General features: G+C 45.6%; 1 protein-coding gene across 6 annotated transcripts; it reads left to right on the top strand.

The window, feature by feature from the left end:
* The first annotated feature begins 29491 nt into the window (after positions 1-29491).
* On the top strand, positions 29492-54555 carry PNKP (polynucleotide kinase 3'-phosphatase). Of its 6 annotated transcripts, none has more exons than XM_072110238.1 (17): positions 29492-29602; positions 32500-32638; positions 32978-33024; positions 33828-34364; positions 36701-36780; positions 38275-38332; positions 38836-38943; positions 39426-39497; positions 40760-40808; positions 42665-42735; positions 44904-44996; positions 48847-48943; positions 50436-50497; positions 50583-50692; positions 51180-51267; positions 51345-51406; positions 53111-54554. In XM_072110238.1, exons 2-17 carry the CDS (start codon positions 32512-32514, stop codon positions 53229-53231), a joined length of 1782 nt encoding a protein of 593 aa, XP_071966339.1. In that variant the 5' UTR covers positions 29492-29602; positions 32500-32511; the 3' UTR covers positions 53232-54554. The 6 variants fall into 6 exon arrangements, with proteins under 6 accessions (XP_071966339.1, XP_071966341.1, XP_071966340.1 ...); XM_072110240.1 differs by having other exon boundaries at positions 29595-29616; XM_072110239.1 differs by lacking the exon at positions 29492-29602 and adding an exon at positions 29633-29931.
* Positions 54556-72089: the final 17534 nt, after the last annotated feature.

The following is a 72089-nucleotide window of genomic DNA, read 5'->3' as shown; positions in this document are numbered from 1 at the left end:
GGGCATACATCCACATGTGCGGCGCCATACCACTCCCTTTGGGCGCCGTGCACCAATTGCCGTCTATGGGGGACGTATATCGGCCGTATATACGTCCCCAATACGGCAGTGTGCAGAGGTCGCACTAAGATTTTTACAGAAGGGTAATAATACTCCTCCTCCTATTTTTGGGGAGTATTTTTAGCCGAGGAGGAGTATTAAATTTTTTGTAATAAAAATATAAAACTTCTAGCTGTATATAATGTTAACAGACGCTATTCATACATGAAAATCATCTTCACCGCGCGCTCACTACACACACACAGCAGCACGCTCACTACACACACACACACAGAGCAGCACGCTCACTACACACACACACAGAGCAGCACGCTCACTACACACACACACACAGAGCAGCACGCTCACTACACACACACACTCACAGAGCAGCACGCTCACTACACACACACACAGAGCAGCACGCTCACTACACACACACACAAACACAGAGCAGCACGCTCACTACACACACACACAGAGCAGCACGCTCACTACACACACACACAGAGCAGCACGCTCACTACACACACACACAGAGCAGCACGCTCACTACACACACACACAGAGCAGCACGCTCACTACACACACACACAGAGCAGCACGCTCACTACACACACACACAGAGCAGCACGCTCACTACACACACACACACACAGAGCAGCACGCTCACTACACACACACACACACAGAGCAGCACGCTCACTACACACACACACAGAGCAGCACGCTCACTACACACACACACACACAGAGCAGCACGCTCACTACACACACACACACACAGAGCAGCACGCTCACTACACACACACACAGAGCAGCACGCTCACTACACACACACACAGAGCAGCACGCTCACTACACACACACACAGAGCAGCACGCTCACTACACACACACACAGAGCAGCACGCTCACTACACACACACACATACACACACAGAGCAGCACGCTCACACACACACATACACACACAGAGCAGCATGCTCACACACACACATACACACACAGAGCAGCACGCTCACACACACAGATACACACACAGAGCAGCACGCTCACACACACAGATACACACACAGAGCAGCACGCTCACACACACAGATACACACAGAGCAGCACGCTCACACACACAGATACACACAGAGCAGCACGCTCACACATACACACACAGAGCAGCACGCTCACACATACACACACAGAGCAGCACGCTTACACACACAGATACACACAGAGCAGCACGCTCACACACACACACACAGAGCAGCACGCTCACACACACACATACACACAGAGCAGCACGCTCACACACACACATACACACACAGAGCAGCACGCTCACACACACACACACAGAGCAGCACGCTCACACATACACACACAGAGCAGCACGCTCACACATACACACACAGAGCAGCACGCTCACACATACACACACAGAGCAGCACGCTCACACACACACATACACACACAGAGCAGCACGCTCACACACACACATACACACACAGAGCAGCACGCTCACACACACACATACACACACAGACCAGCACGCTCACACACACACATACACACACAGAGCAGCACGCTCACACACACAGATACACACACAGAGCAGCACGCTCACACACACAGATACACACACAGAGCAGCACGCTCACACACACAGATACACACAGAGCAGCACGCTCACACACACAGATACACACAGAGCAGCACGCTCACACATACACACACAGAGCAGCACGCTCACACATACACACACAGAGCAGCACGCTTACACACACAGATACACACAGAGCAGCACGCTCACACACACACATACACACACACACAGAGCAGCACGCTCACACACACACATACACACAGAGCAGCACGCTCACACACACACATACACACACAGAGCAGCACGCTCACACACACACACAGAGCAGCACGCTCACACATACACACACAGAGCAGCACGCTCACACATACACACACAGAGCAGCACGCTCACACATACACACACAGAGCAGCACGCTCACACATACACACACAGAGCAGCACGCTCACACATACACACACAGAGCAGCACGCACACACATACACACACAGAGCAGCACGCTCACACACACACATACACACACAGAGCAGCACGCTCACACACACACATACACACACAGAGCAGCACGCTCACACACACACATACACACACAGAGCAGCACGCTCACACACACACATACACACACAGAGCAGCACGCTCACACACACACATACATACACACACAGAGCAGCACGCTCACACACACACATACACACACAGAGCAGCACGCTCACACACACACACAGAGCAGCACGCTCACACACACACATACACACACAGAGCAGCACGCTCACACACACACATACACACACAGAGCAGCACGTTCACACACACACACATACACACACAGAGCAGCACGCTCACACACACACATACACACACAGAGCAGCACGTTCACACACACACATACACACACAGAGCAGCACGCTCACTACACACACGCGCACACACACAGCAGCACGCTCACTACACACACGCACACACACAGCAGCACGCTCACTACACACACACAGCAGCACGCTCACTACACACACGCACACACACAGCAGCACGCTCACTACACACACACAGCAGCACGCTCACTACACACACGCACACACACAGCAGCACGCTCACTACACACACACACAGCAGCACGCTCACTACACACACACAGAGCGCACTCACTACACACACACAGAGCGCACTCACTACACACACACACACAGAGCACACTCACTACACACACACACAGAGCGCACTCACTACACACACACACAGAGAGCGCACTCACTACACACACACACACACACAGAGCGCACTCACTACACACACACACACAGCGCACTCACTACACACACACACACACACACACAGAGCGCACTCACTACACACACAGAGCGCACACATACACACACACACACACAGAGCGCACACACACACACACTCACACACACAGAGCACACTCACACACACAGAGCACACTCACACAGAGCACACTCACACACACAGAGCACACTCACACACACAGAGCACACTCAATTGCCGTCTATGGGGGGACGTATATCGGCCGTATATACGTCCCCAATACGGCAGTGTGCAGAGGTCGCACTAAGATTTTTACAGAAGGGTAATAATACTCCTCCTCCTATTTTTGGGGAGTATTTTTAGCCGAGGAGGAGTATTAAATTTTTTGTAATAAAAATATAAAACTTCTAGCTGTATATAATGTTAACAGACGCTATTCATACATGAAAATCATCTTCACCGCGCGCTCACTACACACACACACACAGAGCAGCACGCTCACTACACACACACACAGAGCAGCACGCTCACTACACACACACACACACAGAGCAGCACGCTCACTACACACACACACACACAAAGAGCAGCACGCTCACTACACACACACACACAGAGCAGCACGCTCACTACACACACACACACACAGAGCAGCACGCTCACTACACACACACACAGAGCAGCACGCTCACTACACACACACACACACACACAGAGCAGCACGCTCACTACACACACACACAGAGCAGCACGCTCACTACACACACACACAGAGCAGCACGCTCACTACACACACACACAGAGCAGCACGCTCACTACACACACACACACAGAGCAGCACGCTCACTACACACACACACAGAGCAGCACGCTCACTACACACACACACACAGAGCAGCACGCTCACTACACACACACACACACAGAGCAGCACGCTCACTACACACACACACACACAGAGCAGCACGCTCACTACACACACACACACACAGAGCAGCACGCTCACTACACACACACACAGAGCAGCACGCTCACTACACACACACACAGACCAGCACGCTCACTACACACACACACAGAGCAGCACGCTCACTACACACACACACATACACACACAGAGCAGCACGCTCACACACACACATACACACACAGAGCAGCATGCTCACACACACACATACACACACAGAGCAGCACGCTCACACACACAGATACACACACAGAGCAGCACGCTCACACACACAGATACACACACAGAGCAGCACGCTCACACACACAGATACACACAGAGCAGCACGCTCACACATACACACACAGAGCAGCACGCTCACACATACACACACAGAGCAGCACGCTTACACACACAGATACACACAGAGCAGCACGCTCACACACACAGAGCAGCACGCTCACACACACACATACACACACAGAGCAGCATGCTCACACACACACATACACACACAGAGCAGCACGCTCACACACACAGATACACACACAGAACAGCACGCTCACACACACAGATACACACACAGAGCAGCACGCTCACACACACAGATACACACAGAGCAGCACGCTCACACACACACACACACATACACACACAGAGCAGCACGCTCACACACACACATACACACACAGAGCAGCACGCTCACACACACACACACACACAGAGCAGCACGCTCACACACACACATACACACACAGAGCAGCACGCTCACACACACACATACACACACAGAGCAGCACGCTCACACACACACATACACACACAGAGCAGCACGTTCACACACACACATACACACACAGAGCAGCACGTTCACACACACACACAGAGCAGCACGCTCACTACACACACGCGCACACACACAGCAGCACGCTCACTACACACACACAGCAGCACGCTCACTACACACACGCACACACACAGCAGCACGCTCACTACACACACACAGCAGCACGCTCACTACACACACGCACACACACAGCAGCACGCTCACTACACACACACAGCAGCACGCTCACTACACACACACACACACAGAGCGCACTCACTACACACACACAGAGCAGCACGCTCACTACACACACACACAGAGCAGCACGCTCACTACACACACACACACACAGAGCAGCACGCTCACTACACACACACACACACAGAGCAGCACGCTCACTACACACACACACACAGAGCAGCACGCTCACTACACACACACACACACACACAGAGCAGCACGCTCACTACACACACACACACACAGAGCAGCACACTCACTACACACACACACAGAGCAGCACACTCACTACACACACACACAGAGCAGCACGCTCACTACACACACACACAGAGCAGCACGCTCACTACACACACACACAGAGCAGCACGCTCACTACACACACACACAGAGCAGCACGCTCACTACACACACACACAGAGCAGCACGCTCACTACACACACACACAGAGCAGCACGCTCACTACACACACACACACACACACAGAGCAGCACGCTCACTACACACACACACACACAGAGCAGCACGCTCACTACACACACACACAGAGCAGCACGCTCACTACACACACACACAGAGCAGCACGCTCACTACACACACACACAGAGCAGCACGCTCACTACACACACACACAGACCAGCACGCTCACTACACACACACACAGAGCAGCACGCTCACTACACACACACACATACACACACAGAGCAGCACGCTCACACACACACATACACACACAGAGCAGCATGCTCACACACACACATACACACACAGAGCAGCACGCTCACACACACAGATACACACACAGAGCAGCACGCTCACACACACAGATACACACACAGAGCAGCACGCTCACACACACAGATACACACAGAGCAGCACGCTCACACATACACACACAGAGCAGCACGCTCACACATACACACACAGAGCAGCACGCTTACACACACAGATACACACAGAGCAGCACGCTCACACACACAGAGCAGCACGCTCACACACACACATACACACACAGAGCAGCATGCTCACACACACACATACACACACAGAGCAGCACGCTCACACACACAGATACACACACAGAACAGCACGCTCACACACACAGATACACACACAGAGCAGCACGCTCACACACACAGATACACACAGAGCAGCACGCTCACACACACACACACACATACACACACAGAGCAGCACGCTCACACACACACATACACACACAGAGCAGCACGCTCACACACACACACACACACAGAGCAGCACGCTCACACACACACATACACACACAGAGCAGCACGCTCACACACACACATACACACACAGAGCAGCACGCTCACACACACACATACACACACAGAGCAGCACGTTCACACACACACATACACACACAGAGCAGCACGTTCACACACACACACAGAGCAGCACGCTCACACATACACACACAGAGCAGCACGCTTACACACACAGATACACACAGAGCAGCACGCTCACACACACACATACACACACACACAGAGCAGCACGCTCACACACACACATACACACACAGAGCAGCACGCTCACACACAGACACAGAGCAGCACGCTCACACATACACACACAGAGCAGCACGCTCACACATACACACACAGAGCAGCACGCTCACACATACACACACAGAGCAGCACGCTCACACATACACACACAGAGCAGCACGCTCACACATACACACACAGAGCAGCACGCACACACATACACACACAGAGCAGCACGCTCACACACACACATACACACACAGAGCAGCACGCTCACACACACACATACACACACAGAGCAGCACGCTCACACACACACATACACACACAGAGCAGCACGCTCACACACACACATACACACACAGAGCAGCACGCTGACACACACACATACAGAGCAGCACGCTCACACACACACATACACACACAGAGCAGCACGCTCACACACACACATACACACACAGAGCAGCACGCTCACACACACAGATACACACACAGAGCAGCACGCTCACACACAGATACACACAGAGCAGCACGCTCACACACACAGATACACACAGAGCAGCACGCTCACACATACACACATAGAGCAGCACGCTCACACATACACACACAGAGCAGCACGCTTACACACACAGATACACACAGAGCAGCACGCTCACACACACACATACACACACACACAGAGCAGCACGCTCACACACACACATACACACAGAGCAGCACGCTCACACACACACATACACACACAGAGCAGCACGCTCACACACACACACAGAGCAGCACGCTCACACATACACACACAGAGCAGCACGCTCACACATACACACACAGAGCAGCACGCTCACACATACACACACAGAGCAGCACGCTCACACATACACACACAGAGCAGCACGCTCACACATACACACACAGAGCAGCACGCACACACATACACACACAGAGCAGCACGCTCACACACACATACACACACAGAGCAGCACGCTCACACACACACATACACACACAGAGCAGCACGCTCACACACACACATACACACACAGAGCAGCACGCTCACACACACACATACAGAGCAGCACGCTCACACACACACATACACACACAGAGCAGCACGCTCACACACACACATACACACACAGAGCAGCACGCTCACACACACACATACACACACAGAGCAGCACGCTCACACACACACATACACACACAGAGCAGCACGCTCACACACACACACACACATACACACACAGAGCAGCACGCTCACACACACACACAGAGCAGCACGCTCACACATACACACACAGAGCAGCACGCTCACACATACACACACAGAGCAGCACGCTCACACATACACACACAGAGCAGCACGCTCACACATACACACACAGAGCAGCACGCTCACACATACACACACAGAGCAGCACGCTCACACATACACACACAGAGCAGCACGCACACACATACACACACAGAGCAGCACGCTCACACACACACATACACACACAGAGCAGCACGCTCACACACACACATACACACACAGAGCAGCACGCTCACACACACACATACACACACAGAGCAGCACGCTCACACACACACATACAGAGCAGCACGCTCACACAAACACATACACACACAGAGCAGCACGCTCACACACACACATACACACACAGAGCAGCACGCTCACACACACACATACACACACAGAGCAGCACGCTCACACACACACATACACACACAGAGCAGCACGCTCACACACACACATACATACACACACAGAGCAGCACGCACACACACACACATACACACACAGAGCAGCACGCTCACACACACACACACACACACAGAGCAGCACGCTCACACACACACATACACACACAGAGCAGCACGCTCACACACACACATACACACACAGAGCAGCACGTTCACACACACACATACACACACAGAGCAGCACGCTCACACACACACATACACACACAGAGCAGCACGTTCACACACACACATACACACACAGAGCAGCACGCTCACTACACACACACGCACACACACAGCAGCACGCTCACTACACACACGCACACACAGCAGCACGCTCACTACACACACACAGCAGCACGCTCACTACACACACGCACACACACAGCAGCACGCTCACTACACACACAGCAGCACGCTCACTACACACACGCACACACACAGCAGCACGCTCACTACACACACACACACAGCAGCACGCTCACTACACACACACACACACAGAGCGCACTCACTACACACACACAGAGCGCACTCACTACACACACACACACACACAGAGCGCACTCACTACACACACACACACAGAGCGCACTCACTACACACACACACAGAGCGCACTCACTACACACACACACAGAGCGCACTCACTACACACACACACAGCGCACTCACTACACACACACACACAGAGCACACTCACTACACACACAGAGCGCACACATACACACACACACACACAGAGCGCACACACTCACACACACAGAGCACATTCACACACACAGAGCACACTCACACAGAGCACACTCACACAGAGCACACTCACACACACAGAGCACACTCACACACACAGAGCACACTCAATTGCCGTCTATGGGGGACGTATATCGGCCGTATATATGTCCCCAATACGGCAGTGTGCAGAGGTCGCACTAAGATTTTTACAGAAGGGTAATAATACTCCTCCTCCTATTTTTGGGGAGTATTTTTAGCCGAGGAGGAGTATTAAATTTTTTGTAATAAAAATATAAAACTTCTAGCTGTATATAATGTTAACAGACGCTATTCATACATGAAAATCATCTTCACCGCGCGCTCACTACACACACACACAGCAGCACGCTCACTACACACACACACACACAGAGCAGCACGCTCACTACACACACACACAGAGCAGCACGCTCACTACACACACACACACACAGAGCAGCACGCTCACTACACACACACACAGAGCAGCACGCTCACTACACACACACACACAGAGCAGCACGCTCACTACACACACACACACAGAGCAGCACGCTCACTACACACACACACACAGAGCAGCACGCTCACTACACACACACACACACACACAGAGCAGCACGCTCACTACACACACACACAGAGCAGCACGCTCACTACACACACACACAGAGCAGCACGCTCACTACACACACACACAGAGCAGCACGCTCACTACACACACACACAGAGCAGCACGCTCACTACACACACACACAGAGCAGCACGCTCACTACACACACACACAGAGCAGCACGCTCACTACACACACACACACACAGAGCAGCACGCTCACTACACACACACACACACAGAGCAGCACGCTCACTACACACACACACACAGAGCAGCACGCTCACTACACACACACACAGAGCAGCACGCTCACTACACACACACACAGACCAGCACGCTCACTACACACACACACAGAGCAGCACGCTCACTACACACACACACATACACACACAGAGCAGCACGCTCACACACACACATACACACACAGAGCAGCATGCTCACACACACACATACACACACAGAGCAGCACGCTCACACACACAGATACACACACAGAGCAGCACGCTCACACACACAGATACACACACAGAGCAGCACGCTCACACACACAGATACACACAGAGCAGCACGCTCACACATACACACACAGAGCAGCACGCTCACACATACACACACAGAGCAGCACGCTTACACACACAGATACACACAGAGCAGCACGCTCACACACACAGAGCAGCACGCTCACACACACACATACACACACAGAGCAGCATGCTCACACACACACATACACACACAGAGCAGCACGCTCACACACACAGATACACACACAGAGCAGCACGCTCACACACACAGATACACACACAGAGCAGCACGCTCACACACACAGATACACACAGAGCAGCACGCTCACACACACACACACACATACACACACAGAGCAGCACGCTCACACACACACATACACACACAGAGCAGCACGCTCACACACACACACACACACAGAGCAGCACGCTCACACACACACATACACACACAGAGCAGCACGCTCACACACACACATACACACACAGAGCAGCACGCTCACACACACACATACACACACAGAGCAGCACGCTCACACACACACATACACACACAGAGCAGCACGCTCACACACACACATACACACACAGAGCAGCACGTTCACACACACACATACACACACAGAGCAGCACGTTCACACACACACACAGAGCAGCACGCTCACTACACACACGCGCACACACACAGCAGCACGCTCACTACACACACACAGCAGCACGCTCACTACACACACGCACACACACAGCAGCACGCTCACTACACACACACAGCAGCACGCTCACTACACACACGCACACACACAGCAGCACGCTCACTACACACACACAGCAGCACGCTCACTACACACACACACACACAGAGCGCACTCACTACACACACACAGAGCAGCACGCTCACTACACACACACACAGAGCAGCACGCTCACTACACACACACACACACAGAGCAGCACGCTCACTACACACACACACACACACAGAGCAGCACGCTCACTACACACACACACACAGAGCAGCACGCTCACTACACACACACACACACAGAGCAGCACGCTCACTACACACACACACACACAGAGCAGCACACTCACTACACACACACACAGAGCAGCACACTCACTACACACACACACAGAGCAGCACGCTCACTACACACACAGAGCAGCACGCTCACTACACACACACACAGAGCAGCACGCTCACTACACACACACACAGAGCAGCACGCTCACTACACACACACACAGAGCAGCACGCTCACTACACACACACACAGAGCAGCACGCTCACTACACACACACACAGAGCAGCACGCTCACTACACACACACACAGAGCAGCACGCTCACTACACACACACACACACACACAGAGCAGCACGCTCACTACACACACACACAGAGCAGCACGCTCACTACACACACACACAGAGCAGCACGCTCACTACACACACACACAGAGCAGCACGCTCACTACACACACACACAGAGCAGCACGCTCACTACACACACACACAGAGCAGCACGCTCACTACACACACACACAGAGCAGCACGCTCACTACACACACACACATACACACACAGAGCAGCACGCTCACACACACACATACACACACAGAGCAGCATGCTCACACACACACATACACACACAGAGCAGCACGCTCACACACACAGATACAAACACAGAGCAGCACGCTCACACACACAGATACACACACAGAGCAGCACGCTCACACACAGATACACACAGAGCAGCACGCTCACACACACAGATACACACAGAGCAGCACGCTCACACATACACACACAGAGCAGCACGCTCACACATACACACACAGAGCAGCACGCTTACACACACAGATACACACAGAGCAGCACGCTCACACACACACATACACACACACACAGAGCAGCACGCTCACACACACACATACACACACAGAGCAGCACGCTCACACACACACACAGAGCAGCACGCTCACACATACACACACAGAGCAGCACGCTCACACATACACACACAGAGCAGCACGCTCACACATACACACACAGAGCAGCACGCTCACACATACACACACAGAGCAGCACGCACACACATACACACACAGAGCAGCACGCTCACACACACACATACACACACAGAGCAGCACGCTCACACACACACATACACACACAGAGCAGCACGCTCACACACACACATACACACACAGAGCAGCACGCTCACACACACACATACACACACAGAGCAGCACGCTCACACACACACATACAGAGCAGCACGCTCACACACACACATACAGAGCAGCACGCTCACACACACAGATACACACACAGAGCAGCACGCTCACACACAGATACACACAGAGCAGCACGCTCACACACACAGATACACACAGAGCAGCACGCTCACACATACACACACAGAGCAGCACGCTCACACATACACACACAGAGCAGCACGCTTACACACACAGATACACACAGAGCAGCACGCTCACACACACACATACACACACACACAGAGCAGCACGCTCACACACACACATACACACAGAGCAGCACGCTCACACACACACATACACACACAGAGCAGCACGCTCACACACACACACAGAGCAGCACGCTCACACACACACATACACACACAGAGCAGCACGCTCACACACACACATACACACACAGAGCAGCACGCTCACACACACACATACACACACAGAGCAGCACGCTCACACACACACATACACACACAGAGCAGCACGCTCACACACACACACACACATACACACACAGAGCAGCACGCTCACACACACACACACAGAGCAGCACGCTCACACATACACACACAGAGCAGCACGCTCACACATACACACACAGAGCAGCACGCTCACACATACACACACAGAGCAGCACGCTCACACATACACACACAGAGCAGCACGCTCACACATACACACACAGAGCAGCACGCACACACATACACACACAGAGCAGCACGCTCACACACACACATACACACACAGAGCAGCACGCTCACACACACACATACACACACAGAGCAGCACGCTCACACACACACATACACACACAGAGCAGCACGCTCACACACACACATACAGAGCAGCACGCTCACACACACACATACACACACAGAGCAGCACGCTCACACACACACATACACACACAGAGCAGCACGCTCACACACACACATACACACACAGAGCAGCACGCTCACACACACACATACACACACAGAGCAGCACGCTCACACACACACATACATACACACACAGAGCAGCACGCACACACACACACACATACACACACAGAGCAGCACGCTCACACACACACATACATACACACACAGAGCAGCACGCTCACACACACACATACACACACAGAGCAGCACGCTCACACACACACATACATACACACACAGAGCAGCACGCACACACACACACATACACACACAGAGCAGCACGCTCACACACACACATACATACACACACAGAGCAGCACGCACACACACACACATACACACACAGAGCAGCACGCTCACACACACACACACACACAGAGCAGCACGCTCACACACACACACACACACAGAGCAGCACGCTCACACACACACATACACACACAGAGCAGCACGCTCACACACACACATACACACACAGAGCAGCACGTTCACACACACACATACACACACAGAGCAGCACGCTCACACACACACATACACACACAGAGCAGCACGTTCACACACACACATACACACACAGAGCAGCACGCTCACTACACACACACGCACACACACAGCAGCACGCTCACTACACACACGCACACACAGCAGCACGCTCACTACACACACACAGCAGCACGCTCACTACACACACGCACACACACAGCAGCACGCTCACTACACACACACAGCAGCACGCTCACTACACACACGCACACACACAGCAGCACGCTCACTACACACACACACACAGCAGCACGCTCACTACACACACACACACACAGAGCGCACTCACTACACACACACAGAGCGCACTCACTACACACACACACACACAGAGCGCACTCACTACACACACACACACACAGAGCGCACTCACTACACACACACACAGAGCGCACTCACTACACACACACACAGAGCGCACTCACTACACACACACACAGCGCACTCACTACACACACACACACACACAGAGCACACTCACTACACACACAGAGCGCACACATACACACACACACACACAGAGCGCACACACTCACACACACAGAGCACACTCACACACACAGAGCACACTCACACAGAGCACACTCACACAGAGCACACTCACACACACAGAGCACACTCACACACACAGAGCACACTCACACACACAGAGCACACTCAATTGCCGTCTATGGGGGGCGTATATCGGCCGTATATATGTCCCCAATACGGCAGTGTGCAGAGGTCGCACTAAGATTTTTACAGAAGGGTAATAATACTCCTCCTCCTATTTTTGGGGAGTATTTTTAGCCGAGGAGGAGTATTAAATTTTTTGTAATAAAAATATAAAACTTCTAGCTGTATATAATGTTAACAGACGCTATTCATACATGAAAATCATCTTCACCGCGCGCTCACTACACACACACACAGCAGCATGCTCACTACACACACACACACAGAGCAGCACGCTCACTACACACACACACAGAGCAGCACGCTCACTACACACACACACACACAGAGTAGCACGCTCACTACACACACACACAGAGCAGCACGCTCACTACACACACACACACAGAGCAGCACGCTCACTACACACACACACACAGAGCAGCACGCTCACTACACACACACACACACAGAGCAGCACGCTCACTACACACACACACAGAGCAGCACGCTCACTACACACACACACAGAGCAGCACGCTCACTACACACACACACAGAGCAGCACGCTCACTACACACACACACAGAGCAGCACGCTCACTACACACACACACAGAGCAGCACGCTCACTACACACACACACACACAGAGCAGCACGCTCACTACACACACACACACACAGAGCAGCACGCTCACTACACACACACACACACAGAGCAGCACGCTCACTACACACACACACACAGAGCAGCACGCTCACTACACACACACACAGAGCAGCACGCTCACTACACACACACAGATACACACACAGAGCAGCACGCTCACACACACAGATACACACAGAGCAGCACGCTCACACATACACACACAGAGCAGCACGCTCACACATACACACACAGAGCAGCACGCTTACACACACAGATACACACAGAGCAGCACGCTCACACACACACATACACACACACACAGAGCAGCACGCTCACACACACACATACACACAGAGCAGCACGCTCACACACACACATACACACACAGAGCAGCACGCTCACACACATACACAGAGCAGCACGCTCACACATACACACACAGAGCAGCACGCTCACACATACACACACAGAGCAGCACGCTCACACATACACACACAGAGCAGCACGCTCACACATACACAGAGCAGCACGCACACACATACACACACAGAGCAGCACGCTCACACACACACATACACACACAGAGCAGCACGCTCACACACACACATACACACACAGAGCAGCACGCTCACACACACACATACACACATAGAGCAGCACGCTCACACACACATACACACACAGAGCAGCACGCTCACACATACACACACAGAGCAGCACGCTCACACACACACATACACACACAGAGCAGCACGCTCACACACACACATACACACACAGAGCAGCACGCTCACACACACACATACATACACACACAGAGCAGCACGCTCACACACACACATACACACACAGAGCAGCACGCTCACACACACACATACACACACAGAGCAGCACGCTCACACACACACATACACACACAGAGCAGCACGCTCACACACACACATACACACACAGAGCAGCACGTTCACACACACACATACACACACAGAGCAGCACGCTCACACACACACATACACACACAGAGCAGCACGTTCACACACACACATACACACACAGAGCAGCACGCTCACTACACACACGCGCACACACACAGCAGCACGCTCACTACACAAACGCACACACACAGCAGCACGCTCACTACACACACACAGCAGCACGCTCACTACACACACGCACACACACAGAGCAGCACGCTCACACACACACATACATACACACACAGAGCAGCACGCTCACACACACACATACACACACAGAGCAGCACGCTCACACACACACACACACACACACAGAGCAGCACGCTCACACACACACATACACACACAGAGCAGCACGCTCACACACACACATACACACACAGAGCAGCACGCTCACACACACACATACACACACAGAGCAGCACGTTCACACACACACATACACACACAGAGCAGCACGCTCACACACACACATACACACACAGAGCAGCACGCTCACTACACACACGCGCACACACACAGCAGCACGCTCACTACACACACGCACACACACAGCAGCACGCTCACTACACACACACAGCAGCACGCTCACTACACACACGCACACACACAGCAGCACGCTCACTACACACACACAGCAGCACGCTCACTACACACACGCACACACACAGCAGCACGCTCACTACACACACACAGCAGCACGCTCACTACACACACGCACACACACAGCAGCACGCTCACTACACACACACAGCAGCACGCTCACTACACACACACAGAGCGCACTCACTACACACACACACACAGAGCAGCACGCTCACTACACACACACACACACAGAGCAGCACGCTCACTACACACACACACAGAGCAGCACGCTCACTACACACACACACAGAGCAGCACGCTCACTACACACACACACAGAGCAGCACGCTCACTACACACACACACAGAGCAGCACGCTCACTACACACACACACAGAGCAGCACGCTCACTACACACACACACACACAGAGCAGCACGCTCACTACACACACACACACACAGAGCAGCACGCTCACTACACACACACACACACAGAGCAGCACGCTCACTACACACACACACACAGAGCAGCACGCTCACTACACACACACACAGAGCAGCACGCTCACTACACACACACAGATACACACACAGAGCAGCACGCTCACACACACAGATACACACAGAGCAGCACGCTCACACATACACACACAGAGCAGCACGCTCACACATACACACACAGAGCAGCACGCTTACACACACAGATACACACAGAGCAGCACGCTCACACACACACATACACACACACACAGAGCAGCACGCTCACACACACACATACACACAGAGCAGCACGCTCACACACACACATACACACACAGAGCAGCACGCTCACACACATACACAGAGCAGCACGCTCACACATACACACACAGAGCAGCACGCTCACACATACACACACAGAGCAGCACGCTCACACATACACACACAGAGCAGCACGCTCACACATACACAGAGCAGCACGCACACACATACACACACAGAGCAGCACGCTCACACACACACATACACACACAGAGCAGCACGCTCACACACACACATACACACACAGAGCAGCACGCTCACACACACACATACACACATAGAGCAGCACGCTCACACACACATACACACACAGAGCAGCACGCTCACACATACACACACAGAGCAGCACGCTCACACACACACATACACACACAGAGCAGCACGCTCACACACACACATACACACACAGAGCAGCACGCTCACACACACACATACATACACACACAGAGCAGCACGCTCACACACACACATACACACACAGAGCAGCACGCTCACACACACACATACACACACAGAGCAGCACGCTCACACACACACATACACACACAGAGCAGCACGCTCACACACACACATACACACACAGAGCAGCACGTTCACACACACACATACACACACAGAGCAGCACGCTCACACACACACATACACACACAGAGCAGCACGTTCACACACACACATACACACACAGAGCAGCACGCTCACTACACACACGCGCACACACACAGCAGCACGCTCACTACACAAACGCACACACACAGCAGCACGCTCACTACACACACACAGCAGCACGCTCACTACACACACGCACACACACAGAGCAGCACGCTCACACACACACATACATACACACACAGAGCAGCACGCTCACACACACACATACACACACAGAGCAGCACGCTCACACACACACACACACACAGAGCAGCACGCTCACACACACACATACACACACAGAGCAGCACGCTCACACACACACATACACACACAGAGCAGCACGCTCACACACACACATACACACACAGAGCAGCACGTTCACACACACACATACACACACAGAGCAGCACGCTCACACACACACATACACACACAGAGCAGCACGCTCACTACACACACGCGCACACACACAGCAGCACGCTCACTACACACACGCACACACACAGCAGCACGCTCACTACACACACACAGCAGCACGCTCACTACACACACGCACACACACAGCAGCACGCTCACTACACACACACAGCAGCACGCTCACTACACACACGCACACACACAGCAGCACGCTCACTACACACACACAGCAGCACGCTCACTACACACACGCACACACACAGCAGCACGCTCACTACACACACACAGCAGCACGCTCACTACACACACACAGAGCGCACTCACTACACACACACACACAGAGCGCACTCACTACACACACACACACACACAGAGCGCACTCACTACACACACACACACACACACAGAGCGCACTCACTACACACACACACACACACACAGAGCGCACTCACTACACACACACACACACAGCGCACTCACTACACACACAGAGCGCACACATACACACACACACACAGAGCGCACACACACACACACTCACACACACAGAGCACACTCACACAGAGCACACTCACACACACAGAGCACACTCACACACACAGAGCACACTCACACACACAGAGCACACTCACACACACAGAGCACACTCACTACACAGAGTGCAGTGAGCGCGGTGCACTCCACAGGTGGGCCTCGCACTCACCTGGCACTGGTCTCCGGTCCTGCCGGGATCCTACAGCCGAGGAGCGCAGCCCCGCTGTCCACGTGTCTCCCGGGCCTGCGCTCCCGCTCCGGGTCTCTCTGGAGCGCTGCTGACACAGAACACTGTGTCACGTGTCCCGCTGAGCGGCCCGGCGCGCGCTGTGATCGCGCTACTAACATTTCCCTCTATTGCAGCGCGCGCCGGGCCGCTCAGCCTGCGCGCTACAGGAAATAATTGCCATGCGTTCTTTTACGCATGGCAATTATTTTGGGGGGTGAGGCGTGGTGAGGCGTTAATGCGACCTCTGGCAGTGTGAATGTAGCCTTAGTGTTACCATGTTCTGTGACTATATATGTCATATATTCTAATTACTTCTATCCTTTTTCTACAGAGACGGTAGAATACGTTCGACTTTAGTGATGTGTAAGACCCTACACATAGCACATGCAGCACCACATCTCTGTTAGGCTACATGTATCCACTGCCGTGGCCCCCATTTCTGTACTATACATCCCCTGTACAAAGAATATTCTTCAAGTAGGACCCCCAGTCCATTCGCAACACTCTTATATTGTGCGCCTACACACTATACATGTTGAACCTGTAGACATGGACACTCCTGGAAGCGTGTGAGCACATAATCTGGCCGTGCACCTAATTTGTTGCACTTTCCAGACCGTGCGCCCAATTTGTCGCACTTTCCAGACCGTGCGCCCAATTTGTCGCACCTTGCCCTCATTACCACCTCATTCTACCGCGCCCCCTTGGGGAGGTACTTCCTGCTTATATACCCAGCACACGGCATCAAACACGAGCGCATTCCATGGTGTGCACCAGCACAATTCCCAGCACCCTCTACAAGTACCTGTTTTTTTCATCTTGCCTTGTTAAGCACTTACCTGTACCTTTTGCCTTACAGAGATTGTTTTATACCGATCTTCTATGTATCCCAGTGTCCTATACCGGCAACAAGGAGCTTGTGCTATCTTACATTACCCTGTGCTACTTTATATTGTCTTATTATATTGTCCTATCCTATACTTTATGTGTCTGTACCTTTTGACACAGGTCTATTATGCATTACCTATATGATGACCCCTGCAATTTGGTCTCATACTGACTTTATAAGCACCAGTTTCTGTCTTCCTACTACAATAGATGCTCATGTTATTTATCTCTTTACATTTTTGCAGACTTGTAAATTGATCCTTTTGTATACGTTGTAACCTAGTCCACTGTTATATATATTACCATTATGGTTACTAATTATGTGTTTATGTATATTTCTGTTTACAGTATTTGACAAAGGCCATACAGGCCAAAACATCATACGCCATTGCTGTATTTTCGTAACTTGGAGATATTAAATGCATATTGAAACATACCAGAGTGCTTGATCCTGATTTGTATATAATATTTACTATATCTCAGCTTTGTGTTGGCATAATTGTTTTAATACCACGCTAGAAAGATCACAAATCAAACAGCATTCTCTCAAATTTTCGAATCAATTATTTTAGGGACCATTTCATTTCTGTAAGGGTTTTGGAAGTTTTGCTAATAGAAAGCCCCCACATATCACCCCATTCTATTAACTTCACCCCTCAAACTATTCAAAACAGCAGATAGGAAGCTTGTTAACCCTTAATGTATTTTACAGAAATTCAAACAAAATGAAGGTTTGATTTGGAATTCACTAATATTAATACTTTAATTTAGCCCTAAAATTCACCCACTGAATACAAGTAAAAAAAATGCATCTCCGAATATATTGTGCAGTTTCTTCTGAGTAAGAGGACACCCCACATGTGGATGTAACCTGCTGCCTGGGCATAAGACTAAGTGCAGAAGGGAAGGAGCCATTAAGCTTTTCTAGGGCAGAATAGTTTTCAGCTGCCATGATGATTGCTGAGCCCCTGAGGAGACGTTCACAAGTGGCATGTTGATTTCGTTTTGTAACACAATCCAAAGGGTCCACCTGTGATCACACGTTGAGGCAAGATTGCATTTACTTGCGTTTAGTGTTACCAAAACACTTGATCACGAGTGGAGTCGTTGGATTGCGTTTCAAAATGCCACCTGAGTGGCCCCAGGTACCACAAACCCCTTATCCCTGTGAATTTGTAAACTTTTTATACTGGTATAGGGTGCATTTTAACCCCTTGCCACTAATGGGCTTTTTTCATTTTACTTTCTGTTTATCACTTCCCACTTTAAAAAATAATTTTTTTTCTGCTTATTTTCTGCATAACAAATTGTACTTCCTAGTGACCGCATTTTATATTCTATCCTTTGTACTGGGAGGTAAAAATAAAATTAAAAATGAGGTAAAATTGACAAGAAAATGCATTTGCGCCATTTTTTTGTGGGCTATGTTTATGTCTTTCATTGTGCGCTACAAATCTCTAATATATTCTTTGGCAAGGTGAAAGGATCACAGATTATTATAGGTTTTATTAGGTGTTAATGCTACAGGTGCTCCCATGAACCCACTGCACGGGTTGCAGGCACACCCGTGCCCCTCTCTGTGGCAGCCGGCGGCTGCCAGGATGCACGCTCCCGTCTCCTAGGGTGCGTGCCTTCACTCGTAAATTTAAAGGGGCAGCACAACTCTGATTGCCGCTGGCCACTTCTCGGATTCTGTTAAAGGACGGCCTCTCCCAGCATTCCCCACCGGATCTTCGTGCTCTATGCCATTGAGAAACCTATTACCTGTGCGTTACTCCTGTGTATTGACCTCCCGTTGTGACCCTGGACCTGTTCCCAATTGCGCTCCTCCGCTGCCAGCCCTGACCTCCTGCTCAGTCTCTGACCCTGAACCTTTACCACCTACCTTGACCTCCAGCCTGTCCCCAACCTCGAACTCGCCTGCTGGCTTTGTACCTCGTCCTTGGCTGCCACCGTGGACAAGTCGCACCTGTGGAACGACCTGGTGGTACCATGCTGCAGCAAGACCAACCCACTCCGTTAAAGACCGGGTGCTGTTTAGATTCCAGTCCCAGGTGTTGGCTTGTGTCATTGTCTGCGGTGGTCCAGGGGGTTCACTACCCCAGAAGCCTGACAGTTACCCAAGAAGCCTGACAGTTAAAAGATTTTTAAAAATTAAAAACTTTTGTATGAAAAAAATTATACATTTTGCCATATTCTGACTCCAAATCAACCATTTGAAAATAGTCATTCTGACCCAAACATACCTTTATATAGCAGAAGTAAGCGGATGCTGGAGGTTGTCTTGTTTAGGCACGAAAAGCATTTGTTTTGTCAAAATTAGATGTCTAAAATATGCAAATCACTCTTTGCTGCTCCTGTGCTCCTCACATAGGGTGTGCGGTACTTGGTCATCAGCATAACTATGCAAGCGCCTAGCATGCTTCAAAGTTCTCCCCCATCCTCCCTGTGTCGCTCCCAAGAGCCAGTGACATCACCAAGCACTGGGGTATGCACACTGTATCTTCATTACGCACGGCCACCTGCTTTGCAGTGCAGCTGTGCGAACTAACCTGGGAGACTCGTAATCTGGACTTCCTTCATTTGTATGGCAAAGGAAGTGGCGAGCATAGCAACCATTGTAAACAAGCACCTCAGTGTTCAGCGGGAGGAAGTCTCGCGAGATCTCGAGACTTTCAGGTTAGTTCTCATAGCCGCACTGCAAAGCTGCGTCTAATGAAGATACAGTGTGCATGCGCCAGTGCTCCTGAGAGCTTGGTGATGTCACCGGCTCTATGAGCGAGATGGGGAGGGAGGGGGAAGAACTTAGAAGCATGCTAGGCGTGTGCATAGTTATGCTAATGACCAAGTGCCGAGCTCCCTGTGTGAGGAGCACAGGAGCAACAAAGGGACATTTGCATATTTTATAAATCGAATTTTTTAAGAAAAGAATTAGTCCTTACCAATAATTCAGTTTTAATAAGTCCACCATGACGGCCCCCTGGAGGTTGCTTTCCCTTCCTCTGTAGGGACAGGAAATTGAGAGCATTAAAAGGTCCCACCCTCAACCTCCCACCAGTGTTTTATCAAATAACTACACCAGTATAGGTTTCAACTCAATTTTATTTAGTATGTTAATTTCACATACAAAGGTAATAATATAAACTTTCTTACACAAAATGGGAGGGAAAATATCAGGGTCATCATGGTGGACTTATGGAAACCGAATTACCAGTAAGGACTAATTCCTTTTTTCCATATCATCCCCCATGACGACCCCCTGGAGACATACCAAATTATTCCCAGTTAGGGAGGGACTACAGCCTGAAGAACTTTTAGGCCGAAGGAAAGATCTCTAGCTTCTAAGACATTCAGTATATAATGCCTTACAAAGGTGAAATTTGTGCTCCATGTGACAGCTTTACAGATTTCTTCAATAGATGCCCCTCCTCTCTCAGCCCAAGATGTAGATATAGCCCTAGTAGAATGGGCTTTAACTGAGAGTGGTAGTGGAACACCTTTAATTTTATAGCATTCTTTGATGGCATCAGTAATCCATCGTCCAATTGTGTCCTTTGAAGCTTTCTTATGTTTTCCTGCAAATTGAATAAATAAATTTAAATCCTTTCTCCAAGTACTTCAAGATATTTAAGCACAGTATGTCTTACATCCAAAATATGCCACTTTTCTTCCATAGGGTATTTTGGATGATGTTAAAACGTTGGCAAAATGATCTCCTAATTCCTATGGAAATTAGAAACAACTTTAGGCGAAAAATAGTTGTCAAGCTTAAGCGTAATAATAATCTTCTGATATAGACAAATAGGGTTCACAGATAGACAAGGCTTGCAACTTACTTAGCCTTCTAGCCGATTTGATGGCTATTAGGAAAGCGTTTTTTACTGTTTAAAAAATGCATGTTGCAGGGGTCATTTGGTTCAACAGGGCCTGTGGTTAAAGCGTCCAAGACTAAAGATAAATCCCACGGAGGGGATCACTCTTTCACAGTAGGACGAAAGCGCGTACAGGCCTGGAAAAATCTTTCTGATGCAGAAGGTCCGGCCTCTAAAGGACTTCCTCGTTCTGGCTTCATTCGTGTGGAAGGATATGAGACCTGCTAAGGTAGTCTGTCTCCACATTCTCTGAGCCCTTCAGATGGATGGCTGAAATCCTCTGCCCATAAGAATATTTTTTTAGATATTTTTAGTAGTTTTCCTGATAGTGGTAGTCAGACATGATTTTCACGTGTTGCCCCTTCAGATCGTTGGTGCAGGCTTCTAGTGTCTTTAGGACTGCTCCCAATTCTCTTTCGTTTGAAGATATTTTCGCCCTTTCCCAGGAACAGCAGCCCTGAACATATTTTCCTGGCAGGAGAGCCCCCCATCCAGAACTGCTGGCATCCGTCTGAATCTGGATTAATAGCCATTGCACCCAGTCTACTCCTTTCTTTAAGTTCCTGGGATTTTTTACACCAATTTAATAATATTTTCACTTTTGAGGGAATTACTAATGGTCAATGCAAGTGGTGATGGTTTCTGTCCCATTAAGAAAGGATCCACGATTGCAAAGCCCTTGAGTGATTTTGGCACCAGGCCACACTCTGGATGCATGATTTCATGGTCCTCAGAAGACTTATTGCCGTCTGAACTGAAACAGACTTCTTCTTTTGTAAATTTTTGATCTTTTCAAGTAGATTGTCCACTTTCTGATGTGAAAGATAGGAGGTTTACGTTACAGAATTCAGTGATACCCCTAAAAACTGTTATCCAAACAGAAAATCACCAGAAAAAGGAAGGCTACATAACTTCGCCTTAGAGCGCACATCTCCAGACCACTGTCTTAGACAAAGTGCTTTTCTAGTCGCATTAGATAATGCACTTTCTCTTGCTGAGAAATGGTTTCTGCTGATGAATTCGCTAGAAAAGCCGCGGCTGATTTTAGTAACGGGATAGAATCTAAAATTTCTTCTCTAGATGTACCTTCTCTAAGTTGATCTTCAAGCTGTACTAACCAGAAGAGAAGAGTGCGGGACACCGAGGTAGTTGCAATATTCGTTTTTAGTGTCGCCATTGAGGTCTCCCATGCATTTTTAAGCAGACAAATCAGATTTTCAATCCATTGCATCCTTTAGTTGCGTGGCTATAGGAACATCTACCTTAGGTACATTATCCCAGATCTTTGCCTCTACCAGGTCAAACAATAGGTGGTTTCTTAAATCCTTGGGAATTGTTAAACGCTTTTCCGGATCCTTCCACTCATCCAGGATAAGATCTTTCAGATTATCAATAATAGGAAAACCTCTAACTTTTTTCCGTCTTAATCCACCAAATAGCTTGTCTACTACGGATCTTTCTTCTATTATGTCTTCAATATTTAAGGTGTCTCTTTACGTCCATATCCTCATTTGGAAATAGATACTTGGGGTTATTTGGTATGGATTATTGCATCATCATGTCAGGTTCATCCATATCTACTTCATAAGAACAAGAAGTATCTATACATACAGGATTTCTCCTTTCTTATGCAGCGGACTCCTTGAAGCTTTTATCTCTTCCCGCATAACCACCAGTAATTCATCAATAATTCTTCTTTCAATATTTTATCTAAACAATCCCTGCACAGGCCCTTCTTATAAGAAGCATCAAGTTATTTGTTACAAATCTGGCAACATTTAGACGTGTCTTTTCTTTTACAGATGTATCCTTCTCCTGTCATTTAAAAAGAAAAAAGAGGAGTAATGCTTAGTAGAAGCAGACTCCTAATCACAGCATACACTCACTGGCCACTTTATTAGGTACACCTGTCCAACTGCTGTTAACACTTAATTTCTATTCAGCCAATCACACGGCGGCAACTCAGTGCATTTAGGCATGTAAACATGGTCAAGACAATCTCCTGCAGTTCAAACCGGGCATCAGTATGGGGAAGAAAGGTGATTTGAGTGCCTTTGAACGTGGCATGGTTGTTGGTGCCAGAAGGGCTGGTCTGAGTATTTCAGAAACTGCTGATCTACTGAGGTTTTCACGCACAACCATCTCTAGGGTTTACAGAGAATGGTCCGAAAAAGAAAAAAACATCCAGTGAGCGGCAGTTCTGTGGGCGGAAATTCCTTGTTGATGCAGAGGTCAGAGGAGAATGGGCAGACTGGTTCGAGCTGATAGAAAGGCAACAGTGACTCAAATCGCCACCCGTTACAACCAAGGTAGGCAGAAGAGCATCTCTGAACGAACAGTACGTCGAACTTTGAGGCAGATGGGCTACAGCAGCAGAAGACCACACCGGGTGCCACTCCTTTCAGCTAAGAACAGGAAACTGAGGCTACAATTTGCACAAGCTCATCGAAATTGGACAGTAGAAGATTGGAAAAACGTTGCCTGCTCTGATGAGTCTCAATTTCTGCTGCGACATTCGGATGGTAGGGTCAGAATTTGGCGTCAACAACATTAAAGCATGGATCCATCCTGCCTTGTATCAACGGTTCAAGCTGGTGGTGGTGGTGTCATGGTGTGGGGAATATTTTCTTGGCACTCTTTGGGCCCCTTGGTACCAATTGAGTATCGTTGCAACGCCACAGCCTACCTGAGTATTGTTGCTGACCATGTCCATTCCTTTATGACCACAATGTACCCAACATCTGATGGCTACTTTCAGCAGGATAATGCGCCATGTCATAAAGCTGGAATCATCTCAGACTGGTTTCTTGAACATGACAATGAGTTCACTGTACTCAAATGGCCTCCACAGTCACCAGATCTCAATCCAATAGAGCATCTTTGGGATGTGGTGGAACGGGAGATTCGCATCATGGATGTGCAGCCGACAAATCTGCGGCAACTGTGTGATGCCATCATGTCAATATGGACCAAAATCTGAGGAATGCTTCCAGCACCTTGTAGAATCTATGCCACGAAGAATTGAGGCCGTTCTGAAGGCAAAAGGGGGTCCAACCCGTTACTAGCATGGTGTACCTAATAAAGTGGCCGGTGAGTGTATATTGCCAAATATACTTATTGGCATTCAGCTAAATCGACCTACTTACAGAGCCCAGGGTAAGGGAACTGATTTCAGCCTGCCATGCAGGGATAGTTACTGATCCACATAGACCTCAGCAAACTGTGGCTACACCGAGATCTTGTACATACCATCAGGCATCTGACGTCACCTTTTACAGCCTGTTTCAGGGCCGTGACGCTGAGATCTCTGAGGTCACTTCCGGCCAAACCGGAAGTGACTTAGCTCGAAAGAGCACTATGTGCCGACTGCTACGGACCCAACAAGCGAGCCGTAACACTGCCCGATGGTAATCTGGGATCTGCAGACCCCAAGTAGGACTCAGAAGAGGCCGGGCGAGGGAAGCCCCGGAGGAACAAGCACCCACGGGAGGTACGAGATTCCACCCCCCCCCCCCCCTTCCTCTACTGAAGCTCTCTGGATGCTTTACTTTAGTCCCAGGCTACAAGGATCATGTTTTCCTTATTGGCATAAGCTAATATATAGATATACAGTACTTATTTGATATATCATATGTCCCCTTCCTTGCACAGCCTGCATCCCCCACATGTCCTCCTCACACAGCCTGTATCCCCATATGTCCCCCTCCTTCTCACATGGTTTGCACCCCCATATTTCCTCCTCACACAACAGGCACGCCAATATGTCCCCCTCCTTCTCACAAACCTGCACCCCAATATGTCCCCCTCCTTCTCATATAGCCTGCACCCACATATATCCCCCTCCTTTTCACATAGATTGCACCCCAACATTTCCCCCTCCTCGTCACAAAACTGCAACCCCACATGTACCCACACCTGCAACCCAATAAGTCCCCCTTCTGCTCAAACACATGCACCCCAATGTATCCCACTCCTCCTCACACAGCCTGCATCCCACTTGTTCCTCTCCTCCTTACAGCCTGCATCCCATATGTCCCTCTCCTCCTCACAGCCTGCATCCCAATTTGTCCCCTTCCTTCTCACACATCCTGCACCCCCCACATCTCATCCTCCTCACACAGCCTTCACCCCAACATGTCCCCCTCCTCCTCACACATTCTTCACTCCCATATGCCCCATTCCTCCTCAAAGATAGTGCACCCCAATATGCCCCCCTCACTGAGCCTGCACCCCCATATTTTGGACTCACATAGACTGCACCTCCATGTGCCCCCTCCTTCTCACACACCTGCACTCCAAAATGCCCCCCACCTTCTCATGTAGTATGTACCTGCATATGTCCTCCTCCTCACATAGCCTGCACCATGTACCCCTCCTCATACATCATCCACCCCAACATGTCCCTCCTCCTTACACAGCTTGCACCCCCACATGTCCCCCCTCCTCCTCACATCCTGCACCCTCACATGTGCCCCCTCCTCCTCACACATCCTGCACCCTCACATGTCCCCCACCTCTTCACACATCCTGCACCCCAACATGTCCCCCTTCTCCTTACACAGCCTGCACGCCCACATGTCCCCTTCCTCATACATCCCCATATGTTGCCCTTCTTCACATAGAGCCAGCACCCCCACATATCCTCCTCCTCCCCATACATCCTGCATCCTCATATGTCCCCCTCCTCTGACAGTATGCACCCTTACGTCCCCCTTCTCCTTACACATCCTGCACCCTCACATGTCCCCCTTCTCCTCACACATCCTGCACCCCAACATGTCCCCCTACTATTCACATAGCCTGCGCCCTCAGATGTCCCCCTTCTCCTTACACAGCCTGCACGCCCACATGTTCCCTTCCTTATGCATCCTGCACCCCTATATGTTGCCCTTCTTCACATACAGCCTGCACCCCCACATATCCCCCTCTTCCTCATACACCTGCACCCAATATCCTCCTTCTCTTTACACACCTGCACCCCAATATTACTCCCTCCTTCTCAGGTACCCTGCACCCCTTAATGTCCACCTAACCATTCCCACATAACCTGTACCCCCATATGTTCCCCTCTTCCTCACAAAACCTGCACCGTGTACCCGCTCCTTCTCACACAGCCTGCAACCCCACATGGTCCCCTACTCCTCACACAGCTTATATTCCCCACGTCCCTCTCCTCCGGACACAGCCTTCACCCCAATAATATGCCCCCCTCCTTCTAACACAACCTGTACCCTCATATGTTTACTTCCTCCTCACAGTCTGCACCCCCACACGTGCTCTTCCTCCTCACACATCCTGCACCCCACATGTCCCCCCACTAATCATAAAGCCTGTACCCCTCAGATGTCTACCTTCCCCCTACTCACAGCCTGTACCCACTCCCAACCCCATATGTCTCCATTACTATGCTGCTTCGCTCCTCCCCCCAGAGTCTGGTCACATGTAGATGACGTCACCCCAGGTCCTTCAGCTCTCTAGTACATATTATCCGTAGTCTGCACTCGGTTGTATTGCACAGGTCAGTGTCCGGAGGTGTGTGGGAAGGGGGAGTGTGCCCAGTTCTACAGTACATGGGCTTTTTCTACCAGACTCTGGTGTATTCTGGGAATTGTAATTTACAGCAATACGTTAGAACGTTCATAATGTGAAAGTAATAAGCCCTGGCATGTCCTGCAGAACAAGCGTGAAGTGCATGCTGGGAGATGTAGTTCTGCAGATTATTACACCGCGGATATTGCGCATTGTTCATTACTGTATTATTGGTGTCGCTGTCCGGTCCTCAGTTCAGACGAAGTTCGGGTAACGTGGAGGCTGCTCTTCTCGCCTAAGAACTGAAAATAGAAAGTAGTGAGTGAAAGAAGCGCAAAGTATGAAAAAAGTTGTAGAACTTGTGGCTCTTCCCTCAGCAGGATGAGCAGCAGTCACATGCTGCGCTGTTTTCTATTGTAAAGCAATGTAACTAAATGTCTGATGTGCAACAGATTGGTCAATGTGGACAGAGCCTTATATCCTGTACATTTGCCATACTGAACATTGTCTATGTTAGATTCAAACTTGTTTTCAGATCTGTAATCTTCCTAGACTACAACGATAATAACAGAAGTCTAGAAGATGCGTTCATGTGTCAGTTTGTGAGTTATTCCCTATCCACTGGATGGGGTATAACCAGCTTATTTGTAGATAATGACATCCAATTTTCGGGATCCCCTCATATACTGAGTGTGGGGCCCCCAATTCATTCTCTGAATTGCTGAGGTGTTCTGTTATTGTGATGGGTGGGTGTCCCAGTAGACCCTCCCTGATCAGTTTGTAATCCCCTATTCTTGGTACAACCCCTTTAATGGCTTCTGTTATTGTTCGTTTGCACCTCTTCCGTTTCCATGATTTCACACAGAAAACATAACTGTCCAATTTTCTGCTCTACCTAACAGAAGTGGTACAAACAGACACTAACGAAAGCCAATAACAGCATGAGAGGAGGCTCCGTGCTTATTTACTGGTGCAATGTTGAGAGGCTTCTGTACAGATTGATGTAGCTGTCCCCCCTGCCTCATCTGTGTCTAGTCATTTCACATTCACAGATTACTTATGTGGTACGAATAGGATGGCATTACCTGGCTGAACATCAGCACTGATAATCGTTCAGATCTGCCTCCCTTTGATCCTAAACAATCTGTGTGTATAGTCATCATCGTCATATGAAAATCCAGCTTGAAATCAAGATTTATGAGGGCAGATTAAAGGAAATCTACCATTTAAAAAAAGTAAAAAAATAAACAACCTCTGCATATACTCGCCTGCACTTCGCTTCATCTTGATTCCTGCTTTTGTCTTCTCTAAGCTTGACACACCACCTAGAAAACTTATCGTATATATTCGGGTATAGAAAACCTCAAACTCAGCTTATTCTCAAGTCAAGAAAAAAAATGGCGTCCCCAGCCGCTCTTCTCTTCTTCCGCCGGCAGCGGCCAAGCAGCGATGACATCAGCCGCCGCTGAGATCATAGAGTGCGCTGGCCAGGTCTTGTGCACGGACCCCTCACTAACCTGGAGCGAGCTGAAGCAAGAGGAGGACCTTCCCAGGATGTCGGAATGGTGAGTACTGAGTTTATTTTTTTTTTTTTTTTTGCTGGGCAAACTGGGAGCTGGCTAGTTATGTACTAAGGGGGCTTGCTATATACTGCAGGTGAATGGCTGGCTATATACTACAGGGGACATGCTGGCTATATACTGGGAGGCTGTGACCAAAGCATTTCCCACTCTCGGCTTATGCTCAAGTCAACAGGTTTTTCCATTTTTTAGTGGTAAAATTAGGTTCCCCGTCTTATACACGGGTTGGGCTTATACTCGAATATATACAGTATAATAAGCAGCATGGATCACGCCCCAGTCTGCTAATAATGCACGCCTCCTCGAGCCATCACCTCCCTCTCCGACATGGTAGAGGGATGCATCTATCATGCAGGAGGCTGGGAGCATAGGCGAGGGAGGTGTGCGGGCGTGCGTGCGTACATAGCAGCCCAGAACGCCAGACTCCAGCTGCCCTATGCTGCTTTTTATAACTCTTTTCTAGGTGCCAGCGTGTCAGGCTTGGAGCAAGATGAAGAGGATCATAGGCGAGTATATGTAAATCTTTTTTTTGACATTGGTGATTTCTCACTGAAGCCAATTTGGCTTAGGACACATACAACAGGAAAAAAAAATTTTCAACAGGAAAAAATTTGCATGCCGCACCAGGTGTAGATAAAACCATCGAAAACTTTTTATTCCAAAAATTTGTTTAAAATAACACGGAAGATATACACGGAAAAAAAAAGGATGTTTGATGGTGAGTGTAAATGCTGACAAATGGCCTACGCGTTTCGGGCGTACACGACACCCTTACTCATGGCTAGTTTCTAAGCAAATGGAGCATGTGTATATATAGTCTCTTACACCTGCCGGCTCATCGTGCTAATGATATGCACGTGATAGAAAAAGTGAAATGCAAGCTTAAAAACATGACATAAAACCTCACCTACAATTGGAAACAAAATATCTCCAAGTTACTTTGGCACTAGAATCAGACACAAACGGACATGGCTACATCACAAAGGTTTACGGAAAAAAAAGGGGGAAACCACCCGAATGGATGTTTGTTTTTTCTGTCCCAAATTAAGCACTTTTTGAGGGAGCGTACACACGTGGCAGTAACACATGCGTTTTCAAACACATCAGAACAGCTGAGAAGAGGAGGTTTGCCTGGTTACATAGCTGTTAACATTACGTTTACAAAATGAAGTGTTAACACTGTTAACAGTTATGTAACCAGGCAAATCTCCTCTTCTCAGGTGTTTTAATTGAAAACGCATTTGTTACTACCACATGTGAACGCACTTTGAAGTTCATTTAGAAAAAAGTATTTTCCCTCTTTCAGGATTGTGTGGTGATGAAGTGTTACATCCAGAGCACAGATGGCAAACCTGGTCCTATCGAGCTCCCAGATGGAGTAGGTGTCATCCTTGGAAGAGGTCCTCAGACCGGCATAATAGATAGAAAGTGTTCTAAGCAGCAAGGTTTGTTATCTCTGTTTTCTCTTATCCTAATGTAGTAAATGCATATAGAAGTTATGGAGATGTCACTAAAGTTCTTGTCCAGGATTATGATAAAGGGGGGGCTGCAATTTATCCAAAACAGTGCCATTCTTGTCTATAGGCTTTTTGTTGTATTTAAGTTTTTACATCCAGAACATCCCCATCTCCTACACAATCCCCTCATACACCTTAAATAACATCATATGGTAAAACACATGAGTGCGTAGCACTGTTTTTTCTTTACTATGCACCTATATGTTTAAGGTGGGATTGAATAAAAAAATGTACATTGTCATGATGAAAACCCTTTGTGTATTACAGTGGAGCTTGTGGCCAATGTGGAGAGGAAAGTTGTACGTGTCTCACAGGTAAGGAATATTTGATCTTTGTGCTTCACATGATCAGTAGGTAATATTCTTGTAGGTGTGTACAGGAAGAATGTTTGCTTCACATAAAACTTTATGCTAGTATACTATATCCTTACTCTAAGGACCAATTTACACGCCTGTCGGGACAAGGTCTGCAAATTTGCGACCAGATATAGGTGAGCACAACCAGCCTGCTCAATCTTTGGTGAAAGAACGGCTGTGTGTCTCTATTTTCTATGGAGAGAGGAGGGGTGAGTGGCGCTCTCCCTCCTCGTCTCCAGTGCGCCGTTTGTGAGAATGTAGCACAGTATAGGTAGGTATGGCCACAGCTATACCAAACTTTAATAAATCACTATTTAAAGAAAAGCTCCCAGCTTGTAATATAAAGCAGTGTGACGTACATTCTGCTTGTGGCCCTATCATCCTTCATATATTCATATAATTCCTTTGTATGGTCCGATTTAAAAATATTGATAATGAGGCAGAGGGGCTCTGGGTGGCCTCACCAGAGATCCTCTTGGTTCTCCTAATTATTTACACCCCAAGCAAGCTCATCTCCTTTCTCCTCTGTGCCGGCCAGTGATCTCACCCAGCTCTCAGCAATTCCCGCTCAAGCACAGTCATCTCTTCACTAGGCAGCCGGTGGCTCCTCAGTGGGGCTTTGCAATGAAGGAATGATTGTGCGTGCATGGAATTGCTGCAAGCTGGCTGACGTCACTGACTCTTTGAATAATGTAAGTCTAGAAGATGTACCCCAGCATATTATTGGACAGTTATCAGTATTGTAATGTGCTTTCTTTTAGCTTGGCCCAAACCCTACATCTGTTGGCGAGGTAAAGCTGAAGCATGGGGAGAGCACGTTGATGAAAGACAATCAGACTCTGTATTTGGTAAATTCCTTATATCCGTACACTATCGTGTTCAATACTGAAAGCCCAAGAAATACTGAGAAACCCAAGGCCACATTACGTATGAACAAAAAGCCAGTAGCTGCAGCCGCCTCTCCAAAGAAGACCCTTAAAGACTTTTTTAGCACATCAGAAAGTAACAAGAGGAGCCAACGGGAGGAAGATGGGAAATCGGAGCCAAGTAGTAAAAGAACTAAGTTTCAGGAGTCTGCTTCAAAGCCAGTAGAAAGCGATGAGGATTCGGAGGAGGAAGAAATTTCCCGTAAACTGAGAGAGTTGCAGGAGACAGCAGCCAAAGCAAACCAAACGAGCCGCAACGCATCCGCTGACTCTTCAGTCACTACAGGAGGTAGAGCCTGCAGCAAAGATACCTGGGAGGAACATGGAAAGCTTCTAGTGTTCAACAAGAAAGGTGTGCAGCCATCTTCCAAGGTATAGCATTCATTTCCTTCAGTTCCTTCTCTTTTTTCCTTCAATTTCCTTATAGCACTGGTATGTCCCATATAATAATGACCCACATACATCAGTTTAACCCCTTAACACCAAAGCCACCTTCGTGACATGGCCCATTTTTTCAAATCTGCCCTGTGTCATCTATGCTAGTAGTGTAGATTTGTACTGTGTTAGCCATGGAGAGCAGAAGAAGAGTGAAGAAAGCAGGCGATACCTTTTTGAGGCTAACTGAGTATATTTGATGGTGAGCTTTCGAAAATACAAGTTCTCTTCGTCAGACATGATGTTATGCATGAAACAGAAAATTCACAGCATGTTATACACACTAGGCAGTGATCATCAAAGGATATTACAAAAACTTTAAAACAACTGATTGATAAAAACAAGGACATCTTATTTTATGACAGGACAGCAATAAAAACATTAAAAACCTGTGAGGCGGGACACATGAGCCCTGCCTCTTATCTGCTTGTGGCCTCCAGGTCAGAGATAGGAGGTCAGGAAGCTGGCATGAATGTTAAGACCACTTTGTAAGGTGTTTAATCTCCTCATTAATTTATACTCCCATTCTTTCCTTTTCCTATAATTACTTTTTTAATGGGACATTTTAAGACACAGAAGGAAAGGAAATAATGGGAGTATAAATTAATGAGGAGATTCAACACCTTACAAAGTGGTCTTAACATTCATGCCAGCTTCATGACCTCCTATCTCTGACCTGGAGGCCACAAGCAGATAAGAGCCAGGGCTCATGTGTCCCGCCTCACAGGTTTTTAATGTTTTTATTTTCGTCCTGTCATAAAAAATGGTGTCCATGTTTTTATCAATCAGTTGTTTTAAAGTTTTTGTAATATCCTTTGATGATCACTGCCTAGTGTGTATAACATGCTGTGAATTTTCTGTTTCATGCATAACATCATGTCTGACGAAGAGAACTGGTATTCTAGAAAGCTCACCATCAAATATACTCAGTTAGCCTCAAAAAGGTATCGCCTGATTTCTTCACTCTTCTTCTGTGTCACTATGAGTGGTTATAACTTTGGCTTTGACATATCCAAGTGATTTTGAAATTGTTTTCTCGTGACACTTTGCACTTTGTGTTAGTTGAAAAATTATGGTGGCATCTTTTACATTTATTTATGATAAAATCAGATATTTGGTGAAAATTTGGAAAAATTCAAAATGTTCCACTTATTCCACACATAGTCATAACGGCAAAGAAACTTAATGAATAGCATTCACCGAATGTCTACTTTATGTGGACATGGGTTTTTATGCATCCTCTCATTTTTGTAGGATGTTATGAGGCTTTGAATTTTAGGTGCAATTTTTTCACATTTTCATAAAAAACGCAAAATCCTGCTTTTGAGGTACCTGCTCAGGTTTCAAGTACCTTTAGAGAGGTCTAAATAAAAGTGAAACCCCATAAATTACCCCATTATAGAAACTACACCCCTCAACGTAAAACAACTTTTATGAAGTTTGTTTTAGAGGGTTTAAAACAAAATCTGATGCAATTTTTTGAAATCAAAATATTTTTGGCTAAATGAATGTGTTTTTCATAAAATGTACAAATTCTCAGTGGATAAAATACCAAAATGTTTTACAAAGTTTGATACCCAATCTCTCATATATAACAATCCCCCATATGTGGTGGTAACCTGCTGTATGGGCACACGCCAGGGCATCGAAGGGAAGCTGCGCCATTCAGAGCATTGTCACTTTTTATTGGCTATACAATCTTTATTTTTTTGGCAATTTGAACACATAAGGGCTTATTTTTTGCGACATGAGATGCACTTTACAAATACTTCATTTTAGTGGACCTGTAGCTTATTGATGAGATTTTATTAACCCTTGAATGTATGGAGGAAAATCGTCAATTTTGGTTTCCTTTCTTTTTGTATGTTTTGGGGGTCGTACACCCTACACTAAAAATACTATATTATCTTTATTCAATAGATCACTTACATATTTTTACAATTTTACTGGAAAAAAACTAATATAATGAAAATCTCATTTGTTTTCGTATCGGCATATTTTCGTAGAAATGACTTTAATATTTTTTGGTTGACAAAGCTGATTTAGGGCTGATTTTTTTACTTGTTAAGTCCAATAATAGGGTCCAATAATGTTTCTGAGTTATTTTACAGATTGAGGCACTCAATAAACCCACTCAATCTTTAGTAAGGCCACTTGTAGTGCTGGTTGTTTCGCTCAATTTTGCATCTACAGGCTCTGTATATACAGCCAATGCCGATTGGATAATTTTGCTTTTGTGCTGTGAACCTGTTGTTGTATTGTCTTCATTGTAGGTTGCCGGGTTTGACATTGATGGAACAATAATAACTACAAAGTCTGGGAAGGTCTTCCCAACCAGTGCAGATGATTGGAGGTAAGTGGTATATACCCTTCATCTATAGTTAATCGCTTGCTTGCCCCATAATGAGTTACATCTGTCTATATACCTTATTCCAACTCCTGTTACTTTTTTCACCCTCGATCCTCCTCAAGGAGCAGCTTTCATTCTATGTTATTTTGTGATACCTTTTGAATGACCCCTTGTATTGGCATCTTTATCCTGTGGAAGTGACGTTAGGGGAAACTCCTGGCTACAAATGACTTTCCCTGGCCAAATAAGGCCCATCTTCCGTCTTCAGTTACTTGTATCAGCTATTGTGAGAAAACCAGGAGTGGTCAAACTTACAGAGCTTTTATCCATTTTACCAAAGTATAGTCGCTGGAAAGACTTGCACCCGTTCTTTGTGTTCCATTTTTGGTTTTGGTTGATAATTACTGAAGACCTAGAGATGTGAGCAGGGCCTAAGCTGTCATTCACATGAATTGCCCTCTCCATATGGAGCTACGCAGCCATATTGCAAATCCGGGCAGGAATAGGACCTACCCTACCACCTGCAGTGCAGCCGCCTGGCTCAGACATCTCTATGGCAGCCATGAGATAGCTGACGTTTTTGCAGCTGGATGACAGCCACCATTAGCAGATCTGTGCATGGAGCATTAGGACATGTAATGACCATTATTTCTACAGTCAACACTCATCCCCATTTAGTTCCATTGCATCCACAGCCCCATGCATGAGCCGACTGCCCTATTATTATTGCCATTGTTGTATTGGCAGTGCTCATGCGCAAATGACAAATGGGACTGTTGTTTGCAGCCTGAGAACTGCACATGTTTCTCTGCAGGAAGCCTTAGGGATTTTTTAGGAGCAAAACTTGAATTGACAAATCGTTTTCATATAATTGCTGCAGAAAAAGAAAATGTAAAGTAGCTATGTACATTTATATGCAGATATATTTGTTTTATTACAGAATTTAAAGGGGTTCTCCAGTCACTATATGTACTTTTTCATTTTAAACTGACCAGTTGTTACATTTATTATAGTCACACACCCTTACCTCACCACCATGGGCTGTATGCTTTGTTTTCCTTCACTTTTTCGCTTCACAGCTCACTGCTGCAGCTGCGTCACTCCAAGATGGCTGCCCCCACTCTGCCAAAAGACTACATTTCCCACAACCCCTCTTGTCAGCATATCTTCTTCATACAGATAAAAGGTGCAGGCACATCCCCACAGCAGGGAACAAGGAGCTGACTGCACATGCCCGACTGGAGAGCAGAGAAAGTATACAGGTCATTTCTATGCAAACTGTAAGCTGGCAGGGCACAGGAATGACTTTGATTTCATAGAAAAAGATCTAATGACATTGAATTAGTGAAGTGATAATTGGATATAGTGAGGGCAATCTTTGTCACTGGAGAACCCCTTTAATAATTCAGGTTGCGTTATCTTTTACACTTCATAATAATCATTGTCATAAAAATTTTGATTCTGTTCATCAAACATTTGTTTCTTTATAACTTGTAGAATTTTATATCCGGAAGTTCCCAAAAAATTGAAAGCACTCTTGGCAGATGGATATAAGGTGAGTTAAGCAGGTTATTCAGTTAACATTTCTAATGTATGATTTCACGGATTGTAGCAGGACCGGACAACCATCTTATCTGTTTGGGAGCCTCCTCACTGATGGCAAATAATTGGGGTGAAAAGTGTTGGCCATTTTGGGTTTCAATACGCCCAATCCTCTTGTCCTAGAATAGCTCGATTTACCCCAGAGCTGTCTGAGAGCATCTTTCTCAGAATAGAATATGTTGTGTGTGTGTGGTGATTTGTTGGGCTTGTGTTTGACAGATGGCTACCTAATGTGTTTGGCTAGCTTTAAAATTAGATAACGATATATAGCATTACCGTACCAGATTTATGTTAGTATAACAAGCAAGGGCTTATTTAATGGAGTTGACCAAAGATAGTATACTAATGTTAATAACAACAAAAAATGACAATTTGCTGTTGTTTGCAAATAAACAACTGATTGTTTTGTATCATCATTCTATTTTGTGGGTTTATTTATTTCATTGTCCTCTTTAGGTGGTCTTTTTCACAAATCAGATGGGAATTAGCCGTGGAAAGCTTAGGCCTGAAGTTTTCAAAGCCAAAGCAGAAGCCATTTTGGATCATTTGGGAATACCTGTACAGGTTTGTTTGGTCTATCCTCTTTAAACATTACCCCAGTGATCAGCTTTGAAAAGGTCCTACAAATTTCCATTTAAATGAAACAGGAAGAACACTAAGCATATGTGAATCAATGTGCACATACCTTGTAATGGGCAGAGAACAACTGGAGGGATGCAAGACTAGAGAGTAGGTGAAGAGATGCTGCTCGCACAGGCTTTCCTGGAATCTATGATGGATGCAGGATTCACAGACTTTCTCTATGATTGCTCCAGTGGGATCCAGGCTTTTTCCATGAATGGGGGAATGCTTCTCAAGTCTTTGCAGAATTAAATGGAAAAAGGAGGCCTAGCCATGAGTACTCATTATATCTCCTGTGTTCCTTTTAGATAAGATATAATATAACACCAAGCATACATTTTCTAGTTCATTATTAAAGATGGAACCTTAGCTAACCATGTCTTTCAATATAATTGCTTGGTAAGACCTATTGTATTTCATTGCAGATATTTGTGGCAACTGGTATGGGCATCTACCGTAAACCTGTCACTGGGATGTGGGATTACCTGTGTGAAAAGGTGAGGTGGGTCCACAGTCTGGGTTAAAAAATGTTTCATTAAAGCCCAACAGCAGTTTTGACCATGCAAGACTGCAGACAGTCCCTGGAGGGCTGTGTAACAGTATATTTGTGTGGGTTGTTATTTAAACCAGAAGACTGCTACTGCGCTTACTCGGAGCTACTGGCAGCACACAGTGGTTACACATCTCTCCAGGGCCTGCTCCAAAATGAATTACAAAAAATTACTCTTTCTTAATGACTGATAATCTATATAGCACCCCTTTTAATAATTTAATTATTTTGAGTGACCCACCATTTAATGATAGTATAGTGCCTCTCCTCCTGAATTATTTAAAATACCTATAGTGCCTCTTAAAAAGATGGTCAGGTCCTGGAGACTGGCCCTCATTGCACAACCTACCATCCAAACACCTGATCATACTAGTGGATCTCACTTCTAGTTATCGCTAATAACGACTGGCACTATAACTTTAGGGAGAAAGAATAGAAGCGTTGATTGCAAATTCCACTAAAGGAAACCTACCATTATTGCTGCTCTAACCAGTAATCAACCGTGTCAGCCAATCAGATGCTAACTTAAGGAAACCTACCATCACGGATCTGCCTATTAAGGTACATACAGTGGCAGGTTGGATTCAAGCACTTTTTAGGGCTCATCCTTCAGTCTTCGCTAACTTTTTAAATCTTTTATGACTCTAACATGCAAATTTCTGACAGAGGCTACTGTGGCGTGGAGTAGCCGGAGCTGAAGCTACACGGCTACTCCACGCCCCAGTAGCCTATTTCGATCCTCCTACTTTGACATCCTCAGTGTGCAGCTACAAGTGTGCATGCACACTAGCTCCGTCTTTGGAGCCGAGTACATGGAGCCGCCAGCTCTGAAAAAATCTTCTATGCAGAACGCGGATGAGTGTGCAGTTACAAGAGCTCCACACTGTCATCGTAGGAGGATTGGTCGTAAAAAGGGCTTGGATGCTATTCATTAGATCAACCTGCCATTGGATCTACCTTAATAGGTAGATCTGTGATGGTAGGTTTCCTTAAGTTAGCATCTGATTGGCTGACAGGGTTGATTACTGGTTAGAGCAGCAACTCTACTGGGCATTGTGGGTAGACTGGTAGACCAGGAAGCCATTTGAAAAGCAATTATTATCAGGAGGATTAAGACGATTTTAACCAGTCCAATTCCATGTGACGGTTATGTGTGTAATATACAGGTTCCCATTGTAAAGTTTGATGCATATTTTTTGCTTTTTCTAGGCTAATGATGGTATTACAGTGAATAAGGATGAGTGTATTTATGTGGGAGGTAAGGAACAGTACTGTGCTATATAATACCCTAAAAACTTCTAAGAAGCAGGGCCCAGGAGTGTGTACTTCCTACTAAGAAATGTTTTTGGGTCCTGGGCCCACTATCCTGCTGCCCCGAGCCATGCGCCTTTAAAGGGGTATTCTGACCATGTATGCCATAACTACCCTGAGATTTATTGTGGATTACTGCAAAACAAGACAAGCAGATAGATAATTCATGGTCCAATTAGACATTTGTGTAAGTCAGAATTCTTTCATTATTTGCAGCAAAAAACAAATCCATATTGATCAAGGGTTTTAGACTTGTACGACAAAAGGGGACGGCTTCCAGAAGGGGACATGGCTTCATGCAGACAACTTTGTACGCCAAAAATGATGCTATGTCCCACAATTTTGCCAACTTATAGGAGATCCAAGTTACTATTAATGATAAATCTAGTGTGTTTGATTTGAGTTAACATAACTCAAGACAATAAGATAAAACTCAGGCTACGCGTTTTTGGGAATATATTTCCTTATTCATGGCTTCCGTAACTTATTCATTCATTCATTCATGAATAAGGACATTTTAGAATTTTAGACAATTTTATCAATAAACTTTGCTTTTTTAAGAAGAGCACCTAAGTTCTCCTAGAGCACTCACTCCTACCCACCAACTGCCTGTCCTACTACACTTTGAGCGTGATGGGGTGGAAAATCCCCAAAACTGGTGAGGAAGTGGAGCTTTTTATGTATTTACTGGTGAAAAACTCAAAATAAATCCCCCCCCCCCTTTGACTTGGTGACCATCTTCTTTAAATGAGGTTATACCATAGGGCATTGGAACACATTTTAACACATTGCACACCATCCAGTTATTCTTGCTTTAAGCAGTATATGGCTTGTGAGCAGTTATTGGTACAGGACAGGTATAGAGGCTTCAGGTGGCCAGATAGACCATGGTAGAAAGGATCATTTGATCAACCATAAAGCACAAACAGCTTCTTCTTTTTACACACCCCATATATCTGATCAAACCATTTCCAGATCTTAGCAGAAGGAAATTTTATGTTACAGTGTGAATTACGTTCCTGCCATTGACAATCGTTTACTGTCACTATTGATTGCACAATGGGTGAGGACATATCACTTAACTAATTGTTACATACAATTATTATATTCAGGATGGATCACACAAAGTGCCCCTCCTATCAGTCTATGATGACCAACTCCATTAACGGATATCCAAAACCAAAAGCACATAGAGTATTCAGGTCCAACAAATCAATTTTTCATTGAGATAATTTCAATAAAAGACACATCACAAACATTATATAAAAAAACAAGTCAAGAATAGAACTCCAAATAACTATATTGCCATGAGACCAAGGATACATCCAGGAGCAAACTTCTAAATATATAAGTGCACAGGGCATGTAAACTTATTGAGTGGGTATCACTTGGGGTAACTCTATCATTATATCATAAAGATAGAGAAAAAGGAACAGTGTCCATATTATAGTTGCTCCCAGTGTCCAAAAAATCTGCTTCTTGCACCTACCCATTCAAAGCTCCTAGGTCCCAGTCATGGTGAATTTCCCCATATGAGGACATATCGTTGAGAGGGGCTTCTCCTCCTCTTTTTTTCCCTCCACTCAATGTTTGGACATCAGAAACTGCATGTACACCCTTAGGGATCCAGCGTCGGAGTTTAAGAATTGGAGAGCTTGTTGATGAATTAATGGAGACTTTCTCGCAGTTCTCTCCGAACACTGTGAGTGCTGTAGCTTCTTAGTGTCTGACATATACACCCATTCTGAGCTCTACCCACATCTGAACTATTGTTGAAATTTTAATGACTTTATATTTGCATAGATGCTGCTGGTAGACCTGCAAACTGGGCTCCAGATCGCAAGAAGAAAGATTTTTCCAGTAGTGATCGCTTGGTATGTAGTCTAAAGTCATTCATAGATGGAACTGTTCCAACCTTAAAAATTAGAAGGTTGTACCAATGAAAAGCCTTAGGCATACAATCATTTTATAGGGGTCTACCAGCAGTTTTGACAATACAAAGCTCCAGGCAGTGCTGGGCAGTAGCCCTGGAGATCTGTGTAAGCAAACCTGTGTGTATTATTAGTAGAAGCAGGACTATAAAATTGGATCCTGGATTGTTCTTGGACTTAAAGGAGAGGGGGCACTTCTATTTTGAGGTATCACTGAACTGCTGCGCTACCATTCCCACCTGCTTTGAGGAAGGGCAGTAGCAGACTTCTCGTTAGATATAACAGCAGGAGAGGCAGAGGGGCTGGGAAGCAGTTTAATGAAGACATTTCACACCGGAGTCCACCAAGTCCTACTGCTACTTACTACACACACAGTTCTCCAGTGCTGCTACCTTAGGGTACAATAAGACGACCGGAATCTGGCTGCGGCAAGATCACGACCAGAATAGAAGCCGATCCAAGTTGGGTGGCCATTCATCTGCCTTTGGATTGAGGAGGGGTGAGGAGCGTTATGATCTTCTCCCGACCAGGCGAGAACACAGCTGCCTGCATCTAAACTAACACTGTCTGCGACTTTGGATCAGTTTCGTCAAAACTGCAGATATACAGGTGGTTCCCTACTTAAGAACACCCGAATTACAGACGACCCCTAGTTACACGGACCTCTGGAAGTTGGTAATTTACTGTACTTTAGTCCCAGGCAACAATAAACAGCTATAACTGTTACTAAGTATGTCTGTAGTTAAGCTTTATTGTTAATCCTGGTTCTTATGACAACCCAACATTTTTTTAAATCCAATTATCACAGAAACAGAAAAAAAATTGGTTGGGGTTACAATTATAAAATATACAGTTCCGACTTACATACAAATTCAACTTAAGAACAAACCTACAGACCCTATTTTGTAGGTAACCCGGGGACTGCCTGTACTTCCAAAGGGCGATTTGTTTTTTTTGTTTTTTTTTCTTCTTGCTATTGTGCTTTGAATCTGTAAGGTTTTAAAATGCCCAGGATGAATTTTCATTAGTTCTGCATCTTGATCACAAAAATTCTATTCTGTTAAAGGACATCTTACCATGCATGCTTGCAAACTTAGGGGTTAATTGGGAGTCATCCTGGCACTTTCCAGCACATCTGCTACCCCACAATATCCACTTTATAACGTCACTCTGCTATATAAACACGCATGCGCTGAGCACCTTCGGCTCATTTCCATAAAGTTATAAAGTCAATATTTCAGATTAGCAGACGTGCCTGGATGAATCCCAATTAACCTCTTAGATAACGGGCATGTATTTGGTGACAGCCTACTACCCCTAAATGTGGTGGTAGGTGGACTTGTGATCCCTTGTTTTTACGCTCACTGGGGGTCTCAGCACTTGACCCCCCACCATCAGATCCATCCTCAGCCTTTATCCCACTAAACTACCAGGGAATGAAATGTAGATTTGGGAAATTACTCTTTTTATGTGACGTCTGACCTGTTTACCTATAAATAATCTCCTCATGTGATGTCATGTGAAAATTAGCAGAGAAGAGTCATATTTTAAAGGCTGCAGGGAGATTGTCACTTTAAACCCACTATGGATCTATAGGACCGATAATCATTTTGATGTCATATGTCAAATATCTCATCTGTGGTTCTGGGAGTTGCAGAACTTGAGATATTGCCATTTAAAGATGTATGTGGAAACTTAAGCTGCAGATCCTTTTATGCCAATTTACTGGCATCAGATGATGGTGAATTTTTTTTTTTTTTTGTAAAAAGTTTTCATTTATCAAAATCTATAAAAACATTGTAATACCTATTTAAATTTTGTATCTTAAAGATTGTACTGACATTCGGCATTTTTTGCCCAATTCCCAGTACATGGCATTGAATATTAAATAGTGACACCAGGAAGTACAATTTGTTACACAGAAAACAAATTCACCACTGTACAAAAAGTTATGGTGAGTGAAACATAGAAACGTAAAATGGAAAAAAGGTCATCAACAGCAAGGGGTTAATGAGCTAAATCTGGTAACAGTGTCCCTTTTAAGACAGGACTGTGATGTAATTTTCTGATTGTATCTGATGGAGTTCACAACTTGTAATTTTTCCCTCTAGTTTGCTCTCAACATTGGTATAAAGTTCTACACTCCAGAAGAGTATTTCCTTGGCTGGAAGAAGGCACAATTTCAACTACCTACCTTTGATCCTGTGAGTGTGAACAAGATATAGAAATAAATTATTTTTACATAATCCTGTTTTCTTATGTTGGTGCACCAGATGAAATCATGTGAGTTATAAACTGCAGTGGGTCCTACACATCTGGCATCATAACATATAATATACAATATTCCATGAATTATTTACCTAGTTTGTTGACCTACTAAAAAGCGGAAGCTCTGCTGGTATGATGTATAGGTGTCATTTATGTTTATATAGTGAGGAGGCCATTATGGGTAAGTCTATAAGGGGATAAGACAGAAAAACATTATGTATTTTTATAGGTATTCAAACGTAACAAAAACTATATCAATCTGATATCTCCATGCGCTTAATAGCCTAAAGAATAAAGGAGAACAAAAAAAAAGTCTGTAAGAAAAATTTTTTTCCAGCCTCCTAGTACATTGCATAGAATATTATATACTGATATTAGAAGGGACAAATTGATCCGCAGATAAAAGGATTCTGCAATACAGGAAACAGCCACTATGAAAGGTATGGCGTTCTGCCTAGAAAAAATTTAAACATTGAAGAGGCTTCAAAACACAAAACAAAACACTTCTCTACTTTCCAATGTAGAGCCTTGACTTGTTTATTATTTTTTTCTTGTGAAAAACCTATAGTTGGCTATATTGTAAGGGGGCTGGCACTGGCTATATCCTAAGGGGGCTGGCACTGGCTATATCCTAAGGGGGCTGGCACTGGCTATATCCTAAGGGGGCTGGCACTGGCTATATCCTAAGGGGGCTGGCACTGGCTATATCCTAAGGGGGCTGGCACTGGCTATATCCTAAGGGGGCTGGCACTGGCTATATCCTAAGGGGGCTGGCACTGGCTATATCCTAAGGGGGCTGGCACTGGCTATATCCTAAGGGGGCTGGCACTGGCTATATCCTAAGGGGGCTGGCACTGGCTATATCCTAAGGGGGCTGGCACTGGCTATATCCTAAGGGGGCTGGCACTGGCTATATCCTAAGGGGGCTGGCACTGGCTATATCCTAAGGGGGCTGGCACTGGCTATATCCTAAGGGGGCTGGCACTGGCTATATCCTAAGGGGGCTGGCACTGGCTATATTCTAAGGGGGCTGGCACTGGCTATATCCTAAGGGGGCTGGCACTGGCTATATCCTAAGGGGGCTGGCACTGGCTATATCCTAAGGGGGCTGGCACTGGCTATATCCTAAGGGGGCTGGCACTGGCTATATCCTAAGGGGGCTGGCACTGGCTATATCCTAAGGGGGCTGGCACTGGCTATATCCTAAGGGGGCTGGCACTGGCTATCTCCTAAGGGGGCTGGCACTGGCTATCTCCTAAGGGGGCTGGCACTGGCTATCTCCTAAGGGGGCTGGCACTGGCTATATCCTAAGGGGGCTGGCACTGGCTATATCCTAAGGGGGCTGGCACTGGCTATCTCCTAAGGGGGCTGGCACTGGCTATATACTAGGGGGGTTGCGGGCTATATACTAGGAGGCGGGGGGTTGCGGGCTATATACTAGGAGGCGGGGGGTTGCGGGCTATATACTAGGAGGCGGGGGGTTGCGGGCTATATACTAGGAGGCGGGGGGTTGCGGGCTATATACTAGGAGGCGGGGGGTTGCGGGCTATATACTAGGAGGCGGGGGGTTGCGGGCTATATACTAGGAGGCGGGGGGTTGCGGGCTATATACTAGGAGGCGGGGGGTTGCGGGCTATATACTAGGAGGCGGGGGGTTGCGGGCTATATACTAGGAGGCGGGGGGTTGCGGGCTATATACTAGGAGGCGGGGGGTTGCGGGCTATATACTAGGAGGCGGGGGGTTGCGGGCTATATACTAGGAGGCGGGGGGTTGCGGGCTATATACTAGGAGGCGGGGGGTTGCGGGCTATATACTAGGAGGCGGGGGGTTGCGGGCTATATACTAGGAGGCGGGGGGTTGCGGGCTATATACTAGGAGGCGGGGGGTTGCGGGCTATATACTAGGAGGCGGGGGGTTGCGGGCTATATACTAGGAGGCGGGGGGTTGCGGGCTATATACTAGGAGGCGGGGGGTTGCGGGCTATATACTAGGAGGCGGGGGGTTGCGGGCTATATACTAGGAGGCGGGGGGTTGCGGGCTATATACTAGGAGGCGGGGGGTTGCGGGCTATATACTAGGAGGCGGGGGGTTGCGGGCTATATACTAGGAGGCGGGGGGTTGCGGGCTATATACTAGGAGGCGGGGGGTTGCGGGCTATATACTAGGAGGCGGGGGGTTGCGGGCTATATACTAGGAGGCGGGGGGTTGCGGGCTATATACTAGGAGGCGGGGGGTTGCGGGCTATATACTAGGAGGCGGGGGGTTGCGGGCTATATACTAGGAGGCGGGGGGTTGCGGGCTATATACTAGGAGGCGGGGGGTTGCGGGCTATATACTAGGAGGCGGGGGGTTGCGGGCTATATACTAGGAGGCGGGGGGTTGCGGGCTATATACTAGGAGGCGGGGGGTTGCGGGCTATATACTAGGAGGCGGGGGGTTGCGGGCTATATACTAGGAGGCGGGGGGTTGCGGGCTATATACTAGGAGGCGGGGGGTTGCGGGCTATATACTAGGAGGCGGGGGGTTGCGGGCTATATACTAGGAGGCGGGGGGTTGCGGGCTATATACTAGGAGGCGGGGGGTTGCGGGCTATATACTAGGAGGCGGGGGGTTGCGGGCTATATACTAGGAGGCGGGGGGTTGCGGGCTATATACTAGGAGGCGGGGGGTTGCGGGCTATATACTAGGAGGCGGGGGGTTGCGGGCTATATACTAGGGGGCGGGGGGCTGCGGGCTATATACTAGGGGGCGGGGGGCTGCGGGCTATATACTAGGGGGCGGGGGGCTGCGGGCTATATACTAGGGGGCGGGGGGCTGCTGGCTATATACTAGGGGGCGGGGGGCTGCTGGCTGTATACTAGGGGGCGGGGGGCTGCTGGCTGTATACTAGGGGGCGGGGGGCTGCTGGCTGTATACTAGGGGGCGGGGGGCTGCTGGCTGTATACTAGGGGGCGGGGGGCTGCTGGCTGTATACTAGGGGGCGGGGGGCTGCTGGCTTTATACTAGGGGGCGGGGGGCTGCTGGCTTTATACTAGGGGGCGGGGGGCTGCTGGCTATATACTAGGGGGCGGGGGGCTGCTGGCTATATACTAGGGGGCGGGGGGCTGCTGGCTATATACTAGGGGGCGGGGGGCTGCTGGCTATATACTAGGGGGCGGGGGGCTGCTGGCTATATACTAGGGGGCGGGGGGCTGCTTGCTATATATTGGGTATAGACTGTGACTAATGCATTTCCCACCCAAGGCTTATACTCATGTCAATAGTAGGTACCCTGGCTTCTACTCTGGTTGGCTTATATTAGAGTATATACGGTATTTAAAATTTTGCTCCCCATAAAAATGCTGTTGACATACCCTGTAATGAGGAATTAAAATCCTACTGGCCCTTAATCAGTCTGTTGATTTTCTTCGCTCAGAGCAGACAGAAGATGGCCTCTGGTCACATGTCCACATCACATGACCTGCATCTGACATCTATCTTGGTGATGACTTTAGATATTTTAGAGAGGCCATAAAATTTTGTGTATCATAAAATCAAACTATTTAACCATTTTGTGATCAATGACATTGAGTTTTGTTATATACATTTATTTATAGCATCATAGTATTATTTATAGCATCATAGTATTATTTATAGCATCATGGGTTTTTATATCAGATGTTCATATTCCCGGAATACCTCTTTAAGGAATAATTTGCTACCTCACTTTTTGTAATGTAAATAGAAGTCTTACTCTTGTTCTCTCTTGTTCTATACTTGTTGATCATCTCCTGTTTTACCAACAGAGGGCTCTTGATCCCAATGGTCCACTGTACGAGCCATTATCTTCCTCCCTGGTGTCATCTTCTCAGGAAGTAGTAGTAACAGTCGGCTTTCCTGCAGGTATGTCAGTTTTGTTGTCATGTGTAGAACGGTTTTATTGATCTGATTCTTGGTAATATGTACAGGTAGCCATTTCTAACAAACAACTCAGAAGCCCCCACCCCCATGGAGAGTCAGAGGTACCATTCCCATAAATCAGGAGGGTTGGTGGTTTGTATTAAAATGTAATGTATATAATATAGTTTGGTAGTAGAGAGGGCGTTACTCCGTAACTAATGTTGTGGATGTGATGAGGTCATATAATATCAGAGGCCAGGCTTCTGCAGAATAGACATGTGATGTAATTCCATTTTTAAAAATGGAGACACGTTCTGGGCTCGGTGCCAGCTATGAGGTGTAGTATAAGCAAATTATATATCATAAAATATTGACAGATGTAATTGAGATGGTAATTATGAAATTCCCCCTGGTGGCTCGGTCATTCTGAGATATGTGATTTATGCACTTTGTATATATTGCACTGGACTGCCGGCTGTGGAGAACATTGTGTACATGAATACAGCTGTATACCAGACAATTGGCTTTGGAGGACAAGTTTAGCTATTAGAAGTCCTATGCTCTGCTCCTTTCACAATGCAACCAGTGTAGATCTAGGTGACTAGTGAAAGCAGTGTCCAGAACCAGTACACAACAGAAAATAAGCCTTCAGATTGGCCCAGTTAAAATGAATTGGGGGACATTAAGTTTTGATATTTCCAAAATTCTGCACTGATTAAATTCCTTGGGAACGCTACTGTTTTCTACAGTTTAGTGTTATCATAAAGTTACAGAAAGTTGTTGTTTTTGCACTGTGTGAGGGGTCAGAGTCACAACCACCCTTATAGCTTAGAGGTCAGGGTCACAGCAGCCATTAAAATGTATTATAATTTCCCCTTACAACTGTAAATGGCTAACACCTATGCCAGGTTCTAACTAGCATAGATTTCAGGTCAGTTAGGGACGGATCAAAAGTAAAATGTGGTATATGTTGCCTAATAAATTCAATCCATGGAGAAGGCCTTCTTACTAAGACAGAGGTGTGAAACATCTGACACATGGGGGGACATTGATCTGGGCTTATACAAAAGTATACTGGTATACAAGCCCTGAAAAATGTGCCAGGAATTGCCATTATTTCACTATTTACGCCCTGTGTGGAGCGGTATAAAGAAGGGGGGCATGCCTAGCGGCAGAGTGCATCGGTGAGGGGCATACAGGTCTGAATGGGCGCAGGTTAAAGCACAGTTCTACCCAATTGTACGACAACACAGTCACCCTCTGGATATATCAGGAGGCCAGGGTCAACATTATATGCTTAGAAGGGAGACTAATGGCCCCATGATTATTAGGATAAGTAGCAGTCCCAGAGGTCAGTTCCCATAATTATATAGAGTGATGGGATTTACTTGTGACCAAATTATAAGCTGGTAGTATTTCACTTATTACTAATAACCAGTGATATACCTCAATGGTAAGGACAAGGGTGATGAATCCCATTTCTTTTTCTGCCTAGCGGGAAAATCTTCTTTTATAAAGGAACATTTGGTGTCAAAAGGATATGTATATGCAAACAGGGTGAGTAGATCATAACGGTGAGTGGATTAAGTGTTTGTAGTATACACGGTGGTCTGTATCCTGATATGGATTTTTTTTTATATAGGACACACTTGGAACATGGCAGAAGTGTGTTGCAGCCTGTGAGGAAGCTCTGAGAAATGGCAAAAGTATTGTAGTTGATAACACCAACCCTGACAAAGAATCTCGCAGCCGGTTAGTGTGTGATTATATCAAATTACAACTTTTATAGTAAATACTTTTATTTAACTTAATTAGCAATATAAATAGCATATAATCTTTTGTCGGAACTGTGCGGAATACAAGGATATCTGGATGTAAGGCCTCATGTGCACAGATTATTATTATTATTATTATCATTATTATTATTATTATTATTGTTGTGTGCGGAGGCCATGAACAAACTGGGGCCAGCTCAAGGCCCCCCATATAGGCACACTGTGACCGAACCGGACAACTGCAGCTGCAAAGATGGAGCATTTCCTACTTTGAGGCAGATTTGTTGCGCACCTGCGCTGTTTCTTATTTAGACGAGGGGTGAGGCTCCGTTTGCTACATCAGGGTTACAACCCAGGTGAAGCACACGGCCAACTGCATAAGGCCTTACCTTTACATTTGTTAATAAAGCAAGTCTCCTGTTCTTTCTGACCTCCAGTCATATGTGTACTCCATAATACTTCAGGTACATCAGTTGTGCACAGAAGGCAGGAGTTCCGATTCGTTGTTTTCTCTTTTCGGCACCTGTTGAAGTTGCCAAGCACAACAATCGGGTAGGTGTATATAGTCCAACAGATATAGCCCATCAATGGTTTACGGCTCTAAATAACAATTCTATGCTTGTTCACAGTTTCGGGAGATGACCAGTAAAGGACACGTTTCTGTAAATGACATGGTTATCAATAGCTACAAGTAAGTTGACGCTTACTGGGTACAATGTCGTTGTTAGAAATGTCATATTATTTGAAATAAGCTGTGCTGAAATATCCCATTTATTCATGGATAAAGCAGACCTATAATTACCACTATATCTTTATAGTATTTTTTAAGGGAAACTTTAAACAACTAGTCTCTCTATCAAAGTAACAATCATTTAAGAAAAGTTTTTGTAAATGAATAAAGTAAATGAGAAACTTTGGGATATACTGTTTATTACTAGTGGGAAATGCCTTGTTCTCCTCTTATATGTCCTCTCCTGACTCCTAAACTGCTCAACTGTCTTCAGTGATACTGCACTTCATATGTCTAGGCTGGAGCAGAACACAGACATGTGCTGTGTCAGAAACCAGTTTTTATCAGATTTCTAGCATTTTATAGTAATAAACTAATATTCCAGCAGAATACTTACCTATATCTACTCCAAGAGATCTGTGTGTTTGAGCCTCCCTCTGCTTCTCACTGAAGGGAGATCTGAGCAGTGATCAGAGCAGTTTAGAAGATTAGAGAGGACTAGTAACAGAGGTATTTTAACATAGTAAAGAGATTTCACAAGGTTTCATTATTTACAAAGATATTAGAAAGGGAAAATATTCAATTCAATGTCCCGACTCTTTATTTAAGAGAATCTGTCATGCAAATTAACCCATCCAAAATAAAGATTTCAATAAAAAAACTATGATTTTTGTAACATTGCAGCGAAGGAAAGGAACCATTTAGGGATACAAGCAATGGTTTTTAATCCGTTTGTAAACTTCACAAACTTGTCATTCACACTAAGTGAGCCCTGAATATTCAATTTTACTTGCATTGTCCTGCCTCCTTGTTCCTGATTGACAGTTCTAAGTGCTGTGATATTCTGCTGTATGAAACATTGAGAGAAACCTATGTTACATCATTTACATCATCATGGGCACGTAAAGTCATGTGGACAAGATATCGTCATCTAGGGTCCTGTTACATTTGCAATGTCTACCTCATTTATGTATCTGATCACATGAAATCACAGTTTGAAGGCTGCTGTGATTTCGCGTGATCAGATATGTACATAGGGTAGACATTGCAAATGCAGTAGGACCTTAGATGATGTCACCCAGGTCACATAACATGATGAGAAGAGGCATGGAACATGGGGCTGAGTAGATGAGAGGTGCCCACTAGGTAGGACAGCTCCCCTCCAATGCCAGGGAATATAAGATAAAAATTGATTTTATGGGGATGCCAGGGAAGCTATTTTTAGCTAAAAGAAGGGTATTAGTTAGTTACTAGTGCTCTCTGGGAACCTGTCATTTGCTGTATTTGTGAAAATGTGACAGGTTCCCGTTAAGCCTTGGAGCATTAGGTATAATCCCTGGGCCAGGGAACATAAGACACTGGGGAGGCAAGACTAGCAAGTGAGACCCAGAGCACCTACTAGGAACTAGATGACTCTGAGTGGATTTTTTTTTTTATCATTAATGAAAATATAGTTGACAGCCACACACAGTAACTCTAGACTCACTGTACCAGACACTGCTAGGGTAAAATCTTCTACAGGGTTTTTTGATCTAAAAATTGGTGTCAAAAATCCTATTTAATAAATGTTTTCAATAACCAGAATAATGCATTCTAAATGTTCAGTATAAAAAAAGATAACTACTGACTTCTCATTATTTTACATATTTTCTTTTTCCTGTACAGAAGTAAATATGTGGCTCCAACTCTGAGTGAAGGTTTCAGTGAAATTCTTAAAATCAATTTTGTACCAAATTTCAAGGATCCAGATCTAAAAGCTCTATACCAGCAATTCTCAGAAGGCTGAAGTGCATCTTCTATAGTGAAAAAGGAATATAGACACCACCCAAGCGAAAGAGGCAAAAGCATTTTAGTTTGCATATTGCACTGGACAAAGACATTCCAAACATGCTCCTTTATTGGTGACCTCAGAGTGAATGAATAGGTTACACCACTAGGTGGTGCTGCTGATTTGAAGCATTTCATCTGTTTTTTACTTGTCAAAGCACATTGTTCTTATTGTTTAATAAATCCTGTTATCCGGACTAGAAAGAAACACAATCATTAGAAATGTGGAAGTGATTATATCCATTACCGGGACTGACCCTCCATTACAGGAGTTAGTGCAGACTGAATGACACCTTACGTCTTGACATTGCACTCGTGCCAATGATGTCATTTCTTGGCTCGCTCGCAAGCCGTTGAGATCGTTCAAATATGTCCCCTAAATGCAGGCACTTAATAAACACTGGAACATGTTCTCTTCTAGTACCTTGGCTCCTCTGCTAGTTTAATTAAAAACAAAATTCTTTACAGATTTATAATGGAACACACTAATAATCTGTTAGATTCTGGCTCTAGAAGTGGGGTTATGCATCCCCTGCTTTCACCCCCAATGTCCATAGCTGCCAAAATCATTACGTGCATGAGATATCCTGACATTTTATACATGTTGTATTCAGGATATTGTCACATATTCTGGAAATATGCAGAGGGACCACAGATTTTCACAATTTTCTGGGGCACTTTGCACATAAATACATATGCAAACTGTTTGCACATGTATTTATGAACTGTTTGTGCCAGTTTTGTGTCACAGCTGCACTGTGTCCACTGCAACACAAAACTGAATGCCTAAAGGGGAGTTCTGGTGCAAGTCACACTGGCTGCCACATTTATGCATGGTGTGGCAGAATTATGGCAGATTCATTCAATAATATGGCACACTCTGCACATTAGTGAGGTGTATGTCTCACTGTTTATCATTGCCTCACGAATGATAAATCTGGGCCATTGCCTCCAGCAATTGGCGTTATGGCACAGTCTTCCACAAATCAAGAATGACAAATGCAATGCTCTGCTTTTCTCCTTTTGTGCTGCCGTGCCTGTGTCAGTCCTTACTATCCCTCCGGCATTTTATTGAAAAAAACAGAGCCAAAGGAGCTACAGCTCATAAGAATGCTACAGCTCATAAGAATGCTACAGCTCATGGATCTCCCAGAAGAAACTACATCTATACTATACACCATTGCTTATTTTAACCACATGGGATTTTGTATTATAAATGCAATTTGAGATTTGAAAATAAAAATCTGATAAGAACATAAGGCCCCTTCTACATTTGGGAATGTGATGTGATGAACTCGCATCACACTCGCAACGCGTGCTGCCCGGATCGCACGGCCCAAACGCTGCAAACCAGAACTGAACTCAACTTGTCAGTTCAGTTCCGGTTTGCAGCGTTCGGGCCATGCGATCCGGGCAGCATGCGTTGCGAGTGTGATGCGAGTTTATCGCATCATACTCGCGAGTGTAGAAGGGGCCTAAGAGATGTACAATAAAATTTCTGCATTTGTTTAAAACCTGTATCTAATACACATTTTATTACGTGGTTAAGGCGAATACCTTTTTCTAGTTACTTCATCTATGTCATCATTAATACCCATAATTCTTTCTCTCTATATGTTGAGAAATTGTTTTGTTCTAGCCCATGAAGCCTCTGCATTGTTCCAGGCTGCCTGGAAGACATGGGAAAGGAAGGGGAAGAACCCTCTAGGTGACCTGGTAGAGAAAGTAGACTCCATGATAGTTGTATCTATCAGACAGCTACAGCAGGAGAATTCTGGAGCTCAAACAGCTTACCATACAAGCCCTGCACAAGGTGACTACAGATCAGGAATCATTAGTACAGGCAATGTTTCATGTTGACTGGAAGAAAACTTGCGGTATTAAACCATAAAAAAAAGTTAGAAAAAAGTAAATGGATATTGTAGAGGACAGTTCCCAACTTTGGACTCTATTAGCCAGCTAAGAAACCAATTACAAATCTCATACAAAATGTTTAAACCTGACATCCACCACACTACCCCTCCCCCCCCCCAATCCCACAAACAGTACCTTCTTCTGTAATATGTAAGTCTCCTGGAGGTATTTTTAGCATATTACTAGGTTACAGCATAAATGAAAAATCATCTTTTATTCTTTTGTATGTTGCAGTCAGGAAACCCTGCCTCCTGTAGACAGTTTGCTCTGCCCACTACATGCATCTGGTGTCCAATCCTTCCTTCTCTAGTGGGAAAATGATGGCAGAAGTAGGAGACAGGGCTAGAATGCCAGATCCATGGAATGGGCAGAGAAAACTGACTGCAGGAGGCGGGGTTCCCTGACTGCAGGAAGCGGGGTTGCCTCACTGCTGACTGCCTAGTACAAAAGAATAAAATATGCTGAAACCTTGAAATATGCTAAAATAAACATCCAGGGAACACATACTACGGAAGAAGGTACTGTTTGTGGACTTCGCAGGGTTAGTGTGGTGACAGGTTCCCTATCAACAGTTTCAACAGTTGCGTACCCCCAAGGAAATCATCAAAGGGGCAGGGGTATGCATAATAAAGGTGTACCTGTACTGTCATTGCCTGGTTTCAGCTTTGTGACCAGGAATTTGGCTCTTCAGCACTGCAGACTGGGCCAGAAGTGGCAGGGTTGACGTCATTGTGACAATAGTTCGTCCTTTGACCGATAACCACCAGTTTTGTGGAACTAAAGACCACAGAATCAGTGCATATACACTTTCTTTTACATACACCTACCTATCCCTTATATGTTTTCCCATTATTAGCATGAAATTCCAAATTCTGCTATCAAAATAACTCTACCAAAGCCAAGGGTGCTTTCACAAGTCACACTTTCACAATAGTTTCAAAACGCACTGCATGTTAACATTTGTGTTTACGAAATGCATCTGCTAATACAATGTTAACATGTGTGTTAACATTGTGTTGATGCTTGGAGTAGTTAAGGTAAAGGGCTCAGGAGGTAAACACTGTGTGAGCAAACTCTGCATTTGTTTCTCGCCCTAGTCCTGAGAAGAGGAGATTTGTGTAATTACATTGCGTTTACAAAACACATGCATTAACATGATGTTAACACATGCATTTGTTAACTCTATGTTATTGCATGGGTTTTGTAAATGCAATATTGACAGCAATGTAATTAGGCAAATCTCCTCTTCTCAACTGTTGTGATGTGTGGATTAGTGCCACATGTGAACTTACCCTCTTTAAAGGAAACTTTAAAGGGAACCTGTGATCAGCAGTTGATCTGATAAACCACTACTAGTATATTGTCAGAACACATAACACTTTCTAGTTTTTGTTTCTTTCATGTTACAGTGTGGTGGCATCATCCAGAAAATCAACTTTGAAGTAACTTTGATGTAAATTGGTTGTATAAAGTCAAGGAGGAGGAGAGTTTAACAGTGAAGTCAAGGTGGGGAGCTCTGAACGCCTTCTTCTATGTGATTCACATCATGCATCAGACTTCAGGAGATCTGGTTAGTGATGTATCTGAATGTAGGACTCTCAATTACAAAGAAGTGGGCTTTCTGAGGAAGAGAGAGCTTGACTTCAGTGATAAACTCTCCGCTTCCTTGACTTTATACAGCCAATTTACATCTCACTTCAAAGTTGTTTTTCTGAATGATGCCACCACACTGGACCATGAACGAAAGATGATCTTGGAATGTGTTCAGCTGCTTGACGACATACCTGGTATTGGTTTATTAGGTTTATTAGGTCAATTTCTGTTTACAGCAGTGCAGGACTAGAGCAAATAACAAATGCAGGGTTTCCTCAAACAGCGTTTACTTCCTGAGCCCTTTGAGGCTGTGTTTTGTTGCGTTTTCAACACATATGTTTTAAACGCAGCCAAAGACCAGTTTGCAAATACCTTATGTAATCCTAATCAGCTGAAAGCAGTTGTCTTCACCACCCTTGAAAAACTCATTAAAAGTTGGACTTGGATGAAAAACTGTTTCCCAGCAAAACGTAAATGTTAAAACTCATCACAAAACTCAATGCAACGCAATTAAAAGTTTGAGCTTTTCAAAAACTCAACGTAGAGACAGAACCACCAGAGACATGTGGTCTAAGGTAGTGGAATGATTAATTCATACATGTTGTCAAGTGTATACCTGTTATGATGGGTATGTGAAAAGCCATGCCTTCCAAAATATTCATATTCATTTGACAATTTAAAGCCCCCGCCCGGGGAACACCCGCACAATGGGGCTCATTTAATAAGGGTCCGCGGACCGCGTTTCTGTCGGGTCTCCCGAATATTTCCTTTTGCACTGAATTGCCCCGGGTTTTGGGCTCACGTGATCGGATTGTGGCGCCGACTTGCAAGCAACAGAAATGGGGGGGGCGTCCCGTCGGACAACCCAACAGATTCAGACAAACAGAGGCCCTTGGTACCTGGACAAGGTAAATCATCGACAACAGATTATTGTGTAATGTGTGGATCTAAGGACCAAATCTTTCTCTCCAAATGTTGGTATAGTTTGAATTCTGGGTGCCTATATAGTGGCTGCCTACTTGCTCTCAGCCACTTTCTATGACCATGCAGATAGGTGAGCATTGTCCTGCTGGCACTGTGTTGCAGCAGAGGTGGACGCCATGTGATACTCTACCTGTAAACGAGATCACTGTGAAGTGGTTAGTGGGCTTATACAATTTGATCAAAATGTAGCTGAAAACCTTAAGTTTCATTTGTTATGGTAGCCTAGCATTGTTTTTTTTTTAATAATCTGTGGTCCAGATCTTTTTCTTTGTTGGTCTTGTAAACCAGCATGGCCTACTGTAGTGCCTTCCTCAGGCAGTCCAACACATTTGTGTTGTCACTTCAGACGCCTCTATCTGTGGTGCATATGTGTATGACCGCATCAATGACTGTGTCCATGTCCGTGGTATATATGTGTATGACTGCATCCATGTGCGTGGTATATATGTGTATGACAGCGTCCACGTGCGTGGTATATATGTGTATGACTGCTTCCATGTGCGTGGTATATATGTGTATGACTGCTTCCATGTGCGTGGTGTATGTATGTGTACGACTGCTTCCATGTTCGTGGTGTATGTATGTGTACGACTGCTTCCATGTGCGTGGTGTATGTATGTGTACGACTGCTTCCATGTGCGTGGTGTGTATACATATATATATATATTTACAAATGCAATGCAAATGCCAGGGGGCGGGGCACAGGGCCAATGGCATCTGCGCTTCCAGTTAATTGCTTGTGATTGGTTACAATCTGTTATGTTTTGCATTGTTCACATGGAAACATGGATGCCATCAGCATGAGTCTTGCTCCCAGGTGTTTGCATTGAATTTGTAAACACACCGCATGTGTGAACACAATCTAAAAGTTTGCTGACCTCCCCTATTTATGATGGCTCCTCCTATTGGCAATTTGGACCCACTTACAACATTGAGCCACTTTAACTTCTCCTGCCCCTTTTTGGGAATCTGTTCCTTACTGGTTTGATTTTAATTTCCCATCATATCTTTAGCCTTCCTGAAAGTCATTCTTGATGATCATGTTGCTGTCAAGTGTCTGAAAGTCAGAATATTTTAGTTGCCCATGGTGACCAATCACAGCTCCCCTTTAAAATATTCATGAGCACTGGTAAAATGAAAGCTGAGCTGTGATTGGTTGTCATTTTTTAGACACTTGATACATCTGCCCCGTGTGTTCTTGGACAGTTCTTGAACCATTTTTAAATAGACTGAAAACGCATGGATTTTTGTATGTTTACCATGTGTTTTGCTGGTTCGAACTTGTTTATCTTAATTTCTTGAAGTGTAGGCAGCTGTAAAACGGATTTAAACCAGCCAAATGCATGGTAAGCAGGGTAAGAATGGTCCAAGAACACACCATGTGACAGCACCCTAAGAGGACTGTCTTACAAGGTAGCTAAGGGGCAATGGCTTCCTTACCCCACTGAAAAATGTATTTGCATATTTCCCAGTATCCCCTAGTGGAACATTCATGTTTTTTTTTTTAAATCTACCATTTGATTTCATGCATTATGAAGCAAATATACCTTAGAAATGCTGTAGCTACACTGATGCAAGATCATATCTTGGTTAATCCCTGAGTTGAGTGGTTTTGCTGAAAAAACTATTATAAAATTTAGTACCTTGGAAAAACAGGATCCGCATTACACACAGAACTTTCTGAACAGTCAAGACAGGACTAATCAACCTGAGCTGGATCACACACTGCAGCTGGGGGATGGTGCAGCAATTGATTATTCTGCCTGGCAGGGAGAACAGTGATTAGATCATCCTCTGAGCAGTGCATAACTAATTTGAAAGGAAAAGCGCTGTGCCCAGCCATAGAAGCGACAGAGCTTCATTATAATGTGCTGTCACACAGTGCGTTCTTGGACAGTTCTTGAACCATTTTTAAACGAACTCAAAAGTCATGCGTTTTTGGTGGTTTATCATTTGTTTGGCTGGTATGAATCCTGTATTAACATTTTCACAGCTGCTTACACAAATGAAGAAAAACAGATTCAGACCAGTCAAACCAGCTATATTGGTCCCTGCTAGGGTCCCACATCATAGTGCTATGTTTTTAGGTGCTTAACTGTCAGATGTGTGGCCCTGGGCTCTGCTCATCTGACAAATTTGAAAATAATGAGCCTGATTACTTGGGAATGGTGAGGTCAAGAGAGAAAATTCCAAATACCATTATCACTGACCTGGCAGCTACAGTTGTGCCACTTAAAAAGAGGCCTGTTATAGACCACTGGGGTAGACCTCACCTATGAGAGACAAAATATGAAAACGAACCCAGAAAATCGCATATAAAGAATTTAATTGCAAATTATGGTGAAAATGTAGTATTTGGTCACCTACCAATAAGCAGATTTCTGTCTCTCATAGACTTATAACTTCTTTAACCCCTTAAGGACGGAGGGTTTTTCGCCTCATTTCTCGCTCTCCAACTTCAAAAATCCATAACTTTTTCATTTTTCCGTGTACAGACCTGTGTGAGGGCTTATTTTGTGCGTAACAAATTTTACTTTCCCGTAATGATATTTATTTTAACATGCCATGTACTGCAAAGCTGAAAAAAAATTCCAAATGTGGAAAAATTGAAAAAAAACCGCACGTGCGTCACGTTCTTGTGGGCTCAGTTTTTACGACTTTCACTCTTCGCTCCAAATAACATGCCTACTTTATTCTTTGGTTCGGTGCGATCGCGGTGATACCAAATTTATACAGGTTTTATTGTGTTTTAATACATTTTCAAAAATTAAACGAATGTGTACAAAAAAGAAAAAAAATTTTTTGCCATCTTCTGACGCTAATAACTTTTTCATACTTTGGCGCACGGAGATGTGTGAGGGGTCATTTTTTGCGAAATGAGGCGACGTTTTCATTGCTACCATTTTGAGGTCTGTGCGACATTTTGATCATTTTTTATTTCATTTTTTATGTTATGTAAAAAGGTGTAAAAGTCGCATTTCGGACATTTGGGCGCCATTTCCCGCCTCGGAGGTCACCGCCGGCCGTAACCGTTTTTATATTTTGATAGATCGGGCATTTTGGGACGCGGCGATACCTAATATGTCTGTGATTTTTACTGTTTGTTATGTTTTATATCCGTTCTAGGGAAAGGGGGGTGATTTGAACTTTTAATATTTTATTAATTTTTTTTATTTTTTAAACTTTTTTTTTTCTTTTTTTTTTCACTATCTTTTAGACCATCTAGGGTACATTAACCCTAGATAGTCAGATCGCTGCTACCATATACTGCAATACTTCTGTATTGCAATATATGGCATTTTTGCAGCACATTCATTACAATGAGCCACTGGCTCATTGTAACGAATATGCAGCTGCCAGATAGCCTCGTGTCAAAAGAAGACACGAGGCTACCATAGCAACTGATCGCCGCCCCCCGATGACGTTCGGGGGCGTGGCGATCGAAAAAAAGATGGCGGCGCCCACGCGCCGCCGTCTTTTAAACGCCGCCGGCGACTTTGCCGGCGGCGTTTAGGGGGTTAATAGCCGCGATCGGTGCAAGCACCGACCGCGGTTATTAGCGGTGGGGGTTTTGTGCAAAATGCAAAAACCCCCACCTTTGTATGAAGAGGACTCAGCCCGTGAGCCCTCTTCATACATCCCTTATACCTCTGCGCCGTAGAGCTACGGCGCAGAGCGTTAAGGGGTTAAAAGGCTCCTCTGTCCTCCACTCATTAACTGTAGTAATGGCTCCTGTTTGTACTTGTTATCAGAATAAAACACACCTGTCCACAACCTCAGACAGTCAGACTATAAACTCCACTATGGTGAAGACCAAAGAGCTGTTGAAGGACACCAGAAACAAAATTGTAGACCTGAACTAAGTTGGGAAGACTAAATCTGCAATAGGCAAGCAGCTTGGTGTGAAGAAATCATCTGTGGGAGCAACAATAATTAGAAAGTGGAAGACATACAAGACCACTGATAATCTCCCTTGATCAGGGGCGCACACAACTGTGAACAAAAATCCCAGAACCACATAACAAAAGCTACCATCAGTAACACACTACGTCACCAAGGACTCAGATCCTACAGTGCCATACGTGTCCCCCTGTTAAGTCCATATCCAGGCCCATCTGAAGTTTGCTAGAAAGCATTTGGATGTTTTAAAAGAGTATTGGGAGAATGTCATATGATCAGATAAAACCAAAGTTGAACTGCTTGGTATAAACACAACTTGTTGTGTTTGGAGGAGAGTGAATGCTGAGTTGCATCTAAAGAACACCATACCTACTATGAAGAATGGGGGTTGCAATAACCTGCTTTGTGGTTGTTTCTCTGCAAAGGGACCAGTACTACTGATCCGTGTACATGACAGAATGAATGCAGCCATGTATCGTGAGGTTTTGAGTACAAAACAAAGGTCAGTTTTCCCATTTTGTCTCTCATAGTTGCGGTCTACATATAATGTCAATTACAGGGCTCTCTGATCTTTACAAGTTGGAGAAGTCGCACAATCAGTGGATGACTAATGAATTTTTTCCCCACTGTATTAACCAGCCATAAAAAATGGTATTGATAGACCTGGGGAGAAATCCTCTTTAACCAATATATCTCTTTACTCATTAGCGTATACAGGACAGACTTACAGACAACCCATAGTTACAGACAGACCACTCTGACCTCTGGTGAAGCTTTCTGGATGCTTTACTATAGTCCCAGACTGCAATGATCAGCTGTAAGATGTCTGTAATGAAGCTTTATTGATAATCCTTGGTCCAATTACATCAACAAAAAAATTTGAAACTCCAATTGTCACTGGGGCAAAAAAATTTTTAGGCTGGATCTACAATAATAAAATATACGGTTTCAACTTGCATACAAATTCAACTTCAGAACAAACCTACGGAACCTATCTTGTATGTAACCCGGGACTGCCTGTCCAAGAAGTGCTCCATGACATTGGATGTGTCTGAAACCCTTCTACAAGTCCTGTCTTAATTCATGGTTTGGATGCTTTTGTGGGCATGAAAGATGTATTTTTTTTTCTCCTCAGAGCAAAATGCTCAGGAAATGTATTCTAAGCATGCATGAAGACTGCTTGGATTTTTATCTGTCCTAAGAATGTTCCCGCCAGTAACATGTTGTTCCGTGAGCTCTAATGAACTATGAGTTCAAGGAATAACTACCTGCTAAGGTCATTGTCTTCACTTGTTGTGAGTGACAGCACCAGGCAGGAAGTGTAACTGAATAGGTTTCTAGGAAAGGGTTAATGGGCAGAGATGAGATGATGACACTCTCCTATTAGAGAATGAAAATACAGGGCAGAAAGAATGACAGCAGCTTCTGTGCCTGGGGCAGGGCTGGGCATTGGATGGTGTTCCAGCTGTTGCTGACCTACTTCTTCCATGATGCTCAGCCAGCCAATATTCCCTCTTTTACACTGTAGATATTTGTGAAATGGGGACATGACCTGTTAACTTGACCGGTTCTGTTATCTAAGTGTCGGCTGCCTGCAGACTGGGTATAATAAGGTCCATGTCTGTGTCATGTCAGCTAAACAACACTTCCCCTAACATAACACAGAAAAAATATTCTTAATTTAAATTAAAAAATGCTGGGAAATGACCAGCTTTCTTAAGGTCCTGAATGTCAAATTTACTAATTCACAGATTTCTAATCAGTTGAAACCAAAAACTTGCATCAATTTATAATAATGTTTCCATCACTTTCCTTAGAGTTGCACACACAGAATGGCACCATATATCATGCTCCAGTTATTATAAGGCAAAAAAATTACCCAGACTACTGTGCTGGTTTTTTGCGTTCTTGTTAACCATCAATATTTGATTCCTATTATTCTACTCCGTGGAAGCAGTGTGAATTGGGTCTACACCTAACGTATTTAGACTTGAATCTAAATACGAGATAATATGAGATAATTGAATCCTACACACACACAAAGTCTATTTATCTCCTGAGAGTATATGAAAATCATAGGACATTAACTGAAGCAATGGGGGCATTTTGCCAACTTTGACAACTTGTCTCACAACTGTTGTGAGTTTCACGCCCCACCCTTTTAGGGCGACATATTTAGATAGGGAGTGCCATGGAATTCCCGGAAATAATAACTTTCTAAATGCAGAATTATTAATCTATTAGATCAGTGCAGTGTCTTGGGTGAGTTAAAGTGCAGGCTCTTTACTTCACAGTATAATATACAATAATCCCACATCGCAGGGTATTGTTTCATCCAGCAATGGAATTTGATATTCTTTTTGCTTGTTTCTCATATAGTTTGTAGCTCTTTACAGACATCATCCCATTTAACCAGTGTGTCAGTATAGGAAGAAAACTGGGGAACCTCTCATGTAAACATAGGGATATCATACAACTTTATTCATCTCAGGAGGGAAATTCTTTTGTACATGGTGTCCAGGCTTTACATTACATAAACATAAAACTGCAGTATTTGGCTTCTGTGGTGGCATGTTATGCTGTATTTTGTTGTTGGTGCATCTAGTGTTCTGGTAACTAGTATGGCCCCTTGAAGTTAAGCGGTATGACAATACGGCCCTTGGACTGATAAAGGTTGTGCACCCTTGGTCTAGATTGTGGCGCAGTGTCTTAATTTTTTTGTCGCATAGACCATCATTTGCCCTCATTTTAGAGGCTATGCCCCCTGTTCAGACAAGTAGGGAAAAAAATGTATAAACATTGATAAATGTTGTTGTAAAGAAGGATTGGACTTGTTGACTTTACATGTTCAATTCTTTGTCACGTGACTTCACCCAGCGGTGTCTGTCAGGTGCAGTCACTTCTTATTGAGAACACAAGCACACCTGTTTATTGGGGTGGGATGGTGAACAGGAGAACCAGATGTGTTTCTGGGACCTAAATCCTGGGACCTGTTTTTTGGGACCTAAATACATGTCTTATTTTTGTGCATATAGTATTTTTTGCAGATGGGACATAAGGCCTGTTTTTTACTGGTACTTGAAAGCACTGGATCACACACAAGGTGATTCTTGGCATGGCCAAGAATTTGTTAAAAGTAAAGAGAAATTTAAAAAAAGCCTGCTTGGAAGCTGTGCTAGCTATTATTGATGTCATTACTCCATGAGCAATTTGGGAAATTTCTTAGTGGAAAAATAGCACCAAAAAATGAGTACTGTTTATTTTCAAGAGAACATTCCCTTATATCAGCTCTTCACGTTCCGGAATATCCACTTGCCCTGCCCGTGACTGGTCACATTACTTCACCACAGTAAGCATATTCTTGTGATAGGAGACATCCTTGTTACACCTGAGCTGACAAGACATGACCTCAGCTAGATTAAGTAATGCCTGCTGACTATGTATTGAACAGACTGTATGTCTCTCAGGCTCTGATTCACAATGGACACCTCATCACAAGCCCAGAGAATGAGTAGTGTGAATTTCACTTTACTAGAATACAACATATCACATAGGTAATTATAAATTGCTAAATGTCCTTGTTTTCTACATAATAAATATGAATCCCCTAATTCATGCAACCAATAATAATAACAATAATAATTCTTTATCTATATAGCACACACAGATTACGCAGCGCTGCACAAAGCATGTCAATTTGGTCCCTTTCCCAATGGGTCTCACAATCTAAACAACCAAACAGTATGTTTTGAAGTGTGGGAGGAAAACGGAGTACCTAGAGGAAACCCACGCAAACACGGAGAGAACATACAAACTCTTTGCAGATGTTGACCTGGGTGGGAATTGAACCCAGAACCCCAATACGCAGTGTATCCTATATATCTCATCCAAAGGAATGTATGGGCTCATACTATATACTCTTTGCTCAACAATTACAGGAAGCAGCTCCCTTAAGTTTGCTCTGTCCAGTCTACAGTATTTTTCTCATGTCCCCACAGTCTACCTCCTCCCCCTGCTGCTGATAAATTTAATTGGCTGATCCAACTTTGATGTAATGTCCCTAAAACAAGTCAAAATGAGGCTTAGTATTGGTTGTAGCCGTAACGTGCCTGTATGACCTCCCTACAACGCCTCGGCATGGTCCTGATGAGGTTGCGGATGGTCTCCTGAGGGATCTCCTCCGAGACCTGCACTAGAGTATCCGCCAACTCCTGGACAATCTGATGCAATGTGACATTGGAGAATGGAGCGAGACATGATGTCCCAAATGTGCTTAATCGGATTTAGGCCTGGGGAACAAGCGGGCCAGTCCATAGCTTCAATGCCTTTATCTTGCAGTAATTGCTGACACACTAGCCACATGAGGTCTAGCACTGTCCTGCATTAGGAGGAACCCAGACAGCTGGGGCACTGCTCTTCCCTGCACAGAGGACCCGTGCAAATCTTAGGTTAGGCTGACTGAGAAAAAGGTTCCTTAGTGACCAATGGAGAAATCCGTATGGGCGGTCACTAAGGGGTTAAAGTGCCACATGCCATGAAAAAAACTAAGTAAAAATTGTTATGATATGTAAGTGCAACACCCTCGCCGATGCAATGGCGAGTGGGTGCTTGCGAATAAGCCCCATAACATGTCACCACATCACAAAGGGGAAATTGCAGTGGTTAATCCTGCCTGGCAAGGCAGAAGTTAAATCTGTATATGATGTAAAAGTCCAGTATCCAATGATCTGTGTTACATCCTGTCTCTGTGAACTGAGAGGTAATTGGAGGAGCAGCCACCACCTGACCAAAGGGAGGTAATAAAACCCCCTGGCCAGGAATGTTCTAGAGAGAGTTAGGAGAGAAGTCTCTCTCAGAAGAGAGAGGAGAGCAGTCTCTCCCAGAAGGGAGAAGAGGCCGGTCCTAGTCAGGCCCTCTGGGTCTGCAGGATGCATGCAGAGAGTAGTTAGCTGAGCAGCAGCTCAGAGTCTCTAGCACACCGGAGCAGTGCAGGAAGAGCCTAGCCCCTGCCTGAAGTGGAGAATAAGACTAGAGTTAGTTTAGTGAGGAAAGGGGTATCATCCTACCTTCAAGGGTGATACCTGAAGAGATCCAGGACCGAGCTGAAGCATCCTCTAAGGACACAGCTGCCTCCCAGCCTGCCCTCTACATCCAGGCTGGTGACCTACATCCTGTGGCTCCCTCCAAATACCTCTCCAGGACTCCACCATCTTGTTAAAGGCACGTTTGCTGCGGTTCCTGCGGTTCAAATAAAGAACTGTAAGTTGTTTTCTTCAACTTCTGTCTCCGTCTGGTCCCTGCTAATACGGCTGCCTTCATCACCGGCACCCTGTCCATCACCCAGAGACTCACACTCGGGACATTAAGGGGTTGCCCCAGGGAGATCCGCTATAGCAGCCGCTCCCTCTTCATTTCTTGCCAACACCACCCTGCTGGAGACCTGCCAGGCTGTAGGACAGCCCTCCGGTTCCCCCGTACCAAGCACCGTGACAATAGCGTGCTTAGGCCGCAACCGCCAGCCACTCCGGTACCGCGGGCCCCGGCTGTCACCAGGCCTCACCGCAAAGGGCTAGGCCCCGGTGGGGGATGTTGCATAAGGCTTTTCCAGAGATGGCATCATTTAAAGAAGAGCATAACAGAACATCAAAAATTGACCTGGACATTAAGGCACCAATAACCATCTGTCATGAAGGGGTTAAACCACTGGAGTGGTGGTTGTTGGAAATGGAAATGTCAGTATTATATAAAATATTAATTAATATTTTGAACCTTGGGGCCAAATTCTTAGGGAGAACCCTAATCTTTCTAATCATAGGTTTGTTTTGTCGCAGTATTACAGAATCAATAGATTTTATTTGACCCCTAAAAAGATTTCGGATTAAAACAAGAATCAAAACGCTTACAGTGTCTACGAGAGGGCGCTGATTTGTCCCATCTTTTGTGGAAGTGTCCTAAGTGTCATAGATATTGGACTGAGGTTTTGGAAAATCTTGAAATAGCTTTCCAGCTAGAAATCGATTGGGATCCAATGATTTATTAGTTGGGGGATAAAAAGATAACTAAGAATACACAGTGTGCAATATTGCAGGCTTTGTATAGTGCTAGAAATATAATTGCTCAAAATTGGTTCTCAAAAAACGGCACAAGGAATTGGCTGTTTTATATGTTAAGGATTGTTGGATACCAGGAGACTTTTATTATTTTTAATTATTTGGAAAATTTGATAAATATACCATATTTTTAGACTATAAGACGCACCTCAGATTAAGTCTTCCAAAAAAGGAAAAATATATTTTACATCAATTAAAATATGCCTGTTGGTTACACAAAAGCACACACACATCTGCTACATACGTACATTTACACACACAGCTTTGCTGCATCCATAGATTTACACACACAGCTCAGCTACACACACACAAACAGAAATAGGAACACATTCAGCACTGCTACATACACTGTGCACTACTATACACAGTGGGTACTGCTACATACACAAATACACACCGACCGGTCACTGCTATACTCATAAACACACATGCTATGCACACATAAGGAACACACTGGCCACTACTAAACACATAAACACACACACACAGCTCTACTATACAGACAAAAGGAGCACACTGGACACACCTATATAAGTAAACACACACACAGCTCTGCTATACACACAGAAGAAACACACTGGGAACTACTCTACACATGAATACACACAGAACCCCGCTCCTCTACTCTTCTTCTTACCCTGTCCCTGCCAGCATGTCTCCATTCTCAGCAGTATCGGACCTGTGGTGATGTAGGAAGTTTGTGATCAATCACATGATCCTGACATCACCACAGGTCATGTAGGCAGTAAGTAGGCACATTAGGACACCCAGGAGAGAGAGTGTGGAGGCTCTCCTCTCTGGGAGATCGGATGCAGCGCTATGTCGGCGCCTCACCCCATCTCCATTACGAACTCCATCTCGAACTATAAGATGCAAGCCCTTTTTAGCTGAGTTTTTCTCTGTTCTCTTAGTCAGACATGATGTTATGCATGAAACAGAAAATTCACAGCATTTTATACACACTAGGCAGTGATCATCAAAGTAAATTTAAAAAAACTTTAACACAACAGATTGATAAATACAGGGCCATCTTATTTACAACAGGATGGCAATAAACACACTGTGGGATTTCATGTGTTGATGGAGTCTCTGGGATGTTTCCCCAAAAAGTCCTGTGGTTGGCACATAATTAGGTAGACCACATTAGAAGACCTGCAGGAAAACGTCCCCTTGATCTTATATACCTACTGTGAGTGAGGTACATGTACATGATCACCTGTGTGAATGTGCCGACATGTTTTACACCTGTTTTGTAGGCAGGGTGTGATAAATGTGACAGGGGGAGGGGAGGCCTTCTAGTATGCAAATTCACCACCTTCCCCCAGCCTCAGTTTAATTGGCCTAATTGAGCTAGGTTGTTTACGTTCACACAGCATGTGTCTTTGGTTCAAACGACCTCTGTAGTCAGATCGTCTCCATGCACCCACCCTCCAAGTCTGAAACAAAGAGCCATAAACTCCAAAACCACTAAGTTGAATAGGGACAGTTATGAGGTTATGGTCCATCTCACCAGAGGAAAAAATACATTTTTGGATTGGTTATTTCAAGAGATCATCATAATCCAATTTCCGGCACTCTAGAATACTCGGTTCTAGAGATATCAATATCTCTGGATAGGACATTAGCAAATGGGTTAATGCGATCCAGGGAATCACCTGAATCCAATGATACCAGAACCATGACCCTACGACTTCCCCTTGAGAAGCTATGGCTTCCCCAGTCCTCTGGTTGTAGTACCAGGTAGGAGGGACCCATGACCCCTCCTGTTGGGTGGGCAGATTTTTTATTCGGGCACCTCTGAATGTGCCTTGACTTTGTCTGGGAACCATTTTACCAACAAGAGCAGAGAAGGATCTTAAGGTGTGGAGTATCAGGTTCCGTTCCATGCTCTTACTTGTAGTGCTACCTTGTATTTTGTACTCTGAAACTGTATATATCTCTACTGTATATATTGTTTTGTCTAGTGTGCCCTTAATATAAAATTTAACCTGTGTTGCACTTTTATTTAACCCCACGTCCGTGTCCCTCTTATATACATGCTACCGGGTTGGTTCCTCACCCCATACAATCCCGTTACGGACCAGGCTTATATTAAAGGAGAACTGGTGGCAGCTCCTACTATACAGGGCTGTGATTTATTGTTTTGCCATATCCGGAAGTTGTGTGGACAGCTTTAAATCACTTCCTGCGCTTCTCAGAACCCGTGCGTTCTGGGAGTGTCTATAAAAGGATAACTGAGTGACCTTGCTTACCCATCAGGGGTCCGGAACGTCGCAGTTTCCTCCACACAGGGTGAGGTGTTATCTTCTGATGGGGGTCTTAGGGGACTCCGGACAACAAGTTGTTTCAGGTTTGGAAGGACAGGAGAGGAGGCCTGTGAATATTTATTTAAGACTTGTATTTTTATGCAGAATCGGTTGGAGTTCCTTGCCAATATGACTTTCCAGTTGTGGGCTCTCCAGTTATGGGCTGTAAGGGTCTACTAGGGGTACTCTGGCCTCCTGTTGGCTCTCCTTATATGTAAATAAATGTTCTCTGTTGATGGCTGCTGCTTTACTTATTTGGTTGTCAGTCAGAAATTGAGACCTAAGCTCCAGGAGCTTTTTCCAGGTTGTCTTGTTTGAACAGATACGGTTATAGCTTATACCCTGACTGTACCACCAAACCTGAATCAACTTGTTGTCCAGAGTGCCCTGATATCCCCATCAGAAAATGGTACCTCACGCTGCCTGCAAACCAGGTTTAAAACATGCCAGCATATTTGTACGGGTGTCCATGTACCTGTACAGCAGCTACATCAGATCAAGGGGATGTTTTCCTGCAGGTCCTCTAATGTGGTTTAACTTTTTATGTGTCAACAGTGTTTTATTGTTTTGAATGCTACAGAAGCTGACTATGTATGAAGAAAATCCTGTTTTCATTACTATTCCTCCTGTGCAGGATATACATTGCATCTTGACCTGTTGTAAGGCATTTTCCTATCTTTTTCAAACTATAAAACCTTATTGAAACAAGAAAATACAGTTACAAAGGAAGATCTGGGGTCTTTATGGTTTGCTAGTAGCGATTCCACAGTAAAGTTATTGTGGACTACATTAAATTGTGGACAGATGGTAAGGATGTTGATTTTTGGCAATCAAATTTCTTGTTGAGTACATGTGATAGCATGGTAAGGTCCGGGATAGGTAAATGTTCTAGACCCAAAGATAAAAGGGCCACTTCTGGTCCCCAAGGTATGGGATATGGTATAAAAAATGGGCAAATAGAATAAATCATGTCTCCATACATAAGTTGAATGTCCTCACAAATAGCACAATCTCTATTCAAAATTATTATGACAATCTAAATTTCCTATTAACCGGGAGGCATCTGTTATTTGATATTTGATTATTTATTTTCTTTAGGTTACTAGTCAAGTAAGTATATTTGTAACCACATAACCCCTTAAGGACACAGCCAGTTTGCACATTAAGGCAATCTGAAATCTGACCAGTGTCTCTTCGTGCTGTAATAACTTTTTAACACTGTAACTTATCTAACTGATTTTGGGATTATCTAACCTTGCAGTTTATATTAGTAGCATAATTTTGCTGATTGGTTGGGTTTTTGGGGGGTAAAAATTCAACAAACTAGGAAAATCTTTAAAAAATAAATGTTTAAATGTTCTATTTTCGAGACAAAAAGTCATACCACAAATTTTTTATTGTATAAAATTTTTGCCATTTGTCTTCTTTCTACTTACATAAATTTTTTTTTGTGCTTGCTACTACCTCCTCCACACACAGCGTGCACTGCTACCTCCTCCACACACTGCATGCTCTACTACCTCCTCCACACACTGCGTGCTCTACTACCTCCTCCACACACTGCGTGCTCTACTACCTCCTCCACACACAGCGTGCACTGCTACCTCCTCCACACACTGCGTGCTCTACTACCTCCTCCACACACTGCGTGCTCTACTACCTCCTCCACACACCGCGTGCACTACTACCTCCTTCACACACCCCGCGCACTACTACCTCCTCCACACACCACGTGCACTACTATCTCCTCCACATACCGCGTGCACTACTATCTCCTCCACATACCGCGTGCACTACTACCTCCTCCACACACCCCGTACACTACTACGCTCCACACGACGCGTGCACTACTACCTCCTCCACCCAACGCGTGCACTACTAACTCCTCTACATACAGCGTGCACTACTACCTGCTCCACATACCGCGTGCACTACTACCATCTAATAAATACAAGATGTTGTAATATTACATCCCCGCATGGAGGGGGATGCCAAATACAGACTTTGTAG

Source organism: Engystomops pustulosus, chromosome 6 (genome assembly GCF_040894005.1).
Source record: "Engystomops pustulosus chromosome 6, aEngPut4.maternal, whole genome shotgun sequence".
NCBI classification, from domain to species: Eukaryota; Metazoa; Chordata; class Amphibia; order Anura; family Leptodactylidae; genus Engystomops; species Engystomops pustulosus.
Note: the sequence above shows the minus strand (reverse complement) of the source record. Positions and strands in the feature narration are given on the sequence as shown.

Bases quoted from the DNA above. Each gene is read 5' to 3' on its own strand.
- PNKP (XM_072110237.1), top strand. The intron at 42,736-44,903 runs GTATGTAGTCTA...TTTTCCCTCTAG, and splicing joins TTTCCAGTAGTGATCGCTTG to TTTGCTCTCAACATTGGTAT. The intron at 44,997-48,846 runs GTGAGTGTGAAC...TTTTACCAACAG, and splicing joins AACTACCTACCTTTGATCCT to AGGGCTCTTGATCCCAATGG.